Below are 72,089 nucleotides of genomic sequence, written 5' to 3'. Positions count from 1 at the left end.
AGATCAATGAAAAATATTTTTAGAAAGGATAATCCTAGATTTGATGGGGCCAAATATGATAGTTGGAAGGAGAAGATGAAGACTCATATATTGTAAATGGGTCCAAGATATTGGAAATTGACAAAAAGTAAGAAGGTGATCATTGAAGAAGCAAAGTTAGAAGGATACGGTGAAGAAGAAAGAGCTATATTCATGCGTAACATGAGAGCAAGAAAAGATTTACTAATAGCTCTTCCAAAGAATGAATACAATCAGGTAAAGTCACTTGAAACATCTTATGAAATTTGGAAAGTATTAGAATCTACTTTTGAAGGTGATGATCATGCCAAGAGAATGAGATTACAAAATTGGATATGCACAATTCAAGATGCTAGAATGATGGAAGATGAATCTGTAAGAAGTTATATTGGTAGTATATCATAAATTTCTATAAAAATTCATTCTCATGGTGGAACTAAGGAAGATGATGAAGTTATATGGAAGATCTTGAAAAGTTTGACACCACCATTCAAGCAAGTAGCTCAAATGATTCAACTAGTAATATCCTACACTAAGAATTTCACAAAAGAAATGTTCCTTGGAAGATTTGATTAGAAGAAGTAGATTTGAGATAGTCTAGAGATCTAGCAAGAGTCAAAAAAACTTTTAATGCCCTAAACATTCAACCTAATCTGACAAGGAGTACAAGCACACATGGATATTTTCTAGTAGTAGAAGATCTAATGAAGACAAGAAGGTTGAGGAAGGAATAACCATTCTTGTGAGAAGAGAAAAAGATGGTACAAAAATATTTAAATGTTGGACTTGTAATAAATTTGGTCATTATGCATCTAAATGTCCTAAAAAGAGAGAAAAAGTATAAAAGAAATTTTAAGCCTAGAAGAGATAGAAATTTTTTGTATGCAAATGAAGATGAAGTATCTAATGAAAAAGGTCAAAGTGAAAATGTAATGATGAATTGGGATTTGTGGCTATCAAGGAAGAAGATCTTGATAGAGAAATTAGAGAGGAAAGAGCTCTAATTTCCTAGGTGGAAAAGAAATATGATTGGATAATTGATAGTGGTTTTTTTTACATCACATGACTGGTGATATGAATAAATTTGTTAAGTTTAAGAATCATGATGGATGTATTGGTAGAGTTGATAATAATGTAGCCTATCATATAAAAGGAATTGGATTCATTACTCTTGATGGCAAAACTAACACTGATGGTGTTTTTTTTGTTGATGGATTAAAGCATAATTTGTTGAGTGTTGAACAATTGGTGGATAAGGGTTATTAGTTGTAGTTCATTGAGGAGACCTGCATTATAAAAGATAGAGATGGTAAGTTGATTGGAACTAGCACTAGATCCTAAGATAATGTATTTTAGTTGAATCATAATGAATTGACTTATTTATTAGATAAAGTGGATAAAAGTTTTCTGTGGTATATAAGATATTTTCACATAACTTTTGATAATATTGTGAAAGTTTGTAGCACTTTTGCAATCAAATACATGCCTAAGATTACAAAGACTACTAATGTTTTGTGTAGAGGATGTATTTTGGCTAAGCAAAAGAAAGTATCATTTCCTAGCAAAACTTTCACTACCATAGAGAAGTTGGTGATGGTTCACATAGATCTGAGTGGTCTCTCTAGAACAAGAGGATTCTATGGTGAAAGTTATTTTATGATTGTTGTTGATGATTTCACTAGAATGGTGTGGATAGTATTTCTTAAATCTAAAACTTTTGAGAAGTTTAAGATATTTAAGAATAGAGTTGAGAATGAATCTGGTGTTAAGACAAAGTATTTTAAATCTGATATAGGAAGAGAATTCACCTTTAGAGAGTTTGACATATTTTGTGAAGAGAATGGAATCAAAAGATATCTATCTTCACCTAAAACACCTGAGAAAAATGGGATTGTTGTAAGAAGAAATAAATTTGTAGCAGAAGCAACAAGAGCAATGTTGTTTGAGAATGATGTTTCTAAGACATTTTGGAGAGAATATACACTTTGAACAGAGTACAAATTTAAAAAGATATGAACAAGACACCTTATGAACTATGGTATGATCATTCATCATCAGTTAAGTATTTTAGAATAATTGGGAGAAAATGTTACATTAAGAGGGATGATGATATTGGTAAGTTTGATTCAAGAAGTGATGAAGGTATGTTTCTTGGTTATTCATTGAAAAGCGAGGCTTACAAATGCTTTAACTATAGAACTAAGACAATAGTTGAATGCACAAATGTAAGGATTGATGAAAATTTTGGAACTAAGGAAAAGATGGTAGATTATAATTCAAATGAAGAAGAATCTGATTCTAGAATTTTTAGATAGCATGTTGAAGTTTTCTTTGAGACAAACAATGATTTGTAGAATGATGTGCTAAGTGTGAGCAAAGAGGAAAGAAGAGATCTGAACCTAGAGAAGTGATAAGAGTTGAGATGTCAACTCTTACCTCTAACATGAATCTAACAAAGAATCACCCCCCTGAGAAGGTAATTGGAAGAAAATACAAAGGTGAGATGACAAGGAACAAAGTAAATGAGGAGATATGTTTGATATCTCAAGTTGAACCTATGAGCGCAGATGAAACATGTAAAGATGATCATTGGATTCAAGAAATGAAAGAATAATTAGATCATATTGTGAAGAATGATACATGGAAGTTAGTTCCTAGACCTAAAGACAAGAATGTGATAGGAACCAAATGGGTATTCAAAAATAAGATGCATGAGCAAGGAAAAGTTATGAGGAACAAGGCTAGAATTGTATGCAAGGGATATTCATAGCAAGAAGGTATAGAATATGAGAATACATATGAACCTATAGCCAAAATAGAAGTAGTAAGGATTTTCCTATCTTATGTAGCAAATAAGAAATTCAAGGTTTATCAAATGGATGTTAAAGTAGCCTTCCTAAATGGAGAATTTGAAGAAGAGGTATATATTGAGTAGCCTAAAGGGTTTCCTTTATTAGAAGACAAAGACATGGTATATAGACTAAAAAAACCTCTATACGGTCTAAAGCAAGCACCTAGTATGCAAGTTTGGACAGTTTTTTTGCAAACCTTGGATTTGCTAAAGGTATGGCATATAGTAACTTGTATTTGAAAGAAGTTGAAAATGGTTTGTTGATTTTTGTAATATTTTTTGATCACATCATTTTTTGAGTTAATGATGAAGCAAGTGATAAGTTTTTTGAAGAAATAAAGAATGAGTTTGAAATGAGCATGATAGGAGAAATGAAGTTTTTCCTAGGATTGAATATTGTGTAGAATAGTGAGGGTATTTTCATTTCACAAGGTAATTACTTGAATGATTTTTTGAAAAGGTTTGGTTTGGAAAGTTGTAAATTTGTTGGTACACCCATGATAACTAGTCACAAGTTATCTAACAAAGATGAGAAACTTGTAGTAGAGAAGAACAAGTACAGATTGATGATTAGAGGTTTGCAATATCTGACTTGCACTAGCTCAGATATAGAAAATGCAATTGGTATTGTAGCTAGATTAAAAGTTGATCCTAAGAAGTATCATTTTGTAATAGTAAATATAATATTTAGATATTTGACAGGGACATCTAACTATGGAATCTGATATGATAGATTGAATGATTCAACTCTATGTGCATATACCAATATGGATTAGGTAGGTAGTATGGATGACAGAAAGAGCACCAGTGGTGGAGCATTCTTTCTTGGAGGAAGATTGGTTTCTTGGTTAAGCAAGAACCAAGATTGCATTTCACAAAGTGCTACATAATCGAGTTATGTGGATGAAGCAAATGTTGAAGGATATCATAATTGAGTTTGATGAACCTCTTATCATTTAATGTGATAACACAAGTACAATGAGTATGTCTAAGTATCTTGTATTGCATTCTAAGACTAAGAATATGTCTATTAAGTACCATGTGTTGAGAGAGAAAGCAACAAAAAAGGAGATCATATTGGACTATGTTAGTACTAAAGATCAGATTGTAGATATCTTTACAAACCCTTTTCCTAAAGTTACTTTTGAGTACTTGAGAGGTATATTTGGGGTTATGCTCCTACCTACTTTTGAGTAGTTGATGCAGAGAGTGCATCAGTCTAGTGGTATAGAGCACTATTGTTATCCTAGACTAAATGTTGATGCTTCCCGTATGGGTTGTATCTATGATTATTTGAGTTATTAAGGACTCTTGGTGTTTGGTATTGAATAGTTTCTTTGGATGCTCAAGTTGGTTGATGACTTGGTGCAGCATATTAGCAATTGATATTTAACAATTGGTATGTTGTAACATTGAGATTGAGGTCTTTGATATTGATGTCTATTAGGGAGGATATGCATGAAAAACATATCCTAAGGCATGGGGGAGAGTATTCATGAGAAGAACTCCTAAGGAAATGGGGGAGAAATATCTTTTTAGAGAGATTTAGAAAGATTCATGAAAAGAAGCAGGAATACACACCTAGTGTATTGTGAATTGTTTAGTGTGAAGTAAACAATTAATGTCTAAGAATAAGGAATATACACCTATTGTGAACCTATTCTAATGAGATTCTTTTTAGCACGTGAACAACTGATGTTGGTCAGTGGTAGTAGCAGAACATTGTTTGGTATTCTTAGAACTTAATTTTTTTCCATATATGTTTCCATCAATGCCAAAGGGGGAGATTGTTAGTGTGAATGCTGATGATACTACATTGGAGGAATATCCTAAGCATTGGAAAGTATTGACATGTTGCATCTATAACTCTATTTTTCATTAATGTCAACATAGCATGGTTTCTATAAAGATTGGTAGAGTAGAAGACATAGATCTTGATGGTAGGAACAATGGTTTGTTTTTTGATGATGCATGGTTACAAACTTGTTTAACAGAGTAATGACATGGTTAAGTGCATAAAGTCTGAGTTGAAGATGTACATAAGTTGTGCCTAATTTACAGAGAGCAATTTAGACATAGAGTATTCAGAAAGTAGTTCCTAATTTTTTTTGGCTATCTTACATTTGAGATGTAATGAAGAGATACACAATCAAGCAATGATAGAGGATATTCAACTGATGACATCATTGAGTGCACAACCCTTAGTATCACACATGTGAGTTTTTGTATAGATTGTAAGTCAAAAGTGCTATTATAATTGTAATTAATTAATTGGGAAAGCCTCAAGGCCAACTCAAGGAATTATTTTGAAGATATGGTATAAAGGAAAGATGTTTTCATTATTTGTAATGTGTTGTGATCATAATATGAAGTGAAAAGTGAGAAAAGATGCAGAGTGCTTGAGGAATGTGTGTAAGCGATCCAAGGGATTATTGGATACAAGATTTGTGATCTGGTTACAATATTAGCAAGAGCAGAAGTCTGGTTGATAGGACATAGAAAGATGAAGGAAAAATATAACACAATTTTATTATTCTCCAAGGAATAATACAAAGATCATTTGGATAGTGGGTTCATTAGTCTTTCCCTTCAAGTTGTTTGGGTAGTGGGTCCAGCTATCTTCCACAACTCCTAACAAGGTTGAAATCTCCTAATAGGGATTAAAAGTCTCCTAACAGGGACTCATTTGTATTGAATTTATTCATTGACTCCTAATAGGGTCCATCCTCTAATAAAGATCATTTATATTAGTACATCATCTTGTGGGTACCATCCTCACCAAGGTTTTCCCTCTGATCAAGGGTTTCCCTAGTCAACTTATCTGGTGCTATTGTGTATATCTTGTTGTGGTTTTAGTTTTTATTACTCCTATGGTTAAGTTTTTTTAAGGTTGATAATTATGATAATATTTGGATAATTGATTCACACCCCCCCCCCCCCCCTTCTCAGTTATGTTAGTGTACTATATATTCTAACTCACCGCACTAGAGGGCACCCTTATTTTTGGTATATTCTAAGGACTCAATAACACATATGTTCAAAGGTTACACTTGAGCCAAGGGCCAATGTCATATACCACCTTCCAACATCAAAGTACATACCTAGGGTGATGATTTACAAGAGAGATTCACCTCCCTCCTTACACAAAGATTATGCCCCCTTTTAGAGGTGAATCGGGTAGCAATTGACTACAAATTTTAAATAGGCTTTCATTCATATTGATCGCTAGTGGCTTCACAAGAAAGTTTAAGGCCTCTCAACCACACTGACTTCCAAAAGTGTAGGCACTTGGCTAGAAAGATTGGGAGAGGCACCGCTCAGTGCAATAGATAAAGCCTCCTCATGTCATACAATATCAAGAAGCACGAGGAGGAATTAACATGGCTTTGAAGTCTCTCACTCTATAAATATTCTTTATTATAGTGAGTTGGAAACACTAGTGAAAGATGTGTGATCACTTAGGTTATTCCAGAGGTTGGATCGCTTCAGTAGGCTTGCTAAAGGTTGACTCAGAATTAATTCTGATTCAAGGTTCCAAGTGTCTAATTTCCCAAAAGGGAAAAGAGCATATTCCTCGACCTTTTCACCTCACCCAAACACACAAAACACATTCATCACCAAGCTAGCTTATCAATCCCAACTTGTCTAACTTTGGTTTTTTGATTTTCCCAAAGGAAAAAGAGCATAATCCCTTTACTGAAAGGTTCACTTGGGAGAACCACTACCTTCCTTTCCTCCTACAGGTATCATCTTCCAAAGGTGACTAGGTTTCTAATTTACTCTTGGGCATCACTTTCAAGTACAAAAGAGCATAATCCCCTATTCCTTTAACTAAATCCCTAAAAAGTTCACAAGGCCTATTTAAACTATATGGATTGAAAGTATGTAAAAAGATATAATGTTGTAGTATATTATAAATGCCTTCAACAATTACCTTGCAATAAAACCATTAGCAAGTTTTGTGTGTTCATTTCAAGGTGTCTTCAACAATCATCCTATAAATAACTTTTATGTTGTTCCAAAAATCATAAATAATAAAATAAATACTTTAGAAATAGAGGTTAGAATAGAAACAATGACAAAGTTCAAAAAATGCTAAATTTTGACACTTTATCGTCAAGTCTTGTACAAAGCTTTGCATAGGGCCATGTAAGAACATTATTTGTGCCATGTGAGATAATTTTCTCATCACATGAGTGATTACATAGTATGGCACAAGTAATCATAATTCTCACATGAGAAAATAACTTTCTGCGTGAGATTTTGTTATATTGTACAAAACAAAATGCAAAATATTGAAAATAAAGATAAATGAGGGTAGAATTTATTCTACCCCATGGTGGGCACCAAAAATGTGAGTGTTGAATATGGGCCTTTGAATTAACCACACACTTCAAAATGATCATTATTTTTTAGGCTCATCCAGGAAGGAACATGAGATTATTCATCTAAAATATCTGCACAAGGTGATTTGTTGCCTTCTAACTAGAATGGGTTTTACTTTATGCTCTTAGAATTGAGAGTCCAGTCACCAAACCAACTAGAACAAAGGTTCAAATGAATTCAAATGCAAGATTAATCAATATTTTATAGATTTTATATGAAAGGATATAAATTAATCTAGATGATATACAGATTAATCTAAGAATGAGACAAGCAAATTAGTCTAAAGTGGATGCATTATAATATATAAGAGAAAGAATATGAAAGAAATGGAGTTGTGAATGTAAAATTCTTGAGTGATAAATTTAATAGAACTTCAATACTCCTCAATTATATCCTCCCCAAATGAGAGGTCAAAGGTCTCTTTTATAGAATCTTGGATCTAATCAATAGTCAAGATCAAACCACATGAACGGTTCCGACTAGAAGAGAGATTGAATCTTCCATTTTTTAAGGAGTTGAATGAGAAGAATTAGAAAGGAATATTGATTTATTAAATTCAAATATGACCTAATAATCAAATATCCTAATTAATTGAATAATTAAATTTATCAATTAGAATGAGGACATTTAATTAAATCAAATGTATTTTATTCCATTTTCATGTGTTTTAGCTAAAGGAGGTGAATTTAATTTAATTAAAGTGCTAGGACTTTCTAATTAAAATAATTTGATTAGGAGGTTAATTTAGCCAATTTAAGTAGATATTTAGCAATTAAATAAAGTATATGATTCATACAAATTAGAGGTCTTCTGAATTTGACACTTAGGTTAAGTAAAGACAATAAAAGTTAGAAATGCCTAGTACAATAGGACTTAATTGATGAAGGAATTAAGATTATAATATTGATGCATCAAAATTGGTTCAAAATGCCAATGTGCAAATTTTGGGGTATTACAGTATCCAATCAGTTAGTAACAAAAATGGAGGAAATAGAGGTCATATTTTCCTTGTATATCCATATCTTTAATGACCTTTTGCTCCATCTCAAATATTTCACTAAGGGATTCCCTTTTCTATGTGGGTTATTGTTATTCATTCCCCCAAATGACTAGAATGTCACCCACTTTGGATCCCAGATCCAGTCCTTTGAAAAAGTTTATTAAGGATGGGGCTAAAGTTCTTATTTACTCCATGAGTATAGAGACAAAACTATCCACCACAAAAGCCTTCACCTTTATTACCCTTAATCCTACTAGATCCTCAGGTGGTACAAGATCATCTAATTATGAGGAGGTTAGAGGTGCAGGTGCAATTGACAAGGCCAACTCACCCAAGAAAGCTTTGAGACTAGAAATCTTTGTTTTTAACTTTTCTATCTTCTTCTTGTACTTATTTTACCTATCCCAAACATTGAAATTAACTTAGTCAAGATCTGATAGCTCAGGTACTCAATTTTGGTGTTCAAATGGTATATCTATCACTTTATAGTATGAGGGTCAAACATCTTCTTCATTGTGATTGTCTAGTGGGATCACCAAGGTGGACAATACCAATTCTCTGGGTTCATCATTTATTCTATAAAATGTTTAGGCCATCTTCTTTGGCTTGGAAGCCTAGAGGTTTTCTACCTTTACTACATCGTTTATTAGTATGGTGGATAAAAAACCCACATGTTTCTTCCTTAGCCATTCCTCCATCAACCAATCAAGAGGTTGTGGCCCTATGATTATTAATGCATCGACTCCTAGCTACACTATATTTGATGTTTCTAGGGATACAAGTACTTCTTATGTAGCTTCCTCGATACTCACCATGGGTGATCATATCCTTGGGCTATCACTCCCTATAATAATTATTTTCGGAGGACTGCCCTATTCATACTCTGGGTGCTTTAGGACTTCAAACTATACTTCAACCCATGCTTCAATTTCCTTTGTAACTTTTATGTTAACCTCCTCCATAGCTTGTAGCTAGGCCTCATGAACCTTCTCCTATTCCCATTGAATTTGTTCCTCCATGTGGTCATGTTCCCTTTTAATATGTTCCCTCATGCAAAGATCTTCTCTTTTTTTCTTCTCTTCTTTTTAGAGGCACAATTCAACCTCCCTTTGCTTATGTTCTTCTTTCTTTATATTTTTTCCCCAACCTCCTATTTTTTATCCCCAAAGGTAGCATATGTTTCCACCATATCTTGATCTACTTCATCTATCTACTAAGAAAGTTTGGCCCCCCTTAGAGAGCTAGATGTTTATTCCATAAGCACATCTTGGATTTCTATCTATCGTAAGTCCTCCAAGTATTTTATATTATGATTTTTATGGTGGGAGAATCTTCTTTGACCTCTATATATTTCTCTATGTTTCCTTCCTCAAAGAGAGTTGAAACACTACCCTTATGGCCTTTACTCTTTTATTTATTCCTCTTGGTGATGAGATGTGGACCCTCATTCTCCATTGACTCTTCCTCTAGATCTATCCAAATAGGCCTCATCCCCGGGGCTTTATGGACAATCAACACAATATTTCTAAGAGGGATGTGGATTCCTACCATATTTTATTTTACATCCACCCCTAATCTCCTTGACCCTTCTAGCTTCTACATTACTTACTCTATGATCTTGATGAAATGTTCCTCTTGTATTTCTGGTTGAACCTGGGGATCACAAGCCTTCTATTTTCCTTTATCTTGGCCTTGCAACTGACAAGACAAGGATGGAGCCTCCTCATGCTCTTTGAGAAGAGTAGTACTTCTGGCATAGACTCCACCAAGATGTTTATAACTTAATCACCTCTTGTATTATCTCTTCTATTGACATGGGCTCATCTACATCCGACTCCATGGGTGGGAGAGGAAGAAGGCCCACCCTTGATTTATTTTATTATTCCTATAGATCCTTGTGGTCTTTAAAATTCCATGCAAACATGTGGATCCTAAAATATTCCATCTTCCTGGCAATCATCAAACAATACTTCTTTATCTACACTTCAAAATTATTGGGGATTATTTTCTAGTAATCTTCCACATGTGCAACATAATTTTATTTGTTAATGTTTTAATGTTTGGTGTGACTAAAGAAATCAAAATCCCATCTTTACAAGTAAAACCTTTCAAAATGGTAGGCCACCAACTTATTTTTTACCTCCCTGGCCTAGGATAGGGTACAAGAATACTCTCCATAATGAACAAGAAAAGAGATGCTTGTAACCTTCTTTGTTGCATAGGCTTCATGGAATTCTAACATTTGCCTACAAAACTCCAAAAAATCACACGGCGAGTGCAAACCCAAGGAAGCATGAATGGTTGCCCATTACATCATATTTTTGGTATCCCTAACTATTATTGTTGATTAATGTCAATCACTTAGTCATTTCCAAGGCAAAGTCAGGCAGCCATCACTACGACTAAGCTACTCTATATAGGCCAAGTCATGTGCATAATTAAGTATGTACCTAGTTCTATAGGAGCCAAGTAAGTTTTTGAGTCATAGAGTATTGTTGTATGTGAATTGAGCTCATTAGTGACCAAGCAAGTCATCAATGACTAAGAAATTAATTGATAATAAAAGTGTTGAGTTACTTAGTATATATCAAGCACACAAATGGTCAAGAAACAACTACCAAGCATCAAGAGACAGTAAAGGCGAAGCTATCTAGATTTTACATGAAAGTCAAGAATGGAACAGAGTTTTTGGCAAAATGATTATCAGGCCAACTTGGAAGGGATAGCTAAATTTTTTAAGAGGTTTTTATATAACATTTAATACTTTTAGAGGTTTTTATACAATATTTAAATTTTGTGGATCACAGATCCCTATGTTGTGTGTTCAACAATTAGGATGAAGAGGCAAAACATAGAATCATCTAGAAAACTCTTTACAAACACAAAACTCTTCATATAGTGATGATCTTAATCTAGATCACATGCCAGTAGAGGAGATGATGAAAATGTTTCATGTGAGAACATGAAGCTATAGACATAAAATGATAGATATTACATTAGAAGTCATTGAAGGGTTTTGTTATCATCTAACAGACCGAGTGACCTAGTCATTCTAGTAAAGTGAAAGGGGAAGACAAGCATAGCAGATTAGAGGAGAGGATCAATTAGCAAAGAGATAACTTGAAATCATCTTACAAAACAAGTCAAGAGTTAGGTACTAAATTAGTTTTAATAGACTTGAATCAAGATAAATCTCTTAATAGAGTGGTCTTAACAAATCTTTGTAAATCTTCTAATAGGTTCCTTACTTTGTTGTAAGTTTTAAATCCTCTAACAAGGTGAGACTTAATAGTCTCTTAAGCCTTTAATAGGGCAGAACCCTCATAGTGTAGATCACATTCTATGGTCAAACATTGCAACATTAACTAGATAACTTAATTACTGCAGTAGTGAAAATTTATGGGTGTCATCCCCACCCCAGTTTTACCTTCATCTTGGAGGGTTTCAAGGTAAAAAATATTGTGTTATGTATTTTACTTCAATTCATGTGATTGATTAGATTTAAATTTTATAGCAGATTTACATTACTAGTTTTACATGCATAAGTTATTGATAGATGTGGATGAATCTATGAAAAGTTTAAAGTGTTTAAGATTACGATTCACCCTTCCCCCTCTCAATATCTAGTTTATCTTGTTTATTCATCCAACAATAAACACATACCACACAAATATATGTGACATCATATATCCTCAACCAATCTCCTTGCAACCTCCAAGTTTTGATATCATATGTCCTCTGATAGAAGAAGGGTCATGTCAATGACAAAATAGTCATTTACACGTGCATAATGCTAAAAACAACTATTAAATGGTAACTACAGGTAGTACTCCCATGGAGAGTGAATGTCTTCAATTAGATTAATTATCATAACTCTACCCTTGACAAAGCATAGAAGCCTTGTCATCTCTCAAGGAGTGAGCCACACCAAGTAGGAGGTCATCATGAATGTTTTTTTCCCTCCCATTGGTCTTTTGAGTTAGCCAAATATTTTAGCAATTTTAAGTTGACTTCTGATGTTGCATGAAATAAGTTTTTCTAAATCAAACTAGATGGTATTGGTAGTAATGGATATAGTGAAGTAATAAATCCATGGGAAAAACTCATGGGCATGAGGTTCCCTGAAAATCTTACACATGAAACATATGCAAACCTAAATCTTTTCAATAAAATTAACCTAGGGCATTGAGAGAGACATCTTCCTACTTTATTTTATTGGTTTCTTCAATAAACTCCCATTGATTAATCCCCATACCTCCCCCTTGAAAACTCTAAATTCCCTCATTGGTACCCCTATGGTTCTTGGGAATCAGGAAGCTCCACAAAATGGAAGCATTTAATCACTATCTCCTTATTAATGGCCATGAAAGGTTCACCTGAGACCTAGGTGGTCATGCACCTATCCTAATTATATTGATATGTATATATAATTATCATCTCTAGACACTAGACAACATAGGGAAAATACCTATCTTGTATGAGAATGCTAGAAATAATCATCATGGTCATCAGCCCCCCTTGTCATTCTCTCTAGAAGGTTTTCATAGAGAACTTATAACTCCTTTGATTCCTTGATTTCCATGTCTATAATGTACCATAGAGAGGTACCCACTTTGGTGGGACATGGATCCTTGTCATACTAATACTTGACAACCAATGATAACTTCTCAAATTCCTTTTCTCCCTTGGTTCTTCTAGTGAAAGAACCCACATCTTGACAACCCGCATCTTGAACACCCACAAACTCACTTGATGATACCATTGTTTCTTGTAAGTATTGGATGTGAATTAGCAACCTAATAAATAAACAAGATAATATATTTAAGTACAAAGTTGGTAAGCTAAGAACAAGATTTTATTTCTCTTCCAGACTTAATGGTTATCCTTCAGATTCTTACATCAATTGATCATAAGGGAAGCCTCCAAAGTCCAAGACCTTAAATGAGTTTGCAAGTACTCAACATAATATGGGGTCCAAAAAATTTGACCTTATGAGAGATTTATCTTTATTGAATGAACAAGATAATGGTGTTGGAAAATACAATTGGAACAAATGTTATTTTATCATTGATTTCAAACCTTATTGGTGAGACAATTTTATATTTGATCTAAGTATCATATATATTTAATTAATGAAGAAGATTTAAGAAGTTGGTCTTAGAAAAAGCATCTAGAGGAAAGGTTGAGTTACAAAGAGGAAAACTACAAATGGACACTTGATTAGTTAGATTTTGACAAGATAAAGTGATTTTTTAATCATACTAGAATAGAGGAAGAAAATTGTACTAAAGCCTTGAAGAAGAAATATAATATAGATCAAATGCATAGGCTTGACTGAGCAACAGAGCAAAAGATTAAGGAACTTGAAGTATATGTTGAGTGATGCTAGTGTTGATCGCGCCTCAGTATATGTCAAGAAAAAATAATGTTGACCAAGCATTAATATTGATTGAGTGATAGTATATGTGTTGAGAAAGAAATCTAGTAGTGACCAAGTAATGCAATGATGACCAAATGTTAGAACATAGTGTTGGTTGAGGAACATCATTTTGATATTTTATGAGAAATTGTGATTTCCAGCCAACAAAGTTGATTTCTTGGAATATGGAAAGAATGTTGAAGATAAGGAGAAGGGGCCTAGAACATTTAAATAAAGAGAAAATGTGTTTATACATTTCTATTTGAGGATTTGTGAAGAAGTTTCTAGAAAAAAAAAAGGATGAACAAGAAGGTGGAAAAATTCATTATATGTGTTGAATCTAATTGCAACCCTAAGATCTACAGTGGTGTTGAAGTGACATAAGATTAAAATTACCTATTTAAGGAGGTACAAAAGATAACCTTAGAGAGTTTTTGAAGGTTGGAGTAGAAGTTTATGTTATTGAATTGTGGTCTTAAGAAGAAGAATGAAAAGAGATGAGAATAGGAGAAATCTGATTTCTTCAAGGGTTGCCAAGTGATTAGAGACTAAGATGACAATGAAGGCATGTTAGTGGATCAGCTTGTGAGCCAAACTAAGATCTAAATTTGCAATGTCAGTTGTACTTGACAAATCAAAACCTATTGTTACCTTCTAACCATTGTATTAGTATTTGAAATCCTTCAACCATGGTTGACCTAACAATAATATTTAAATCCTTTAGTCAAGGTGGAATTCTAATGGAATGTTCTAAAGTCCACTAACAAGGCCACTCTTAATAGGATGATTAAATTCTTTAATAAGGTCACATTTAACAATGTATTTTGTAACCTTTAATAGGTTTGGCTCCTAAATAAGCTCACTTCAAAAGATTGAAAATGTAACACCCCACCAAGGGATCCAAAAGAATTAACCTAAAGTTTTACTAAGTTTTCCAAACATTTTTTTTTTAAAGAACAACATACACATCAAACATAAAGTAGTGGAAGCAATAACATACAATCATACAAAAGAAAACATAACAGATTACATTCCTTAAGTATCCCAAGACGTTGAATCACATTTAAGTTTAATTAATACTAAGTCTACTAAATACCACATCCACATGAAAGAATAATTATAAGTCCAAGTCCATTTAAATAATATACATTTGTTTTGAATGCCACCTGGCAATAAAATTCAAAATGCTCAATCATCCACTATACATGTCATAGGGTATGAAAGGCTGAAAGAATATACATTCATAAAGTAGGTTACATCATCCCTTTCAATTCCATGAAACAAATACAATACAACAAGTAAAATCATCCACCATAAAGATATATCCATCCATCATTAAACACAAAGATAGAATGAAAGGAAAAGCATACAAGAAACTCCAGCCATGGCAACAATGGATGGATCTCAATGGTAAGATTAACAAGCACTACCACCTGACCATGTGGTAACCTAAAAAGGCCCACTCCCACCATTCTGATGAGATAGTCTCAAGTCTCAAATAGGATACTAATCCCAAAAAAAGTAAAAGTAATATCTAAGTCAAGGAAACCCTAAAAGTAATCTAACTCAAAGGTTCAAAGACAAATTGACATCTAGAACCAAAGGCAAACACAAACACATAGGAAACCTAATATGTAATCGAACAAGTGTCATCACATGAATCAACGTTGGAGTTACCTTGATAGTCTAACATGACCCCGGCCCCCTAGTGACTCTATGCGGTACTAGTATCCTCTTGTACTGACAAGGCATACTAACAATGCATGGTCGCAACCAAGCGTTCTCTCTACTCCCATCCTAGTTTGTACTAGCACTCGAGGCATGGGCAAGAACATACAAAGTCTCTTATTAGGTTCATTATACTCTCATTTAGTGTAGTGTTTTCACTTATTAAACAACTTACAATGGGTTACCTTGGTAGCCACTTAGGGCCCTAGCCTCCATTGCAAGCCAGTTCCTAACATTACATATAGATAACCTACCCTAAGCTCATGAAATCGCAAATCAAATAATCATAGTATTTCTCTCAATCCTATACAAGTGATTGGAAAAAATCAAAAGATAAACCACAATAACCCATTAGTTATTTACAAGCAACTAGAAAGCATCCCAAAAATAATGATCAAACACTCAAAAAGGTTAAGTCAAATATGTCATAGCATTCATCTCACTATCTCACAAGGACATTGAAAGTAATAACCAACAATATAATCAAACTCATCATAGAGCATAGCAACACATTACCATGGTTGAATTTCAAAAGATCAAGATCAAATCAGCATAATACCACAATCACAAAACACTCAAGCCTCTGGTAGACGTCCTAGAACTGGTCAACACTCTAGTCAACCCAACCCAAAACATAGAAAACTTATAGATAACATAGTAGTTTCATAGTTTGGTTTGATTTTAAAAAAATGTGGTTTTGAGTTAACAGTAAGGTTTTGGCTTTTGTTTTCAATGTGAGTTTCCGAGCATAAAAGATTGCATCTTAATCCTTATAATTTAACCTATTTCATTTATTTGAATAAAATGTACAATTACCCTATTCAAGTTACAATTAAATGTTCTAAATACTTTAAAAGTAATTATTTATAAAATTATTAAAATAATGATTATTGATCTAAAATAATTACCATATTAGTAAAAATCAAATCATTAATAATATTAATAAATTAAATAAATTTAAAACTTATTTAAGAAAAAATGTATTTGTTAATTCAACTTAATTAAAAACTAAATTCAATTAAATTAATTAATAATTATTAAAACAAACTGTGTTAATAATATATATATCTTATTAAATAATTAATAATAATAAATTTAACAATTAAAATTTTAATTTAATAAAATTATATTATATTAAAAACATAACATATCAATTAACAATTAAATTTAATAAAATTAAATTATATTAAAAACATAACATATGAGTTAGCATATTTTCTAAAGGCTTGTTGGCCTTATAACCTGTGGCAGCAAGTTACACTGTGTTTGCAGGCAACAGTATAACTGCTGCGAGCAGCAGTGTACCTACTGTTATGGCCACATTAATGGCGACAACGGGTACAAGGGGTTGTGGGGGTTCCCCACCCCTTCCCAATGATATTTATTTATTTATTTATTTATTTATTTATTTATTTATTTATATTTTTTGTTTTATAAAAAAATTTATATAAATTTAAAAAACAAAAACCCTTCCACCTTTATATATATATAATAACAGTTATAACAATTCACTGATAGGGCAAATATGACCAACTAGTCAAATTTTCAATTTAAAATATCTTTTTCAATTCAAAACCTTTCCTAGTTTAAATTCCAATTTTTAAATCTATTGAACGAGGATTCTATGATATTTTAATCTTTACATATACATAAGAAACTCGATACAAAAAAACAAAAGATTCAGAACAAAGATTGAAAGATTCGATGAAATTTGGGAAACAAATTTCAGCAACCACGAAGAAGACATGAATAAAAAATAATGTAATTAACTGGGTGAATCAAAACACAACAGTCTACTTGGTTCTGATGCTAAAATTGCAAACACGCAAAAGATTTGTGAGAGAAATTTCTTCTCTCAAAACCTTCTCTCTGAAAATTCCTTCTCCAAAATTTGTGGTCCCTTGAAAATGAACCCTCAATTGTTGATAAGGAGTTCTCTCCTAAATTTGGTGCACTAATTGCACGATCTCCTGAGAGGACTCCTTGCTAACAGCTCTTTATTATCTTTCTTTTATGTTTTCATGCACTTTTATTGCAATATAAAATATATTTATTTAGATTCACTTGACTTCTCTTTTTTAATTAATTTATTATATCTTAAACTCATGAATACTTTATGCAATTTTAAAACTCTTTAATAAATTAATACCTTTTCCATTCTTTAATTTATTTTTGAAGTGTTAATTGATAAAATATTTATTAACTTAAGTGATAATAATATTTAGCATTTATTTAAAAATGATCTCCTAAATATATTATTATTAAATTAAATAAATATTATTACGCTCTAAAATTAAACTTATAATTTTATCTTTAAATTTAATTATTTTTATTTAATTAATTTCCCAATCAATTAAATATAACTAAATATTAAAAATATCATAATAATTTTTCATTAAATTAAATCATTAATTTACTCTATTAATTAGACTTGATTAATAGAAAAATCACCAAAAGACCTATAGGATGAAATATGAAAATGCATCATAGAAAACACATACAAGATCAAACTAGAGGGTTATAATCATGAATTTACATCATACAACGCATTCAGAAGCTAATCAACTCAAATACTTGTCCTAATTTTCTAGGACAAATGGGTTTAAAGGTTAAGATTTGGACTTAAGAATTTATCACCCCTTTCTTACCATTTTGATAATGTGATAGTGTACACTCATCTTGGTAATTTAGGGAAGTCAATACCTAGTACCTACAATCTACATAAAATCCACGCATGTACAAACACATATATATACTAAGCTAAACAAGCAATGGTAGGAAGTGGTGCATCATGTAGATCCTGACTAGCACGTGACTACGACTCCCTTCCTTAACCACATCAAAAATGTCATACATAAAGAAAATATACATGCACACCATACACATGCATTATGGGGTAAGTATCCATAAGAAAACACATATGATAATCCATCTAACTAATCATCATTAATAATTGAAATCACTTTAATAATCATCATGCATACATGAAGTATAGAGTACCAAGTAGTCTCATTATAAAATCAATTGAATATGAAACAATATCTGATAATCTCAAAAAATAATGCTACTAATCATCAAGCATAAAACTGGCCTAAAAGAGTTTGGTAATAATAACAAAATGTAAACTAGGGGCAGGCACTACAAAAAATATTGGTGACATTTTACTAGTGGTTTTTAGCAAATTGGGTTTCTACATTGAATATTAGTGTCAAACTTGTGTGGATGTTGTATGTTGTGATATATTGTTAATGTTTTACATTCTGCATGTTTTTCATCTTTAGGACAATGGACTATAAGTTTATGTTTACTAAAAGTTGATTATAGAGGTCAAGCTATTAAATATTAACATTTGAAGTTGTTTAAGTGTCTGTTTGTTCAATTGGTCCATTTGGACCTTGGATAATTGATTAACCCCACGTCTAAGTTATTCTAAACATTCCAAAAAATAGCAGTCACATAAATTTCAGAGCCTATGATATTAACAATCATTAGAAAGAGATAAATCTTTCCTTATTAAAATTCTTTCATCAAAAACTTGGCATCACACTACCTAGAAAGAAAACTTGATAGTGTAGATTACAAAGCTAGCCTATCTTATCATCACAGAAGGGTAAGCATTAAATAATCGCATGTGTGACTTATATGACCATGACATGGTTTATGTATTTTCTTTTCTAAAAGGATGTGATATGAAAACCATTTGAATTGAATGAGTAACCTGTGTTGGAATAAGTAAATGTAAAACAAGACATTGAGAGGGGGTGAATCAAGATCTTAAACTTTTTGACTTCAAAACCAATTTCATTCATTCATACCTAATTCATCTCACAGATCTACCATTAAAACCAAAATGTTGAAACATGAATGACATACATCACATCCTCAAAAAATTTAACACATAACACAATGATTTGGTTACCTAGAAACACTTCAAGATGAAGGTAAAACTAGGGTGGGGATGAAACTCACAAATCTTCACTGTTGCAATGATAAAGTTAACCTGATAGGGTTATAATGTTTGACCATAAAATATGATCTACCATGTGAGGGGTCTACCCTATCAAAATCTTAAGAGACTATTAGGTCTCATTTTGCTAGAGGATTTTATACTCACAATGTAGTAAGGACTTTATTAGGAGGCTTGCATAGGCCTATTAGGATCACTTTGTTAAGAAATTTACCCTATCACAATTAACAATAATGAATGTAGTACCTGACCCTCATTTTTCTCTCCAAGATGATCTTGGTTCTCCTCTTTATGTATCACTGATCTGACTCTCCTAATTTGATCACGCTCACTACTACATTTGGATTTGAATTGTAATGGCGGGGGTTTGCTCTAGCAATAGGACCATGAATTAGCTCCCATTGGACTAGCATTAGACTTTTACTATGAAAAATTGTGACAAGGATGTGAACCATCATAATGGTGATGACTGACATTTTCACAACTTAGAAGAAGGAACGGACAATAGTTCATGTTTATAACATCACAATTGTGATAGTATGTCATCATAATCATGACAGAGTAAGCTTCCAATTAGTCATCATAATTATGATGTCAATACAACATTTGTGTTATAGAAGAAACTTTCACCCATTGAGACTAGCTATTGTAATTGTGACACTATTGTGATGGTTGTTTTGTGCAATTGACAGCTAGCCATCAGGACATTCATTGAAATTGTGAAAATTAGTCAATTTATTTTAAAGAAATATAGACTTTTCGAACGGCTTATTGCAATGTTATTTATATTTCAAAAGAGAGAGTTTTTAGGGGGTTGTGCAAGATTGTGACTCCCCCAAATAGTTAAGCACTAGCTTTGCAACCCTTAATATTCACATACAAGAGTCTAAAAGAATCTAAAATTGGGAGCTTAAAATAGAAGCTATATAGATCTAGTATTTATTAAAGTGTCAAACATGCTCATTTGGTGGATGTAATAAGTCTCTAGTTGAGTTTTGGTCAACATTTGTGGTAGGTATTCCTTACTATCATTGTTTGAGTATTATTGGGTACTGTATATGGAATCAGATCTGAGTATTCATGTAATCCATATTTTTGGCATTATCACAACATTGAAATATAATATAAATTTATTATTTTGAAAGCATATTGAGTTCCCCTAAATATTAATTTTACTATCATTATTAATCTAGTTGATGCAATATAGTATTTGTAATTTCTAGTTTCATGTGATATTCATTTATAACTACAATACAATTTTTTAAAAAATGGCACAAACCTTTGCAGACCTGTAAATAATCACAATGGATTGAATGTCATGTCTCCTACCCTTGGACTAAATTTAATGTAACATGGACTCTTTTGAATCACTTACATGCCCTTATTTGAAATCATTTTTTTATTTATCTTTGACCTTCATGTGATACTATTGTCCTGCAATAATGACTTATCATTGTTTTGAGTTTTGTTTACACTATCACTTCATTTTATAACTATGAAAATGATTTTTTTTTCATTATTTAGTTGTCCTTATCCACTTCTTCTCATATTCTTCCATGACACATGACTATGATAAAAAGATTATCAGTAATCATACATTAAGATTAGATGTTTAAAAAGAATCAGAAAACATCTTTATAGAAAAGATGTTTGTACTTGATCTAGAATGGGAATACCAACAACAATCTTACCAATTTTCCAAATCTTTTTCCAATAAAGGAAACATGTATGTACCTAATACATACACTATTTTTTGTGGAAATTAGTAGCTTATGAGGTGAAGCTAATTAATTATTTTCTATCAATTCATTGAAGGACTAGTTGAGGACTCTGACATACTAGAAAAATTGGTCAATAAATCTAAATCACATTTAAAGTAACACATATTTACATTACATTAATTTCATAACAACACAAAATAAAAGTCCAACAAATCACATCTTATACATGCTTGATGCATGATTGTTTAATGTTTGAGTGGGTGTTATATTTTAAAACCATTTTTATTTTCTAGATGGCCTAGAAAAACAAGTAGAAAAACAAAAAAGAAATAATCCAGATGTTGGATTTGTTCAAATAGAACTATATGGTGGATCAACATATCAAGAAATATAATTCCATTGTAGTAAATTGTTCTTTTAAATTACTTATTTGTAGATCTCTATTTTTTTCCCAAAAAAATTTACTTACAAGATGAAAACTATATTTATTACATTAGAAAATTATAGTTAATCCCATGTTTTAGATTATAGTAAAAGCAATTTTTGAAGGGACCCGAAACCCTTTACAAAAAACTAAAGACAAACATTAAAACAGCACCAAGTTTTACAAGGACCTTAAACCTAGAGTTTAAAACATCAAAACCAGGGTTTACAAGGACCTAAAACCAAAACTTTAAACCATAAAAAATGACCAAGTTTTACAAGGACTTGGAACTAATAGTTTAAACAAGCTAGAAAGCAAAAAGAAAAAATCAAAAAAATTGCCCAAACTAGCAACTAGAACACCTGCTCCATAGCCAGCACCTACAACAGTTCTTTGATAATCTGCTTCTATAGTACTCTGGATAATGTTAGTCGAAGAAAGAATAGGATCCTCAAGAGCCACAACAACCTTTTTCCTTATGTTCTTTTTGGTTCTCTTACTAGGCCCACCTAGACTCCCCATCCCTACTTTACCATGAGACATTATCTCTTCATTACTCTTCTTACCTAGACTGGCATCCACAACACAGACTAGAAGTGACTTGTTCAATTTTTTGACTACTTTCCTTTGTAAGGTTACAAAGCTCCTACTCATATTCTTTAAGCTTATCAGGGATGTTACCAATTTGCACTTCCATATGGGTTTTCCTAGCATGTTCAACATTCAATTCTTTCTATATAACCCTCGTTTTCATCTTGAGAACCATTATTTCATTATATAGCCAAGAATCACTCTATAGAGAAGTCTCTACTTTAAGCTAGCAATGTGAAGAAAGGAAAGTTTAGCATCCTAAGAGTCATCCCTCCCATCAACCACATTCCTAGGCTCAGAAGTGGCCAGAGTATTGATCTTGGTATCAATATTAATGTCTATATTCTCCATCCTTTCTTCATTTTCTTCTTTACTCTAGCTATTATCCTTACCCATAGGGCCTTTATCTTCAATCTCCTTACCTGTATCCTCCTCCATTTTCTCCTCACTGACATTATGAGAAGGGTGATCACTCTATTTATCATCATCCTCCCCGAGGGCTTCTGACCCAATATTTGAGTTTGTATTTCTATCCTTACTCCCCTCCACATTGTCTTTACGAGTAGACACCCCTCTACTCCTAGAGTAACTATCTAGGTTAGAACTAAGATCCCCCATTTTCATTTTCTCATCATTGTCCAAATTCTTAGATTCAGTAATTTCCTCAACATGTTTCTTAGTTCTCTCCCATTTGAAAACCTTCTTGATAACACTAGACCCTTATTTCACCTTAATTCTCTTAGTATGGGGCTCACTACTAGACCATTTCCTTTTCTCAAGAACTAGAGAGGGCTTTATAGCCTTACTTTTACAAAAAAATTCAATAAGTAAAATTAAACCTTCATGAAGCATAGGATAGGACTATTTCTTCCTATGTGCATGAAGGCTTAGAAGCAGAGAGAATTTTAGAAAAAATAGAAAGGAAATCATATCTTTGTGCCTAAAATGATTTATGAAAATGCAATGAAACTTATGAACTCTCTTAGCCCTACTATTAAGAATAAAATACTCACAGACACATGACAACACATCCCTCCTGATAACTTTAATTTGATTTAGTTTTTAAAAGTCCCCATTTTTCTCCAAATTCTTCTCTTCAGCTTCCATATTTGGAAATTTCTTGAATACCACATTGGAGATACTAGTCTCCTTGCTAAATTTGATCCCTTCAATAGGAAGCCCTGTAACCTCAGCAATAAATTGTTTAGTCAATTTCACCATGACCCCATGAAAAATAACCCTATCTTGAAATTAGTTTTTGAAGAAGGCTTTCGTAATGTGAGGTTTATACCTATGAAGTCTCTCAATGTATTTTGTCACTTTATCTTTCTACAAAATCTCCCACACAGAGGCCTTAGCCTTCCATACCCTACAATTGCTTGGCTCTTGCTTTGTTGGTTCCCTGCTCATCTCAAAAACCTAATTTTCTCTGTAAAACACCAGAGTAGGAAAAACCAAAAAAATTAATAAAGTATTGAAGATTACTGAAGAGCTAATAACCTTACTTGTGTGCCAAATGCAAGTCATTATATTTCAAAGGTACTTCCTAGGAAATCTCAAACTATCCTCCATAAACCCACCTCTCTTCTTCATATATTTTCCAATCTTAGGAAATCTTTCCTTCTCTAGCATGTGTCCTATCATAATTAACAATCATTGTCAGCTCCACATCCTTGTATAGGTCATCATGCCACCTCAACTTGATTTCTCGATAGATAGCTTGGTTGGCAATCCAATTAGCAACTGAATTACCCTCTCAAAAAATATGACAGAATATAACATTATCAGCTTTGTTAATAAGGTTTTTTATTTCTATAATAATTCCTTCAATAGTTCAAGTAACCAGATTCTTGTTATTGAGCATATTAATAATGTTTAAAAAAATATCCTTCCATCCAAAGATTTTGATAACCAGTTTCCATAGCCAACCTCATAGTATATAGCACTTTCATTGCTTCAGTTTTATTGGTAGTAGAAATCCCAATAGGGATGGTAATAGCATCAACAATTCTGCTAGTATGGTCCTTCAAAACCCCTCCACAACCAGCTTTTCCAGGATTGCCTTGAGCAGCACTGTCAAGGTTACCTTTAATCCAACACATAGGAGGAAATTCCCATTTAACATTCCACCTCTAACCATCAATTTTTATTTTATAGCCTTTAATCTACATAGGATTATTGATTTGGAAATCATCACTTAGTATTTTATGAGAATTGAAGTTTCCCTTGATTTCTCTAATTATATTATGACCAAGAACCCACTCAAGAATTTCTTTGTCTCTAAAAATTATATTATTCATTTCTCTCCAAATTCCCCACCAGAGATGGGGAAGAGTTATTTTCCATAGAAAATCAATGTTAACCTCCTTAGATAGACATGTCCAACTCTAGAAGCATTGATCAATATTATTCTATTGTACCCAATCTAAATTCCAATAGTTAAGGATTTAACTCCACACTTTTTTACTATAATTGCAATTCAAGAAAAGATTATTTATCTCTTCAGAGTCCTCTTTACATAGGCTACATCTGTTAACCTCATTAACCCCTCTTTTTTGTAAATTGTCCAAAGTTAAAATTTTGTTTTGAAGCAAGATCTAGAAAAAAAATGTTTATTTTAGGAATAAGGCCTTTAACCCAAGCTTTAGTCCATAAAGGTCTAAATCCCTTTTCCTTAGTTCTAAAAATAGAGGAGACTTTAAAACAACCTCTTGATTCAAAACCCCAAACCATTTTATCTTCAATATGAGGATAAAGGCTAAAGGCATTCAAGATTAACTAAATACTATAAAAAGCCTTACTATTTTCAAAAAGGTTAACCCATTCATTATTAATCTAGTAATTCTCCACAAGAATACCAAAAGTCTATTTACATCTATCAACAAGAGTTCTATCCTCATAATCCTCAATCAGAGGATGATCCAAAATCCATACATCATCCCAAAATCTGATCTTTTTCCCATTACCCACTTCCCAAAAATAACCTTTGATTAAAATATTTTTAGCTCCCTGCATAGCTCCCATATAGCAGAAGGAGATAAAACATTAGGATAAGAAAGAAAATCAGACAAAGAAGGAGAATTAAACAGGTATTTATGCTTCCAAATAGTACTCCACTCCTTGTTGCCATGATAAACTCTCCAACCCTACTTAGCAAGAAGAGCTTTATTCATACTTCTAACAGACCTAATCCCTAGACCACCATCCATTTTAGGCTTACAAATTTGATCCCAAGCAATTAAAGCCATTCTCGTCTTATCCTCAAAACCAGAGCAGAGGAAGTTTCTTTGGATTTTGTCAATAGAATTAGCATATTTAACTAGAATATTAAAGAGACTCAAATCATATGTAGGAATACTTTGGAGACAAGCCTTGAGAAGAATAATTTTACCAACTTGACTCAATAAATTACCTTTCCATCCTGCCAATTTCTTGTTGAATTTTTTAATTAGATCTTGCCAAAAAGAATTTGAGGGATTAAGACCCAAAGGGAGACCTAGATAAATACAAGGAAAAGACACTCTAGAGCAACCAAGAATTTTAGTGCAATCTTACTCTATCTAGAAATAGGGGTATTGATAAAATACAAGAAGCTCTTATTCCAATTGATCATTTGACCTAATGTAGAAGAATAGAGGTTAAGGGCCTTTTTGAGATTCCTTTCTTCCCTAACCTCAGCTTTACCCAAAAAAAATTATCGTCCACAAATTATTTATGGGAACAAATAAGAGGATGAAAAGAGGGCTGCAAAACATTGATTTCCCTTAGAGAAACCAACTTCCCAATATATCTACCCAAGTAATCAACCATAATAGTGAAGATGATAGGAGATAAAGGATCTCCCTGTCTCAACCCCCTTGTAGTTTTAAAGAACTCTAAGGAACATCCATTAACTAGAACAAAAATTGTAGTAGTAGAGATCATCTAAAAAATTAGCTTCACCACATTGATACTAAAACCAAAACATAGTAAGATCTTATAAAGAAAGGACCATTCAACTCTATCATAGGCTTTAGCAATATCAACTTCCATAATAAAGCCCTAATTAGTAGAAAGAGATAAAGAGTGGATATTCTCATTCTTAGATATAATAGAATGAAGGATTTTTCTACCAAGAACAAACCCATTCTATTGCTCAGAAATAAGAGAAGGTAGTAGAAACAAAAACCTCAAAGTCAAGACGTTTGAAATAATTTTATAAAAAGAATTGCATAGACTAATAGGCCTAAATTGATCCGGAGAATCAGCACCAATTTTTTTGGAGTAAGGTATAGGAGAGTAGAATTAATTTCCTTTAACATCATTTTAGCCCCAAAAAATTCTTTAACAGCATAAAATACATCTATTCCAACCAGATTCTATTCCTTCTAAAAAAACAACATAGGAAAACCATTCGGCCCTAGTGATTTATCCCCACCTAATGATCAAACAACCTTATAAATTTTATCTTCCTTAGGAATAGAACACAACATTCTATTTTTCTCTTTAGTAATCAAAGAAGTAATAATAGCCAACAACTCTACCTACCGAGTCAAGTCAATATTAGGATCTGAAGACATCAAAGAAGAAAAAAAGGACACCATTTCCTCCTAGATTTCCTTTTCATTAGTTAACTTTGTGCTACCTTTATTAATACTTGAAATATGAGTTTTAGCTCTATGTTTTAAAGTAGATAAATGAAAAAATTTAGTGTTTTTGTCACCTTCATCTAGCCAAATAGATATGGATCTCTGATTCCAATAAATTTCTTCTTTAGTAACAGTATCATGATACTCTACCATCTTCTCGGTTTCTTTCATCGATAAATCTAAAGAGTACCCTTCCATTTGGATCCTATCTTGGATTGATTGCAAATCTTCTTTAATTTTAGATTTGTTATCAAAAATGTTACCAAAACATCTTTTATTCCAAATTTTAAATTTCTTTTAACATTTCTAAGTTTACAAGCCACCTAAAAAAGAGTAGTTCCTTCAATATTAATATACCACCATTCAGCCAACCGGTCTTCAAACTGTGGATGCTACAACCACATTTTCTCAAATCTAAAAGGAAAATTCTTTCTATTATGGATAGTCTCAATAGTAAAAATCAAAGGAAAGTGGTCAAAACCAATCTTTTGAATAGCCTTAAGATTACACACAAAATCTTTAGTCCAATATGGACATATAAGAACTCTATCCAAGCAAGCTTGGATAAATTCATCACCTATCCTTTTTTTACTCCAAGTGAACTCACTACCATGAAGATCTAAATCCATTAAGCCTTCCTTGTTAATAAAATCCATAAAATCCATCCTACCATCTAGTTGACCAGCATTTCCCCCTATGTTTCATGTTCATAAAGTGAAACATTAAAATCCCCCAAAAAGATCCATCTACCATAGTAATCATTACTCTTTATGTTAGAAAGAGTAGCCCATAATATTTTTCTTGCACTCTTGATGTTAAGTGCATACACATTGACAATATACCAATCACTATTCTAGGAAATACTCTTAATTTTGATCACCATAAATTTTTTATGAGCATTCAACAAAGATAGCTTCCACATAATCATTATTCCCCTTGATGCTATTTATGAGCTACTAGCCATTATGCAGTAATTATTAAAATATTTAAGCTTTTTAGCTTTCTCTTTATCCATTTTGGTTTCTTGGAGCATTAAAATATATGGTTTATTCTCTCTAAAAAAATTTTGAACAATATCTAATTTATGAATACTATTCAACCCCCTAATATTCCAAGTGATAATATTCATCATAATTTTTTAGGGGTAAAATATAGAATAGTTTACTATTTCCCATCAGCAATATTTTGTAAACTTTCACTTTCTCTAGTTTTTTTAGATGTTTTCCTTCCAACTTTCTTTGGAGTACCAACATTCGGCTTCAGATTTGGAAACAACTCCAATTTACTACTTTGAGTCTCCACTCCTTTAGAAATGGTATTGCCTTTCTTCTCTATTTTCTTTCTTTGAGTTTGTTTCTATTTAGGTTCCTTCTTTTCAGAATTCCAATCCATTTCTTTGGATTCAAGGACATTCTTAAAGGAAATAATCTCTTGACAAAGGGGAGACTCTTGAATATGAAGTTTAGCAATCTATGTTTCCTCTAATGCCAGAGTTGGACTCCTTTACTCAAGTATTTTGCCTTCCTCTATCTCTTCTAATTCTTCTAAATCTTCTCATTCTAATTCATTTTTTCTTATAGATAACCAACTAATTCATAGGATCTACAATATTCTCTTTACTCTACACACTAGAGACATTTTCTAGATCAGTCTGCTTACTCGACTCCTAATTTTCAAGGATATCTTTATCCTCAATCACCTTCTTAGGTATTGCTTTAGGTTTCCATACCTTTTTCTAGAACTTTACTTCTTTCTTCTTCTCCATATTGGCCAACTTAGGTTGATTCTTGCTTATGAAAGGGCAATTTTTTGCCCAATGACCCTATCTTTTACAAAAAAAACAAGCATTTGGAAGATCTTCAAATATTTTCTCTTGCATCCATTTACCAAATTTTGAAATCAATTCCACCTTATCGAAAAGGTTCTTCAAATGAGAAACTTTCACATAGATTTTAGCACATTAAAGTTTTGATTTTGATGTCGTGACATTGTTAATAGCAACAAGTTCACCAAAAGAACCAACTATTCCTTTGAAAATATCTTCATGCTAGAACCTCGAAGGGTAAACTGAGAAGTCTTACCCATAATAAAGTAGTAAGGAAGAAGGCATCAGATAGATCCATATGTGGCTCCCTTTTTTTTTATCATAAGAGTACTATTACGAAACAACCAAGGTCCACCACAAAGCACCATGTTCAAATCTTCCATATAGGTAAGAATAAAGTAAAAGAAATCATTCATCGTAGGTGCTATGTTAACTTGACCATGAAAAGCCCATTTTATTTTGATCATATTTCTCAATGCATCAATATTAGGCCTAGCCTCCAAAAATTTCCTAACTAGAGTACAATCCATAGTCAAGACAAAGAAATCAACAATTGAATTCAAAATAAATATTTGAGATACGCCTTTCTCTTAGCAGGATTTCAATGTAACTGGAGGGAAAGATGATTTTCTTCTAGTTCTTCTCCCAAACAAACAAGACAATTTCCTTTGATTTTCTAGCAACTTCTCCTTCGTCTGATCCGCACTCTCCAAAAAATTATTTTCCTGCATTGGGTCCCTTCTAAGCATGTGATAGGTAGGCAGGGGAATAGAAAGTGCGTTCCTGTCCCTACAGCTTGTGGAGTAGGAACCCATAATTTTGTCTTTTTCTTCCAATGTTCCATCAGACCCTATAGAACCTATTAAAATCCCCACTTTCTAATTCCTTGTCCCTCCAGGATCAATCCCTACCACTAAGTTTCCTCCTTTGAGATTACTGCCTAACAGAGCTCTAACCATTTCAAAAATTGATCACATTGTTGCATCTATTGAAAATAAACCCTAGTTCATCCCATTTTTTCATAATGTAGCAAAAACATTTATGCATGAGAAGAACATATTTATCTACTTGACAAGGAAAAAAGGAAAAAAAAAAAAAGAGAGTAAAGTGAGCAAAAACTTACTTTCAATATACGGAGAAGTTGAAGAGGATTTTCATGGAGATGCTACCCCATTTTCATATACCAAGTACTTGCAAATGAGGTGGAAGCATCCAAAATAGCACATAAAGATATATCTATTTCATATGGTTAGCTCTCAATCTCTTTAATGGAGGATTCTATATTATCAAATAATATAATGTCAGATTGGAAGAAAAACAAAAACTAGGGATTTTTTTTTTTTAATTAAATTGTTGAGAAAAAATCTCTTATACAATCTAATAAAAGATCAATTATAATATTCACTTTCATTATTTTGGCTTATAGAATCAGCTCTCTTAATACTTACAACCTAGCACAAAAACAACTCTCTATGCATATTAGAAAATTGTTACCCTAACACAATATCATTCCAATGGAGGCATTAACAAGAAGCCTTTTACCAAGCTCACACTAAGTTAATCTTTTTGCAGTAGAGCACCTTTAAAGATAGTTTATTTGGTTAATGATCATTCAAACTTCTCACAACAAATGGATCAAACTAGTCGTAGTGTAAATAATTCTTTGATATGTCTAGAAATTCATGCAATCAAAATAAAATATTGATACTATGATTTCTAAATTTTTAAATAATAGACAATTCCAAGAACACCATTGAGTAAAAATGTGTATGAAACTATTGGAATTCTTTACAGCCTCTTTCTAGTATTTCAAAGAAAAATTGTTCTCCATTATGAGTGTCCTAGCACAGTTCATTATATATATGTTCCTCCTTTTAGAAATTCCATTTTGTGGAGGGGTCTTAGGTGTAGATGTTTTCCTTTTGACTCCTCTGTCATTACAGAACATCTCAAACTCATTTGATGTAAATTCTCACCCTTTGTCAAATCTCTGACATTTTAGGATTTTACCTATTTCCTTCTAAACTCTTGTTAAGTACCACTTAAACATTTGGAAAGCATCATATTTCTATTTTACAAACATAATTGTCATCATACTAGAATAATCATCAACAAATAGCATAATGTACTTGTCACCCTTGTAGATTTTCACATCAATTGGTCCACATAAGTCAATATGAACAATCTCCAAAATCCTTTACAGGTGTAAGTCTTACTCTTTTCATGTTACTGATACTAACCAAGTTATCAAAATTAACATGACATAACCTCTTGTGCCATAACCAGACATCATCAAATTCTACAACAAGACAAGTAGCATCATTCATATCAAGATAAAATAGATTACCTCTAGTTTGATCACATTTCCTAGTTAGTTTCCCATTAGTATCATAGATCTTAGATATCTTGTTCTCAAAATCAATCTTGCAACCTAAACTATTCAATTGTGACATACTCAACAAATTATATTTATATCCTTCAACATAACAAGCATTGTTACACAAAATATTTTTGTGAGTTTGATAGATCCTTTTTCTTTTATTAGATAGGGTGCACCATTACCAAATCTTACACTATTTCCATCATAATAATTCAAGGTAATGAACTTACTTTTTTCTCCAATCATGTGATGTGAACATCCACAGTCAATGATCCATCTATCATTCTTGTTCAGACAAGACACCAGTGTAGTTGCCTCATCCTCACCAGAATCATCCTTCATTGTAATATACAATACTTCATCATCATGATCATCATATCCATCTTTGGTTTCCTCTTCTATAATGTAGCAAGACTTCTTTCCTTTATCTTTGTAATCTTTATTTTCCTTGTCTCTCTTACTTTTTTATTTGTCTCCACTTTTATAGTTATTCTTCTCTAGACATCTAGCAGCAAGAAGACCAACCTCATTGCAATTAAAACATATGATAGGTAACTTACCTTTAAATTTGCATTTTCCTCTATAAAATTTCCTTTCAAGCGGTGCTTCAAGTTGTTCTACATCCTTCAAGTTGTTCTAGCAATGTGATATTTTGCTTCTAGTACCTTCAAACTAGTCCTCTTAAGTAGATAGCTCTGATACCAATTGTTAGAATTCTTTAGAATAACAGAGAGTGGGGGGTAAATCAATTATCTAAGGTCTAAATGTACAAATAAAAATTTTCATAGCTTAGTGAACCCATATCCATAAAAAAAATTCATGCATGCATCCATTAGATCATACAATACTTAAACTTTTTAGGTTACTATCAAAACAACTTTTTAGAAATGTAATCATGAAAAATAATAGATTCAATAACACACCTAACACAATGATTTTATGTGAAACCCCAATTAAAGGTTACAATACACACTGTTAAATGTAACCTGGTTAGAGGATTTCAATCACACTATTAGGAGTGAGCCTTATTAGAGGAGTTTAGATCATTCACTTGGAATATCACTTGATTAAAGGATTTACAAATGACTATTAGGTCAACCTTAATCCAAAGGATTTACCCTAGAATGATACAATGATTAGAAAGTAATAGTAAGGCTTGATTTGATAAAAAATTACAACTCACTTGCAAATTTATGGATCTCTGTTTTAGTCCTCCATTCTACTTGGCTTTCACATAGTTTAGCTCTGATGACTTGTTCACCCTTCAAGCATCCATACTCTTAAGCCTTATTGCATTGCTTTCTTATAGTAATCTCTTCTGTTTGGCCACTGGATGAAGAAAATACCCTATAATCCCTATCTTCCTTAGGTTCTCACACATGACAACCTTTGCTTCTAACTAGCTCTCTCTATAAATGGAGGCTTTAGATCTTTTTCCATTCAACCTCAATCCTTCATCTTAGGGTTAGGTAGGATTAGGTATGATATAATGAATCTACCCACTTTTCCATTTAGTTCCTCTAGAAATTTCTCCCTTAATCTTCTTTTCAATTCATGTCAAAATAGTTTACCTTGAATTCTATGCCTCTACCTCATCATAGTTATCTTCCTCAAGCTTCACCCAATTCAAGAAAATAAAATAGTCAACTCAAATTCATCAAATCTACAATTTAACATGAATATTGGCACTTGGCACTGATATGGTGTCACTCGACTTCCATACTAGATAACTCGACAACCACTAAAGTTTACTTGTGCACGATATCAACTAAACTTTACTTGGATTATAAAAATTTCACTCGGCATACATTGAATCTTCACTTTACTCAACTCCAACTAGTTTTATTCTTGGCTTGCACTAACTTTTCTCAGCACCTATTGTCGACTTAGTTAAGGTTGGTAGACTCAATTCTTCGTACTCTCTCTTCTAGATTTAATTAGTGTATCCATCCTTTGTAGCCTTAAGTAAATAATCAATACACTATATCATCACCATATTAACTAATTTTGTACTCCTTTTTCATGCCATAACTCAACCTTTCCTCTAGGTGCTCTTGTTATCATATCTGATCAAATCCCTTCCATTAATCAAACAAATAATAGTACTTAAATCAACTAAGAAGTTGTCTTACCAAAAAGTAGTAGGTTTGGAATTAGTGACAAAACAATGATTGAAACATATTCTCATACTTGTATCAATCTTTTCTCAATAGAAATTGATGTTACAATACAGTGATCATGCAACAAACTACCACATTAGTGTGATTACTTCTAAAAAAAATTTTGCAAAGATTGTAATGAAAAAAGTAATGAATATATTACAATAGAATATATTATTATATCCACAATCAACTCAGTATCCTTCAATTAGACCTAAAAAATGAACACATATAAAATGGGATAATGCCTTACTTGACGTAACTATTACTTCACGCTTGCATGAAAGAACATCAATGTGTAGAAAACAACATGAAGATAGATGACTTGAGTATAAAATATATAATAATTAATACCAATGGATCTACATAAAGCCATTTTTTTTTAATGCACATCCACTTTCAAACAAACTACCAAAAATCAAATGATAATGCATACAGGACAAGGTTAGATCATGACTAAATTTAGATAAGATTAGGATAGAAAGGCTACATACCTATTTCTTTGCTACATAAGAACTTCTCAAGGAAGGGCTCACATAAAGCACAGGGACCAATCCAACCATTTTATCATGTCTTCGAGGTTAGTTTTTCCTTGCCTACAATAATTTAAATATATAAAAGGTTAGCCAGTCAAATAGGTTGGTTTAGAGATGCAATGCATCACTTTTTATTAAATATGTTTACTCACATAAAACCAACCATCTAATTCATATTATATTTCAACTTCCTCTTCAGTTGTTAAGTTTAGCTGCAAGTGCCACATCAACTAAAAAAGAGTTAAAACAAAGCTTGATCATATGAATCCATTTCAAACTAGGAACCATAACACTATCAAGTCCTTAAAGACAAACAAAGATACTCATGTAGGAGTCTTATTGGTTATCTTGGGATGATTAAATTGTTGAAATATTACTTACTCGTCTTTGTCTAGGTATACACTTATCATCCCGATCAAGTGTGGCAAACATACATTAATGTTCCTTTCAATGTCCAAAGCTCATCCTTACCTATTATGTTTGCAGTATTTAAAATTGTAGAAATGTCATATTGACCAAAAATTGTGACATATGAATTGGGTCACATATTGAACTATGGCCTCCTTCTGCATTGCCTAAAACAAAGAGATTCACATAGTTATTTGTCATGAAATCATAGGTTAGTGTTGAGGTTCACTTGGTTTTGAGAATATTTTAGTATTCTCTACTAACTAGGGCCAACCAAATGAAGGTGGAAGCTCATTTCGCCCCACCCCCCAACATCTAAATTCCCTGTTAACATCTAAAATCTTTAAGAAAGGGTCAATCTTTAAAGTACCTAGAAGTTGGGCTACTCTCAGAGGAAGTCCATCTTCATTTCTTTCATGATTAAATTTATTTAACTCTTATTAAAATTTTAAAAAAAAAAAAAGAATTTGATTTCAAGTGATGAAACCTAATTTACTACTACTTCATCAAGTAATAGATTTATCCTTTGTTGGTTGAGGAAAAAATAGTAATCAACTACAAGTTAGTTTGATTCCTCTTGACAAGTTAACAATGTAAAAATGGTAAGCAAAGTTCAATTCTTATGGGCTCTTGTTGTGACTCGTTGTTGAAATTTCATAAACCCCTTAATGCCCCCCTCCCAAACCCCAACCAAAAAAGTGTATCTACAAGTAGCCATTTTGAAATAGTTTTCATTTATAATCATTTATAACATAATGGACAAGTAAAGTAAGGGCTCTTAAAGTCCTCATCAAATGCATTAAACAAATGTTAGTACTGATGATGTAGAATGGGAATACCAACAACAGTCTTACCAATCTTCCATTATTTTTTCCAATAAAGGAAACATGTACATACTTGATACATACACCATTTTTTTATGGAAATTAGTGGCTTCTAAGGTGAAGCTAATTAATTATTCTCTTGCATTCTATTCAACTACTAGTTGAGGATTCTAAAATAGTTGCAAAATTATGAATATGATCGTACCAACAATTTTTTGAGAAAACCCATATCAAAAAATAAGGTTTTACATAATTGTTTCCATCATATTTACAACACCCATATTTGCTAATGATGTATAGAATCATCTCCCTTAATACTTACAACCCACCACAGAAATAGGCCTCACATAATATAGAAAAATTGTTATGCATATTTTACAATAATAGATAGTTCCAAGAACACCATTGTGTGACAAGGTGCATGAAACTGGTGTTACAATATAGTGAGCATACATAAGAGTGATAATGCAAAAAACAACCACATTAGTGTGATTACTTCTAAAAAATGTTTTGCAAAGATTGAGATGGAAAAAGTAATGAATATATTACAATGAAATATAGGATTATATCCACAATCAACTTGGTATCCTTCAATTAGATTAAAAAAAATAACACATATAAAGTGGGAGAATGCCTTAGTTGAGTCAACTATTACTTCATGCTTGCATGAAAGCACATCAGCTTGCAGAAAATAACATGAAGATAGATGACTTGATTTGATCACCTATTTCAACCTCAAATATGAAGAAAACAATATTCTTAAATTATATGTGTGATAAAATATTCATATTCATGTGGATACATGTGACAAGATATAACCAAAAAGGCCAAAACTGAAAAAGTAACATCATTTTCCCATCTTATGGTGCATGTCATTTTTTCATCGCATCCAAATAAGAGTTTGCCACTCTGAATTGAGAATGCATGGAAAATAGGTGGAGAAAAAAAATGCACCACAATTACATTTATTTAACATGTCTATTAAGTTTTTAAAATTATACACCATCATGAACATTAGAACTCTAGTTGCTATGGCCAAGAGAATGTCCTCAACAGGCCAGGACATAAAAAGCCTTGATTTTCTTTCCTACTAAGGACATTACCCTTACCTATAAGAGTCAAAGTTACAATGTTCATGATAGTCTATAACTTAAAATACCTAATTAATGACCTTTAACAAAAATGAAAACCTGTCACATTTTTTAGCTCCACCTAATGTCGTATGCATATTAATTGAGATTGCATATTAAACTATGGCCTCCTTCTACATTGTCTAAAACCAAGAGATGCACACACTTAGTTGTCATGCAATCATAGGTTAATGTTGAGCTTCGCTTGGTTTCAAGAATAGTTTAGTATTCTCTACTAATTAGGGTCAACCACATGAAGGTGGAAGCTCATTTGGCACCCCCTCTTGACATCTAAATTCCCTATTAATATCTAAAATCTTTAAGAAAGGATAAATCTTCAAAGTACTTGGAAGTTGGGGTACTCTCATGGGAATTCCATCTTCATTTCTCATGAGAAATTAATCACAAATCTTTAGTTTTCCCATACATCTAACACGAGTACATCTAGGAATGTCCTCATTGCCTCCTACATAAAATGAATCTAATATTACAAATGTCCCCTAAGAAATAATAGTTCAAGTGAAATAAATGCATGAAAAATGAGAGAGAAAGAGATCACAAGGGCATGAAAAAAAAATACAGAGATCACAAGGGCATGACAATGAACTATAGTGATCACAAGGACATAGCAACGAAATCCTAGATTTCCACTGATCTCCACCAATGTTCAAAGCTCACCAACCTCATTCAAAGCTCTCCACCCTCTTTTTCATGCAACTCTCCACAATCAATCAAAACAAATGGAGAATGATTAATATTTTGTTTTCTTTTTTTTGTTTATAATCCACAAACTAGAATCCACAAGATCTCTCTGTATATATACATACATGCATACATAGACACACATATGTGTGTATGTATGTATGTATGTATATAGATACATATACATATGTATATATATATATATATATATATATATATATATATATATATATATATATATATATATATATATATATATATATATATATATATATATATATATATATATATATATATATATATATATATATACATACATACATACATACATATATACATGCATACATACATACATATACACATACATACATACATACATACATACATCTGCATATGCAATTTTATCACCTTGGAAAATTGTATTTGATCCTACTAGTTGGGAATAGCTGATTGTCTGTTTTATTGTACCTAATTGGATGATAGTTCTATAAGAATTTGTAATCAACCTAACTAATCAACAACTAGACCAATTTAAATGGGTTATGGCTTGTTTCTTTTTAAAAATATCTGCTATGATATATTTTTGTAAAATTTCTTGTAAAATCTGCCCATTTTTCCTAGTCTATATTATTTGTGTGCTAGATCCTAAGGTAAGTCTCTTAGCACAAGTTGAGTGACTTTTATTGTTTCATTATTTAGATTCTAGAATATGTATGCAACTAGATCAATTTTTCTATTGTGCCAAGCTCTCTCTCTCTCTCTCTCTCTCTCTCTCTCTATATATATATATATATATATATATATACATATATATGTATATATATATGTATATATGCATATATATACATATATATGTATATATGTATATATATGTATATATATGCATATATATACATATATATGTATATATATGCATATATATACATATATATGCATATATATGCATATATATACATATATATATGTATATATATGTATATATATGTATATATGTGTATATATATACATATATGTATATATGTATATATATACACATATGCACATATATACATATATATGTGTATATATGTTTACATATATATACATATATACATATATATGTGTATATATGTTTACATATATATACATATATACACATATATATATACATATATATGTGTACACACACACACGCGCGCATATATATATATGTGTGTATGTATATACAACATACATACATATACATAAATAATAGTAATATATGCATTGCATTTGTATTTGTTTTGCCATTCCTTATAAGATTCTTTCAAGGGTGGGAACCACTTCAACATCATTTGCATGGTTTAGAGGTAATCTCATTGTGTCAAAGGCTTCTATAAGGGAATGAGCCTCGTGATTATGACATTTAAATAGAAGTATAACTTGCTTCTTCAACTCCTTACACTCAACTCTTCATTGAAGTTATTCTTCCAGTAGTGAGAATAACTATTGCAAATTTCTGGAAGCCAAGGGACCTTGAACCTATGCTACATTTTCTAGAGACATGGGAGAATTTACTACTGGCTTTAGTACTTCATAAAATTTTGGATCATATAGTGATGCCCAAATTAACAGTAGCAACAAATACTTTGGATCCTCGCAAGGAGACTATGCCAAAACATGCATGGATACATCCTTGGCTTCCATTGTTGGGCCAGCATAAGAAGCTTTTATATCCAACCATTCATTATAATTTTGGGAGTACACTTCATTACTGGCATGCAAGCGATGCATCTGCATATGCAATTTTCACCTTGGAAAATTGTATTCGATCCTACTAGCTGGGAATAGCTGATTGTTCATTTTATTGTACCTAATATGATCATAGTTCTATAGGAATTTGTAATCAACCCAGCTAATTAGAAACTAAACCAATTTATCTAGGTTATGGCTTGTTTCTTTCTAAAAATATCTACTACAATATGTTTTTGTAAAATTTCTTGCAACCTCTGCCCATTTTTCTTGACTTGCATTATTTTTGTGTAGGATCTTGAGGTAAGTCACTTAGCACAGGTTGAGTGAGTTTTGTTGTTTTATTATTTGGATTCTGGAATATGTATGCAGTTGGATCAATTTTTCTATTGTGCCAAGATCTTTCTATATACATACATACATACATACATTGACACATACACATATGCGTGTGAATGTATATATACATATACATACATGCATGCATGCATGCATGCATACATATATACATTTATATCTCCATCTACCACATCAACAAAACTTCTATTTCATATCGATTACTTATTTGGACTATCTTTCTCCCATTGATAAGTTTTGATAGTGGCACATAACTAATTATCTTAGTTGTTGATGAGTGTAATCACCTAAAAATGGTCATCTAGACTATTAGCCCCCTTTTCAACATTTTGGGTAACTTAATTTAATCACTTACCTAAGCCAAATTGGTAATAATCAATTTATTTGATTATAACCTATAGTTTGACTATGCTATCCTAAGTTCATTATTTGATTACAAGAACATGTCCCCTTTTAATTAAATAAAAGACCCCATTCTTATAATCCACTTAAAGTGCACACATAAAGTCCTTTTTTTCTATTTTGCAATTAAAAGAAAAGGCCTTGTGACTTTTGTCTTATATGACAAGTCAACTTATATTCTATTGGTTGACTTGTGTGTGCACATGGATCACTCCTCTTTTTGAATTCCACCGTTGATCATCCACCATCTTCATCTTGATCTCTACCATCCATACATCTTTAAAAGGGAGAGAGCTTTTCCCCTCAATCCATGTTTTGAATATTGTCATGCTGCAAGTTTTCTAATAGGTTTCTTTGGAGCTTTGTGGAGAACTTCTCATTTCTTGTCTCATTCTCTCATTCCATCATATTAGCATAAGATCATATAGCATTCTTAGCATAGTTGCATTTTAGTTTAGCTTTGATTTCTTGCAATAATCTCACATAGTTTAAATATTTGGTTTTGTAATACTCTCATCCATGTTTAGTATAGTTGCATCTTGCATTTCCATTCAAGTTTAGTCTTCCATCTTGCATTGCATCTTTGAGGAACTCATTGTAGACACTTGTATTCTTGCTCTTGTCTCCAAGAACCTCCCGTTTCATGGTTTACTAGCAAGAAGCACATTTCTAAGGCTTGGCTAAGAGCCTTCATGCTTGAATACTAGCTTCTTGCACTCCATGGATAGGGAGCTCTAAGCCAACATCTAAGCATTCCAACTCATGAAATCGTTTGGATAGAATGGTTTAGAGCGTGACACAAATCAAGTGTACATTTTTGGCGCCCACCGTGGGGCTTGAATCAAATTTCTAGCTCCATTTGCTTTTATTTTTCATCTTTGATTTTTTACAGCGGCATATTGGATCTAATCAAGTGCTTTTATAGAATTATCACTTGGGTTTTAAGGCCAACCCATAAGTAGATTGGTTTGAAGGCCAAAAACTTAGTTGGTTTAAAGATTTGATCATATCTTTTAAACCGCTTTGATTTTGGTTCTGAAATTTTTTTTGCACATTGGATATGTGTTTAAAATGTCTCAGTCTAATTTTCAAAGCAGTTTGACATGATTTTCGAGAGTTATGATTTTTTCTTTTTTTTTTATAAAAAGCCATTTTTGATCGCAAATCAGTGCATTTTTTGGAAAAAACTTACATTTTAAGAAATGGTTTTCAATTCTAATAGTGGTTATTTCTTTGTGTTTTGAATTTTGAGGTCGTATTAAGGATCAAAAACTCAATTTGATATATCTGGCCTATTTTGACAAAATCGATCTCTAGGGAGCAAATGAAGAGATTTTTTTGAATTTTTTACATTTTTGGAAAGCTCTCTAATTTTTAGTAGGGGTATCTTCTTTTAATTTCTATTTTTGGATCTGAAATGATAGCAAAAAAGTCCAATCTTGTTGACTAGGTCAAAATCAAAGAGTAAAAATGAGAGCATTTGTGATTAACTTGCACTTTCTTTGCATGCACTTGGTTGGAAGATAAATTAGATTTTTGAGGCAACTAACCACTTTTTATTGCATATTTTTATGTTATTTCACACTAACTTGTGGTGCTAACAAGTTGTGATTGCAGTTTGCCATCCTTGTGAAAAAAATTGAAACATTACATAAAAAGAACGCATGTCAAAGCTTCAAATGCACAAGGGCTACTAACAATTGTTTGCAGGGCTGCCTAATGCATAAAAACCCAATTTTGCTTATTCTTTACTTTTACATGTGCAGCAGATACTAGCTTTTTATTTTTAGGCACATTAAAACTTACAATTGAGATCTTTTGGTGATAGGAGAGTATGCTCTTCACCCTTGTGGTGAATCAGAAATCTCGACTTACCATTTGGTTTCAAAAGTAAGAGGCAACTGAATCTTCTTGGCATGTTTGAGAGGAAATGATTGGAATAGGAGAGTATGCTCTTAACCCTTGTGGTGACTCAGAAATTTTGACATCTAAAAGTTGATCCACTCTTTGTGTAGTTTAGAATCCTTTAGAGGGCCTGCTCTCGGACAACCTGAGAGGAACGACCCAATTAGGGACAAGCAAATTACTTGGCTCTTCCAACCCACTATAAACTCAAGGCTATCAAGGACACAAAACCTTGGTAGACATAGTGATTGTCTTTGCCTAGTGTGATCACTTATGGGATTTCGACCATAGGGAGATCACTAGGCAAGAATGCTTAAGGTACTCGTGTGGTCGCGAGATCAGTTACTCATCGCAAGGTGAGGTGTCCCATAATTGGGAGCAAGAGGAACACTATGAATGGAAGCCCTATCTAAACACCCTAAGTTAGTAACTACCTTTTTTAGCCGCTCAACTTCTTGGTGCAAGGATCGATCCTAGTGGACTACCCAGATCACCCCAAGATTTTACACTCACCATTTGTGTTCCCTTGGCTATGTTTATCGCATTTCCATGAAAAAGCCAATATCTCTTGTGGGAAACCACTTGGTGTGAGGCAAAGGAGCATCAAGCATGGGCCAAGTTGTTGAGTAATGAACCATGTCCTTTAGGTAGATATTGCTTGATGTGTTCTCGAAAGTGGTATACTTGTGAAAATATTTGAACATACACATGATGATAGTTATATGGATTTCTTTTGAGACCTCAGATATGCTTGTATCATGCAAGGTTGTTTTTTCCCTTGCTTGATTGTTTGAAGACTACTCTATGTCTCACTATCTTGCTTGGAAAGAAATTGCTTTCGAACATCAAACTTGCTATGCTATCAACTATTGTCAAACTTTATCAACCAAGTCAAAACATCAAATGCAAACATTTTCTTGTGTTGCTTGCTAAGGGGAGTCTCATCATTTGATTTTTATTTTCTATGTCTCTAGTTCTTGAACACACTTAAAGTGACTCTTTGGTCTTGGTGCTCTTGGTCTTTCTATCTTCATGGCCTATGCATGCTTGCTAGTTATCCTTTTGCTAAAATGGTTACCTTGATTTCTTGACTACACTCTTGGGTTGGGAAAGTTGTTCACTTGTCACCCTGCTTGCTCTATTTATTTGGCTATTTGGGCATCTTGCCTAGCTATTGACTTGAGTCATTCATGTCGTAAGTTTCTTGGACATATTGTTTGACAAGTCGCTTTAATCTCTCTCTACTATCTTGGCAAGTGAACACTCTACCTCCTATAGTTTCAACATCAAGTTATCTTCTAAGCTCTTTTATGCTTACTTTGCATCTAAAACTATGGGATCTAAACCTTGTGCTACCAAACTTCAACCAAATCTAGATGATCATGATATTCTCCATGTCACTAAAGAGTTTCAAGATCTATATGCACAATATAAAGAACTAGAAGAGACAAATGATCTTTCTTGCTGTCATCTCTCTAAGCGCTTGATAGAAATGAAGTCTAAACTTGAGAAAAGGTTAGAGGAGAAGATTGCGTCATTACATGAATCTTCCTTAAGGTCTTTAGATGCATGTGAGTCACCTTCTTTGAGGTCATCCTATTCTTTTAGGTCTACATGCTCTACTTCAAGACATCAAATGTCTTCATCTTCTAGATCTAAAGACCTCTTTAGAGAACAAGCAAGTGATACCTCCTTTGAGCCTATGCTAAAATTTCATGATGGACCTATCTTTGACCAAGATAATGATGAATACATGGATACATACCATTCACTTGAGAAACAAAAAAAGGACTCTAGACATACTTCTAATAGAACTTTTTCTCCCTTGGAAGATTCTTATGATGACACTTTGCAAAAACTTCTTGGCAATAAGATCATCATGTTACCTAAGCCTAGCTCATATGGAAAGCCATTCTTGGATATCTATTGTTCTTATCATAGACATAATGAGCATAGTATTTTGGATTGCATTGAGCTAAAACATAAAATCCAAGATCTTATTGATAATGAAATTGTTGATACCTCTAATGATTCATGTGATGAGGATACTTTTCTTGAGAAAGATCATATTAATGAACCTATGTCTAGTAATGATTTCCTTGATACCTCCACTTCTTCCAACACTCATGCATCTCCCAACACTTCAAAGTTTTCCAACATGCCTCAATCAAATAAAGAACCTAATGCTTTCCACATTAACTATGTGTATCCTCAAGGGCTACCTCTAAAAGAAACTCAAGCTAACCTTCACTTGGTTGCAAACCTTTTCCATGCTACTAATCCTAAACATCCTCAACCTTCATGCACTACTATTCCTAATCCAAGCACTACTCCATTCACTCTTCATTCTCCCTTGTCCTTAGAAGTGGCTCCATGTCAAGAGGACTCTGAAAAAGAAAAAGCTATAAATGTCAAGAAAGATCAAGATCAAGCACCCGTTCATCTCTTTCAATATTTTTCCATTGCATATCCTATATCTTGTCCACCTCCTAAGTATGATGAAGATATCACTTCCACTATCTCCCTTGAGCTTACTAAAAATTATGAGAAAAGTTCTCTTCCTATGATATCCAAAGCTACTTGTTAAGATCAAAGTGTCCCCTCGTGTTCTACTTCTCCATATCCACTTCAAAATTTTACTCAAGCTTCAAGTGCTCCTATTAAAAACGTTGCTCCTGTCAAAGCTACTCATGAGTCTATTGATGGCTTTGACCAACTTGCTCACTCTCACTATCCATTTTCATCTCCTAAGTCTATCCTTGGTCCTTATCCATCAAAGATAAAGCCTTCAAACCTTCCATCTATATTGGGACCTTATGTTCCGTCATCTCCTACATTTTCCACTCCTAGCTCTCTCGTCATACCTCAAGATCAACAAAGGCACTCATCCTTGATGAATTATCACCCATCTATCCACCTAAACCAGTAATATCAGCATTATTCATCCACAAATCCCAAGTCCTTTGGAAGTGACAATAAACATAAGAATCCATTGAAAAAGAAAGATCACTATGTCCCATCTAATCGACATGTAAATGCTAAGAAGGAGAATGCACAAAAGAGACCGCAAAGTTCCAGTATTAAAAAAGCTAAATCAAAGAAAATATGGGTTCCTAAACCCATTATTGAAGAAATGTGTTTTGAAGTATCCAAAGGAAAATCTAAAGCTATATGGATTCCCAAGTCCCTTTTAGAAGACTTGAATATTGAAAATACTTCAAAGTTGACATTCAAGCTTCCAAAGGCTTCTATTCCATCTTCTTCCAAAAATCTTCCTAAAAATATTCCAAAGCCTTCCACTTCACTTTTTTCCAAATCTCTTCTACCACCTCATACATCTAAACCTCAAGCTACTTCATCCATGATTCCTTCATCATTCCAATACCCTTCAAGGTGTGTGTCAATGTTGATCTTGTCCAATATTTCAACTACCCTCATGAAATCCTCTAAAGCTTACACTTACTTTCTATACATGAACTATTATCCTCCATATACTCTTCCTACTACCATTTCTCTTTCATCACCCTATCAACATCTTTGAGCATACCTTTCTATGGTCTTGGCTTATCATGACTTATCTTTTCTATAAGAGCACTATCTACATTCAAACAGCTTGAGCTCTTTCTAAAAATTCAAAAGAATTTTTTTTTTTTTAAACATGAAAAAAAAATGAAAATGTGCCTTGGTGAAAACCACTTCTTGTGGCACCTTGGTAGCAAAAGTAAAGAGAAATAAATCCATCCTATGGTGAAAACTACTTCTTGTGGCACCTTAGATAAGTACCATGATGAAAACCTGGCAAACAGGCATCATGCGTAATTCTTCCATCATCCATCTATCCCCTCTTCTCTCTTTGATCTTGACAATGTTGAGCTATCTTTGCATATTGGCTATCTTATCCACCAGATTTTCTATTGTGCTCTCCCATTCTCTCATAGCCTCTATCTTGAGCTTTATTCTTATTGCTCTATCTCATTGCTATACTATCTAGTTGACCCGTTGATCTTGATCATAATAAATGAAACATGGTTCTCATAGGTCTCTTGACATGTCTACTCTTTTGGACTACGTGCTTCATGCTATCTCACTTGTTGGCTTCATTGCTTATCCTACATGCTATCTTTCTCATTACTTCCATTTCTTATCCAAAATATGCTTCATATGACTATTTCACCTCTTTCCCTAGCTTGGGTACTCTTGAGGAGTCAGTCCTTGAGGATCATTTTCACTTGCTTCATACTCTTTTTTGCATCCATCTTTGTTTATCCACTGGCTCATTGCTCCATCATATCCTAGACCTTGCTAGACATTGGGAGAAAATGATGTGATCTTGCTTGAGAACTAGTGATATCTAAAACCTTCTAAAAATTTTCAAAAAAAATCATATATGATCCTAAAAAAAATCTTTAAAATTAGAAAATGTCCTGAAAAAAAGATCTTCTTAGTGAAAACCTAGCAATAGGCACTTTGATGTATCACCAAAAAAATCAAAAATACAAAAATACAAAAAAAATTTAAAAAGTCTTGAAAAAAATCTGTCAAGTGGTGAAAACTTGGAAACAGGCACTACTAGAAACCCTTGCACCTATGTCTATCAGTCTCAATCACCTATTTTGCTACACATTTCCTAGCTTGGAATTGTTTCTTGTCCTCATCTTGGGGGCATAACTTCTTAGCCTATTGAGGTATTCTTGTGCATTAGGGTTTCTTGGACAACTCACAAAATAGTGTTTCTCAACACTTCCCCCACCTTGACATCAAGTGTTTTTCAACACTTTTCAGATAGTTTACTTATGGTCTTCGATGTCACAATATTTCTCACTATCAGAATCAAGTCTTGAAGAAATGGCCAAGTGACTTGCACACATGCACTTTAACACTTAAACAACTGAGCTACGCTGATCTTTATCTACTTTGTGTGTTGTCTATGATGATTTTTTTGCCATGTGTTCCCTCCCTAATAGTCTTTCAAGGATGTCATTGACTAGAAGACTGGGGGCATGGGACATATTTTCTTGATTTCTGCTTGTGGGTATACTTTTGTTTTTCTATAGTGTTGTAAGCATTTATGTTGGTCCTATTCAACACATTGACTTACAAATGTATCATCCTTGACTGTTTTGCAAGACCGCACTCAGGGTTTATCCTAGCGCTTATGCCTTGATACAGGTGTAATCTTGCTAAATTAAACTTAGGGAATCTAATCATGTAGTTATCTTGACTTACATGTCTCTGATGCTTAGATTGGATTTCCACATACCTATCTAATATCGATCATATTCATATCCTCATAGTTATACTAGTGATGGTTGTATGATCTCATGATGTCCCTAATAAATGCTCAATGATGAAATTAAGAGTCTAAATGTTATGTGCTTCTTGCTGGTAAACCACTTTTCATATTAGCTTGAATTTTAGGTTCATTTTCTAGCTTAGTCTTGCATTCTTGCATATGGGGAGAGCTCTCTCTTCATCTTTTTGTGGACATATCAGCTAACTCCTTTCATATATTTCTTTACTTTCTTCTTGTTCATGTCTTTTCACCATCTTAATCTTTCACTTCATCTCTTTTCTATCTTATCATCACATTATATAAATTTTTGACCTCTTAAATAATTTCAACATCTTAGATTCAGTTTCGGGATTGAAATCCAAATTCGAGTTCATCTTGATGGTCAAAATTGTCTTTTAAAATTTTACTTTGTTCTGAACAATTAGCTGACCTTTTGAGGTCTAATCTCTGAATCATCACTGGGGCATCTTCATTTCTTCATGTCTTCATAATTTTGATACTTCATATCTACTTCAATTCACTGTTTCATGTCTAAAATCACCTTTCTACTCATTTTGACCTAATTTTTATGCTATATCCTTCAAGGTCAACTCTAGTCAAACTGGGGCATTTTATCAATTTTTTTATAGTCATTCTTGGGATCTAATCATCTATCTGTCATCTTGGACATTTCTATATTCTCAATTTTCTCATATCTAGCTTGTTTCTATGTCCCCTTACCTCATTTCGATTTCGATCCCGAGGGGGCAGAAATACTCTTTTGCTAATTGTTACAGCTATCTATTTCTTAGGAGCATTTGTTTGACCTTATCACTTGCTCTCAATCTATTCACTTTGATAGGTGTTAGAATTCTTTTTAGATCCTAACATCATCTTCCTAGTGTTCAATACTACTGCTAGCAAGCTGTGCATTCAGGACTTGCTATCTATTTCTGCATTTCACTCTTCGGAATTAGACATCTATATCTATCATCGCCTACTTGGCTTCAATTTTCTTTGACATAATGTGTTCCCAGATCGATCACGCATTATTCAAAGAGGGACAAATGTAATCACCTAAAAATTGTCATCTAGACTATTAGCCCCCTTTTCAACATTTTGGCTAAATTAATTTAATCACTTACCTAAGCCAAATTGCTAATAATCAATTTATTTGATTATAACCTATAGTTTGACTATGCTATCCTAAGTTCATTATTTGATTAAAAGAACATGTCCCCTTTTAATTAAATAAAAGACCCCATTCTTCTAACCCACTTAAAGTGCACACATAAAGTCCTTTTTCTATTTTGCAATTAAAAGAAAAGGCTTTGTGACTTTTATCTTATATGACAAGTCAACTTATATTCTATTGGTTGACTTGTGTGTGCACATGGATCACTCCTCTTTTTGAATTCCACCATTGATCATCCACAATCTTCATCTTGATCTCTACCATCCATACATCTTTAAAAGGGAGAGAGCTTTTCCCCTCAATCCATGTTTTGAATATTGTCATGCTGCAGGTTTTCTAACAGGTTTCTTTGGAGCTTTGTGGAGAACTTCTCATTTCTTGTCTCATTCTCTCATTCCATCATATTAGCATAAGATCATATGGCATTCTTAGCATAGTTGCATTTTAGTTTAGCTTTTATTTCTTGCAATAATCTCACATAGTTTAAATATTTGGTTTTGTAATACTCTCATCCATGTTTAGTATAGTTGCATCTTGCATTTCCATTCAAGTTTAGTCTTCCATCTTGCATTGCATCTTTGAGGAACTCATTGTATACACTTGTATTCTTGCTCTTGTCTCCAAGAACCTCTCGTTGCATTGTTTACTAGCAAGAAACACATTTCTAAGGCTTGGCTGAGAGCCTTCATGCTTGAATACTAGCTTCTTGCACTCCGTGGATAGGGAGCTCTAAGCCGGCATCTAAGCATTCCAACTCATGGAATCGTTTGGATAGAATGGTTTAGAGTGTGACATAAATCAAGTGTACAATGAGAACCAATATACATTATTGTCTTGCTTAGGGACATAAAGAGAAGATATGGGTGCAATGAAGGAAATCTCATAATTTGTGTTTCTTTTATGCCTCTTCATTTTGATTTTGTTCAAGGGAAGCCCATCAATTCTAAAAGAAAATAATACTGTACTTTCTACGAGTTTATAATTTTTAATAAAATTAATATTAATTTAAGAAAATTCACTTGAAGAACTATTAGCTTGGAAGCAAGAACATGGTGTTGAAATCGTACAAAAAGTACTTGACATGAGAGGTTTGCAAGTGAGGGTGTTAACTAATCTTGAAAACTTGAATTCTGAAATGAAACCTATTGAGGATCAAACACCTATGCCAAAGTTAAAACACAATACAAATTTTATGTTAGATATGGTAGAGGCAAATATTCTAAAGTTTGATCAAAATTTAAGGCACAAGAGAGAATTTGTGGCAATATACCAAAAGGAGGAGTGGCTTTAGAAAGAGACTGCATGATAGAAATAATAGCTAGACAACATAGAGGACACCATGGGAGCATTGGAAAGGATCTAGGAAAGTGTTGCAGTAGGTACTATGACATTGGAATCACTTGCAAGTTTCTTTGATAATTTAGAGTCCAAATATCAGGAGGACTACAAGTTGAGTAATTTGTCATGTATTGCATCTGTATTCACTTTGCCATTTCTTATAAGCGTGTTTCAAGGTTGGGAACCAGTTCAACATAATTTGCATGGTTTAGAGGTAATCTAATTGTGGAAGAGGCTTCTACAAGGGAATGAACCTCGTGATTATGACATTTACAAAAAGAAAAACTTGCTTCTTAAACTCCTTACACTCAACTCTTCACTGAAGTTATTCTTCCAACAGTGAGAATAGTTGCTACAAATTCTTGGGAGCTAAGGGACCCTGAACCTATGATACATTTTCTAGAGAAATGGGTCAAGTTACTTCTAGCTTCAGTACTTCATAAAATTTTGGATCATATAGTGATGCCCAAATTAACAATAGTAGTAGATACTTGGGATCCTTGTAGGAAGATTGTGCCAATACATGCATTGTTACATCCTTGGCTTCCATTGATGCGCTAGAATATGGAGTCTTTATACCCAACCATTCATTATAAGTTGGGGAATGTGCTTCATGCATGGCATGCAAGTGATGCATCTGCATATGCAATTTTATCACCATAGAGAACTGTATTGTATCATGGTAGCTATAAAAAATTGATTGTTCATTTTATTATACCTAATTTGATGATAAGTTTGTTGAAAAAATTGATTAATTGTATATTTTCTTTGATGTTACACAAAATGTCATATCATTATCATTCAATGTATACTAAGATCACTAGGGCATTGAAGATATTTTTTGTGGCTAGTAAGCATTCCAGAGTTTGTCTAGTTTAGAAGGCAATTTCTACCAAGTTCACTTGGACACCAAAGGAAAGTCTACAGAAGATGAGTGTTAACTGAGCTCACTCATTTAATAAAGGAAATGTTGGATGGAACTAGTGTTTACTAAGCTCACTTGGTTACCAAAGGAATTGTGCAAATATGCAAATGTTAACCAAGCCCACTTGGTTAACATAGGAAAATAATTTTTGAGTTAGTGTCTACCAACCACGGTTGGCTAACAAAAATTTTTCTTGTTTTGGCATATTGAGTTCAACTGATTTATCTGTTGGTTCTATCTAATTGGGAAGATGAATATTAATTATTCTAAGTTGTATTTGAGCCATCTTGACAATATGAAAGATATAAATAAAAGGTCAAGTTGGGGGTTAGAAAGAGTGTAAAGTGTGAAAGGCATGGAAGATAATTGAAGATTTGACGATGCTAAGAGGAATCGAATCAAGAAGGATAAGTAGAATATCCTTGAGAATCTAAAAAGATATATTCAATCAAGAAGGATCAAGTATAATCTAGAATTGAGATCTATAATTAGCAATTCAAGTGCATCCAAATAAGCTTATGTCATTGTTACTCTCTAATCATTGTAGCAATGATCTAAATCTCTCAATAGAGTTGGCTTAACAACTATTTGTAAATCCTCTAACAAGGTGGCAATTCTATTGAAGTGTCTAAAGACCTCTAACAAGGCCACTCCTAACAGGGTGACTAAATCCTCTAACAAGGTCACACCTAACAGTGTGTTTTGTAACCTTTAACAAGGTTGGCTCCTAATAGGGCTCACTTTAAAAGAGTGAAAAAAAGTAACTAGTTGCAATTGGTGGTTTTTCCCAAATTTGATTTCCACGTTAAATCTTTGTGTCCAATGTGTTCATGCTTTTTTTTTAATGTGTTTGCAACTAAGTTAATGTAATAATTAATCATGGATAACATCTTAAGATTTTCATGTTAAGTATTTTCTAAGAAATCTCAGTATTTACTGAGTTACAACATTCTTAGTGTGTTTTTCGAGCTTTAGTAGAGTTTTATTTTTTAGAGTTTATTTTGTATTGGCATCTAAGGGATCTAGGATATATTTTTGTAGTGACTGATTCACCCCTTTGCTCTTAGTTACTCCTCTTATATTTCCAACAAGTTCTACATGAATTTGTAATCAATCCAGCTAATTAGCAACTAGACCCATTTAATTGGGTTGTTGCTTGTTTCTTTATAAAAATATATACTATGATATGTTTATGTAAAATGTCTTGTGAACTCTGCCCATGTTTCCTAATCTACATTATTTGTGTGCAAGATTTTGAGGTAAATCACTTAGCACAGGTTAAGTGAGTTTTATTATTTTATTATTTGGATTCTAAGATATGTATGCAACTAATCAATTTTCTATTGTGCTAAGGTGTAATAAGAACCTTAAAAAATATATCTCTTTATATATGCATACATACATACATAGACACACACATATGTGTGTATGTATATATACATATACATATACATAAAGAGAAGCTTCTCTATATACATACATAGACACACACACACACACACACACGTGTGTGTGTGTGTGTGTGTGTGTGTGTGTGTGTGTGTGTGTGTGTGTGTGTGTGTGTGTACATATACATAAGGAGAAGCTTATATAATCACTTGATAGGGGAAAATATAAAGAGATACATGTTTAGAAGGAAAATAAAAGAACATTTACATAGATACTTCATCTCCCCTTGAAGAAAATCATAGAGCAAGGGCATGTAGATCATAAGGGCACAACATGTAAATGAAATTGTAGAGAAAGGGCATGGAGACCACAAGGGAATGACAATAAAATGCAAAGATCACAAGGGTATGACAATGAAATGCAATGATCACAAGGGCACAACTATGAAATCCTAGATCTCCATTGATCTACACCAAGGGCATAGAAATGAAATGCATGGATCATAACATAATAAAAATGAAATACAATGATCACAAGGGCATGATAATAAAATCTCCACCAATGTTTAGAGCTCTCCACCTTATTCGGAGCTCTCCACCCTCTTTCACATTTAGCTCTCCACAATCAATCAAAACAAATGGGGAATGATTAATGTTGTTTTTCTTTTTTTATTTATAATCATGTCGACATTGTAATTAGAAAGCCAACATCAGTATTGTGTTAGTGTTAAAGAAAATTGCAAAAAAAATATAAAAATCACTCACAAATTACACTACCATTGTAATTTGACCCCAAATATTGTAGTGTTTACTCAGTCCTTCACTGCTCTGATTGCTCTTTGTCTTCTCTTCTCTCAGACTTCACCTTTTTTCTTTACATGCACATAAGGATACCTGTCCTTATCTCTTCTCTGTACACTCACAATATTTCTCTCTCCTTCTCATGATTATAGGGTTAGAATCCTCCTTGAATAGGCATTATGTAAAGGTTCTAGATCTTGATCAATGGCTTATACTTCATCATATATTGTCATTTACATACCATTTTTTTTGTTGAATCACACTCCATGTGGATCATTACCTTCTAAAATGATGCATAATAAACATCTTATATGGCTCTTCAAATATTAAATTTCATAGAAAATTCAGCCAAAATGGTTTACATATGAGTTTGTGCCATTACAAACTCTCATATCAAAACTAAACTACTCGATACTTGATTTTCTAACGCTCAATCTTGTAAACATCTTAAAGCTATTACTTGGCTTATCTATAACCAATTTCTTGGATCTTTATAATTTATTAATATGCTCAGTCATCATTGTATTCCTTGGATCGTATATCTACTTGGTGTCTACTAAATGCTCGACAATGTCTATCTCACTCAGTATAAGCATTATATGATCAACCTTTACTAGATAACTACTTGCAATTATGTCCTTGTAATCTTGCCTTGTAAATGACTAAGTGTTTGGATACTAATCAAAAAAATAGGCTTAGAGATCAACAATCTCCCCCCTTTGATATTAGTGCCAAAAACACTTTGTCATGAAAATCATTTTGTTCAAAATGTATACTCCCCTTGAGACTATAATATGATTTGTGATCAACATATTGATTGTCCTTTAACATCCCATTGTATAATTTTTATTCCTCATCATTCCATTCACATTATCCCTTTGTTATTTCATATCTCCCCTGTTCTCATTATTTCATTCTCTTTCCCCCTTGTTTTTGCCACTGATGGAACTTGGGGTTGTAGGGGTTAACTAATATTTATCAAAGAATTTTTTATAACTTGCCACAATATTGGCATAGCCTTTATTCCATCTCTCCTATACATGTTCCAAAATTTGAAATTCAATTTCTAGCTCAACAGCTAGATCAATGAATCATACAATGTGTGAAAAATGTGTCTCTTTTTGGAAAATATCTCTAGCAACAAAGATTGCCTTCTGAATTATCTCCATATGTGGCTATAATTAAAGTTGAATCAATGCCAAATTGTACCTTATCTCTGTATCTACGGCTGTGAGCTAGGCTAATCTCTTTTGACTGAATATCAATTCATTGTAAGAGGATGATCTTGAACTTGCATTCTTGCTCAATGTGATAGAATTTTCTCCTATATCCACATGCAATAGCTCTAATGAGCATGTAGTATTCATTGTAAAGAAATCTATATCAGACAATTTCAAATATAAAGAGTTGGTGGTCTTCAAAATTGTTTCCAATTGTGTAATAGATGTAGAAAGCTTAGCTTATCTCTGTACAAGTTCCTATGAGACTTTCTATAAAATTTTATGCTCCATTCTCCTCTTAGACCATTGTAATAATTTTTCTTTTGTCTCTAAATCATCTGTCTGAATTTTTTCAACAACATACACTAGCTGGTCCAAAATTTTATGTTGATTGTTCACATATGTGATTCCAAATGCATCTGTAAAAATAACTTTGATAGTATGAAATACATGTCTTCTCTTCAACTCTTTTTTCATTTTTTCTTATGACTCAACAAGATTTTCAATTCTTGCATCTATTCTAGTGTAAGATTATTCAAATCATGTGTAGGTACTATAATTATCTCATCAAGGTTCACTGACTCATCATCTTCCTTGTCCACGTGAGTCACATCCTAAGATCTTGAGGATGTATTACCTGGCAGTGATAGTTGCAATTACTTCCCTTTTCACTTGATATCACCTTTGGCTATTGTACTAATGTAGAAATCACCTATTACATAGGTATCACAATTGTTGGTTTTGCAACTTTTGCACTCGGTAGTTGAATAAGAGCTTGAGTAGCCTCTTGGTCTTTCTATTTTATTACATTCTCTATCAATTGAGTGCATGAATCTTTATCAAAATTTGCATCATTTTGAAAAAGTGGCATACAACTCATTGGTTTATATACAATAAATGCCCTACTAAATTTCTTGGTACCTTTAGCCTTTGTAACTGATGTGACTATAACATCATTAGTCTTCTTGACTTTAAGCTTTGGATATTTGACTATCTGTAACAAAATTAGCTTAGTACATTGTTTTATAGAGTCCTTCATTAAACCTTGAATCTCTTCTTCTGTAAGTATGTTTGGATTAGGTGGAGGGGTGTTAGTGTCATCTATGGTTATTATAGTGTCTATTTGTTCATAACTATTGACAAGTTGTTGAATCTCCTCTGTTAGCTTGGCCACTTCCTACTTAAAATTCAATAACATCTTGGCCTTCCCTCACCTCTACATATGGAGTAAGAAATCCAAATGCTTCTTTCCATATTTTAATACTATCTTGCTCAACTTCATGAGCTTTATTATGGCATAAACTTCTTAACAAAATCTTTAAGGGATATAGACATGTGTGTCTTCCCTAAACCATGCATAACTTGTGCTAATGTTGGCTCTCTTATTTATTTTTAGTGGACAATGCGCATTTCCACTTGGCATCTACTCTTTTGTATAATCCCATTGGAAATCTAGTTCATAATTCTAGGGGTGTGCACCTAAACTTGATCATTATATCAATCATTATGCATTCAAGCTTGATCATCATTATTCAAAGAATCATATTGAATGTGTTTGAATCTTAGAATAATTTCTAATTCTAGCATTTTTTCACATGCCTGGTCCATAGCCATTGGAGGGAGTCTCTTCACTACTTGAAGTTTGGTAGTCTCATTAGATTTGGTCATTTCTTCATTTTCATCATCCTCTTGTGCAACAATTAGTTTCTTCTTCATCTTAGCTTGATTTTCTATCTTCTTTATCTTCTTTGATGGACTTCGTGGTAGTAGCTTGATAGGAGGTTGTTTTTACCTCTTTCTAGTGATGATCACCTTTCCCTTTGGTCTTTGAAGTGTCACCATTTCTTGCATTTTTTTGTAGAGATCTTCCTTAACCTTAGGTTCAATTAAAACAACATTTTTATATCTAGTGGCCCTTGGCTTCACAACTACAAGTTCTTTTCCTTTTTCTTCCTTGACCTCTATGGGTTATCCTAACCCTTCTCCTTATTCCTTCTTACTAGCCTTGGCAACCTTTTTTTCCTTTTTTCCCAGCCTTAGGTGTGTCGACTTCAGCAATCAACTTGGCAATAACAGTCTTGTATGTGCTAAACTGCTTGGTACCAGCATCAATTTCTTCTGCTAAGAGTGTAGTAATGGTTGTTATTACATCATCTACATTTACCTCATAGGCCTTAGCCATGCTACCCTCAGTAATACTACCTATGCATACACAAATTTTGTGTCTACAATGAAACATATTTCATCATAATATCTATCTGCAACTGACTTTGGAATTCTAATTTTTTTTTTCATTTTAACTTTGAACTCTTCAAAGTATTTGTTCATTACTACCTAAAAATGTTCTCCCAACTTGTCTATTATGTCGCTTAGCTGCTCCATAGCAATTTTATTCCTATCCCATTGAATCCTTCCAATGATAGGAAAATGATTGTGTGCATAGAAAAATATGCAAACTAGTAGGGAACCAAACTTACAAGAGGTATTCTTTTATTTTATCATTTCCTCCAGGTTCTCTATAATTTGGTGCATCTGTAGCTCAACAAGATCATCTGAATGATCCTTATCCACTATTTTGTATCTTAGATCAATTGCAACATAGGGCATGTTGTTCAATCTATTTGATTGATATAACTTGTGTGCAATCAAACAAATAATAAATTCAACCGATGGATCCTCAATCCCATCAATTGAGAAGACATGACCATTCCACTTTGCCTTGGTTAGGTTTTCAATTTTATTTCTCATTCTACTTCTTATGCTCTTTGGACGATCCAAAGTAGGGTACCCAGTTACTATACGAATGATTTCTTTGTTAATTTTGATCAGTCTACCTTCCAGCCAAATTTTCATATAATGAACTTGAATGAGCATGATGTTGATCCATTCAACCTTAAAAAAATTTAGGAAATCCTAGGGCATGAGTAAGCCCTTTCTTAGCAATGATTTTAAATTTATCTTTCAGAATTTCCTCAACACACAGCTTCTCATGATATGTTTCTCTAATCTTGAAATCTCTAATTTCTCCACCTTTGCATTGGTAACATGATCTTAAATCTTGAATTGTCAAAACTCTATGTGGAATCGATGATAACGCCTCAATATCATCAATAATATTATTAATTTTCACTAAATTTATGAAGTTGGGTGGGGAACTTTGATCATTCCTAATGATTTGAGCACTATATCCTTCACCATGTCACTTCCAAGTATATTTATTGAATATTTTTCTTGGCACTAATAGTGATACTTACTTCGCTTCACAAATTCATTGATAATCTACTGAGATTATTTGCTCTGGTCAACAAAATTTCTTTGATTACCTTAAAATATTCTCTCTATCTCCTTTATCACTTGACAAATCAAATGAATCACCAAATTTGATAACCACATTCCATATTTTATTTTTAGGTCTATAATCAATGTCTTCATACTTGGTTGGTGTATGATAGCTAGCTTGGTCTTCACTTTGGCTTAGTCAAGGTTATTCACTCAGATAGTATGTTGTTTTCCTTGATAAATTGGTCTATAGTACAAGGCTCAATCAATTTAGATTGTACTATTGATGCTTGATACTTTATGATTTTCAATTTTTAATAGTTATTAATACATCTTTATTTATGTAGATATGACTTTGCATCACTTCTATTTTAGGAATTGACATAGAATACAATATTTGAGTATATGGTTCCTATATACCTTTTTTCTATAGTGAGATGTGGTGTGATCATCTGATCCATTAGATTGGGAGATCGCAGCTTCCTCTACTCTATTGCTTCTAGCTCTTACTATCTCTATCCATGTTTTTTTTGCTTCAGGTTTGTCATTTACATTGCTTGGTGTAGGTTTTGATTTTATGGTTTTTTAGTTCTTGTTGATGTGTCCTACTTTGAGACAAATGAAATATACCATCTCTCCATTTAACCATTTCTTGTAATTTCCTCTTAAATGTGTTTTGATGCAATTCTCTAGAATGTGTCCATATTCTCCCTAATAGTGACAACTATAACATGTCTTGTAATCCCAATTGTAGGAATTTCCTTTCCTTGTATAAGTTTGGTTTTTTAGGTGACCAGTGTGACTTCTTAAGTTTGCACTAATGAGCTCTATGTCCATACTTTTGATAATTGTAATAGTGACCTTGGAATTTAGATACCTTTCTAGTTGTATTATTTTTCATTGATCTACATTCATGTTCTTGATGTCCTTCTTTCTTGAAATTAAAACAATTACCACTTGGTTTAGGTTTAGGAATTTTCTTAGTATTTTTACTTTTGAAAATGTTGGTTTTATGACCAATTTTTCCACAGTAATGACATGTAGGTTTTCCTTTTGATTTTACATTCCTTTGTTCTCCTCTTTTGGATGATTCTCCTTCTTCAATAGATGAAGAATTCCTTTTGTATCCAAGTCCAAAAGTGTCTTTTTCTCCAGGTGACTTCATCATGTCTTCAAAGTGCTTAATTTTGTCACCTGGTTTGTTCATCTTCTCAATGAGTTCCTTTTTGTGTCTTAGCTCACTTTTCAATTTCTCACTATGTAGCTTTAGATTTGTGATCTCCATATCTTTTCTATTTGCTTCTTGATTTGTAATAACTAATAGATTTATGAAGTCCAGTTGATCATTTGTAAGCTTGTGTACTTCAAATGATTTATCTTCAAGTATACTATTCATCTTCCTTATTTCTTCTTCATCCATGAGCTTATCTTCCATTTCTTTCTTCTTTTGTTCAATTGCTTCACAAAGTGTAACTAATTGAATTTTGTGTTCTGTCTTGAGATATTTTAATTCCTTTACTAGGGAACTACTCTTTTTTATCAATCATGTCATTTCATCATCATTATTACTAGTCTTTCTACTATCTACCAATCCTTTAATATCAACTTCTATATATTGAGTGTCATTTAGCTGAATAGCTATCTCTCTTCTTCTCTTTAGGCTTTTCCTTAACTCATCTTTTCCTGCTTCTAATTGTTGCAACAAAATTTGGATTTAAATCATCTAATTCTCAATGATTTTTCTCATCTTATATACTTTCATCTCCATGGTCTTATCCTCTCAAGTTGTTACAATCTCTTACAAGAGAACTGAGCTCTAATACCAATTATTGAAATATGTAAATGGGAAACAAGATCTTAAAATTATTGACTTCAAACCCAATTTCATTCATTCATACCTAATTCAACCCATAGATCTATCATTAAAACTAAAATGTTGAAACATGAATGAAATGCATCACATCCATTAAAAATTTAACACATAACACAATGGTTTAGTTACCTAGAAACACTTCAAGATGAAGGTAAAACTTGGGTTGGGATGAAACCCACAAATCTTCACTGTTGCAATAATAAGGTTAACATGTTAGCATTATAATGTTTGACCATAAAATATGATCCACCCTCTGAGGGGTCTTCCCTATTAAAATCTTTAAGAGACCATTAGGTCTCACCTTTTTAAAGGATTTTACACTCACAATGAAGTAAGGACTCTCTTAGGAGGTTTACATAGGCTTGTTAGGACCACTCCATTAAGATATTTACCCTGTCTCAATTAACAATAACTGATTCAATACATGACCCTCAATTTTCTCTGGAAGTTGATCTTGAGTCTCCTATTTATTGTATCACTGGTATGATTCTCCTAATCTAATAACTCAATTTAGTCCTTCATTTCTCTTATTCCTCTTTGTCTGCTATGCACTTAAAATTCTCCTTTTCATTCACATGAATATAAGGATACTTGTCCTTATCTCTTCTTCATGTGCTAATAATCTATTTCTCCTTCTCATGATTCTACGGTTATATTCCTCCTTAAATAGACATTATGTGGAGGTTTTAGATCTTGATCGACAACTTATACTTCATCATCTTTTGTCATTTACATTTCATTTTCTAATTGGTTGAATTGCATGCCTTGGGATCAATGCCTTCTATAATGATGCATAATCAACATCTTATTTGGCTCTTCAAATATTAAATCTCATAGAAAGGTTGGCCAAAATGGTCTACATATGAGTTTTTGTCATTGCAAACACTAATATAGAAACTAAACTACTTGACACTTGAGTGCTTTGTCACTTAGTCTTGTAAACATCTTCATGTTGTTACTTAGCTTCTATACAATTGTTTTCTTTGATCTTGACAACTTATCCATATGCTTGGTCATCATTGTATTGCTCAGCTTGTATATTTTCTCGGTCTCTATTCAATGTTCAACAATCTCTATCTCATTCAGTATAAGAATTGCATGTTTAGCCTTTACTAGATAACTCAATCATGTATGTGTTTTCTTTTCCAAAAGGATGTGACATGACAACCATTTAAATTTAATGAGTAACATATTCAAAGTAGCAAGGACATTTGGTGGTGCTAGCAACAAAGTGATATTAAACCATCACCTTGTTGCCAGAGCCAAGGCCCACATAAATTGGAAATTTGGATAATTATCTCCACCCTAAAAAAATTTAGACCTTAAAATAAAAAATTGAACCCACATAATCATGCAAAAATACGTTCTAGATTTAAAACATTATAATGGGGCCATACAAAACCCAATTATGGAGACTACATTAGGGGCTTAATTGAATAACCAAAATAACAAAGGTACACAAAAATACACCCTGTAACAAAAGAAAAACATACAAAAACCACAAACAAAACATGATCCCTTCAATGACGAAGGGCACCCTGCAAGGACAAAAAATGACCACATGAAAGATGAGTGAAAATTATCCTCTCCAAATGTCAAATCATGAGCATGCATTTGACTAAAGAGTCACACAATAGTGCCCTAGTTGATGTTGGTGAAAGGATAATTTTGATTGCTCTACTATAAAATGAGAGGAAATCCAAAAATGAGGCCTTACTTTGGTAGGGCACAAAGCAAATGACACCAAAATTGCCAAAAACATAAAGATAACACCATGTTGCAACAACACAAATATAAAAAAAGGACACAAGAAAAAGAGAGGAAAATACCACCCACCTGAAAGAAAGAAACACAACACAAAGTCATAGTTCAAAGCTCACACTATCTAGATTGCATACACTCCAACATAGCCATCAAATCAGCACAATCAAGAGTATCATAATGTCTTGAGAACACAACCTAACAAGAGCTTTACAAAGAACATAATTAATCGCAAGGTAAATATAAATTGAGGTATTTTACCATCTTAACAATCCAAGTAATTATTGCACTTAGGGAATATTAATTATTCTCACCATAGAATTCCTTCCCATTATGTTGAGAAACACGAGGAGAGAGAAACCCACAAATTCTAAAATCATATATTCTTTATTTCATTTTTTCAAACCTATCCCCATAAGGGCAAGCAATGAAAATCCTTCGTCGCTATAAAAACCAAAAGGGGGACCAACTTCCCAGATAAAGGAAGCTAGAACCCAAGAGTCAAAGCCCATAAAAAAATAAAGAACACCTTAGAAGAGGTGACCAAAAGGAGAAAAGAGGGGACTCGACTTTTTTCTCACAAAAAGTAGGGAGGGGTATGCACAACATAACATGTTGCATTTATGTGGTTTGCATGATGTGATTTATTTGGTAAAAATTTATATTATGACACTTGGATAATCATATATTATTGGAATAATTAAATATTATCATATTAAAAGGAAACATTAAAATATAACAATATTTAATTATTAGGAATTAATTAAACATGTACCTTAGTTTAAAAGACTTAATTTAAAAGTCTAACTTTGAAAAATGAAAAGAAAATTAGTTAAAATATTAAAGATTAAATATCCAATTATCATAATTATTTAATTAATAATAATCAATTTAAAGTTACAAATAAATAATGGTCTTTAAATATTATTGTCATTTAAAATTGTATTTAAGTTTTTTTTAAGTGCTTTACACAAATAAATAAAGTGGGAAAAGAAAGAAAATAGTAGTTTATTTTAAAAGTGCATCAATTGTGATTTTTGGATTCAAGAAAGGTTTTGAGGACTTGCAAAGAGGATAAATTGATATTGTGTGTTGCAAGAAGTGGGGGTTACTCAATAAATATTGGATATCATATACTAATTAATTAGGTAAGAGATAATTTATGGCCAACAAATCTATTTTGGGGAAAACATTGCTTCCTCAAGGTCAATGTAGTTACATGGTTGGCAACTAAAAAGGAGGATTCTTATAGATGATAGAAGACATAAATTTAGTGTTCATGACCATTCAAGATGTAGCCCATCCAAGAAATAGTGTGAGGATGTTTACCATCTACTACTTAATTGCAAGATGGCTTCAACAACTTGGACTATTGTTCAAAGGAAATTAAGGTGGCATGGTACAATACCTAACACCTTGAAGGATCTTTTCTTCTATTGACCACCTAAGGTTCCTAAATTAGTTTTATTTGGAGTATAAATTTTTTATCCTTCCATCATAGAGTGAGAATTATAGGAGTGTAATCAACGCATATTTACAGGGGTAGAAGAACCCTTAGGTTATTGCAGAAAATAATGCTAATGAAGAGATTGCTAATGCTACAACAGGTTCCACCCTAGCTCACATTCCTTTTACAAAATTGGACCAAAAGTGGCAAAAGGAATGGTTGAATCTAAAATATAGAATCAATAATATGGAAACTAAAGGTAGAAGGAAATGGACAAATCATAAGTTAAATGGTTAAAACCTGCTCAAGAATAGGTGAAAGAAATTTTTTATGGGGCCTTAGTTAATCCTAATGGTAAGGAAAGGGTTGGATTCATGCTTAGACATTGTAAGGGAAACATTACACCTTATGGGGTAGTTTGGTTGGCCAATATTACAAACAATATAGGTGAAGGTTTGGCAACTTTATAGAGACATTATGTCGTGGAGAAGAGCTAGGGTTTTCAAACATTCATTTAGAAGGTGACTTGTTAATCACAATAGATGCTATCGAAAGAGATTGTATTTAAGCTTGGCAGTTAAAACCTGTAGTAGAAGTAATTAAAGATGCTTTATCTGAGTTCCAAAATTTTAGTGTGTTTCCTATATGTGGGGAATGTTGTAGAAAATAAATTATCTAAGTGGGCTCTTTCTTTCTTGTGGGTAAATGAATTCAAATTTGAAATGTTGGGTAACAACAACTCTATTAGTGCATGTGAGAAGAATTTTTTCTAAGAGATGATGTTGAATGAAAATAATGACTTGGTAGAGGATAATGATTATGAACACAGCTTAGGACATAGTGTTAAAACATTAATTGTACAATGATGTTGAAAATCTTGGTAATATCCTTCATAATAGTAAATCCTCCCCACATGAAAATGATGACAACAATATTTGACATAGCTTTCTTGAGGAAAATAATGTCTTATCAACACATGGAGAAAATAGATGATTTACTACTCGCAACCTATTTTTCAGTTATGAATGAAACCATTAAAGTGGGAGGGGACATTTTAATGATTTTAAAGATTGGGTTGAGCAATTAGCTTGTGTGAGACAACTTGGTTAGAAAAATGGAAGCTAACTTATTTGTAACCATTAAATTATAGTAGAAATCACTTCCTAAACTAGTGTCCAAACCAAGAGTAAAGGGTTTTTTAAAGACACCATGTTATTGGGAATGTGATCAATTTTTGAATGGGTTATTCAATGGTGGGGTACAAACATTTTTGAATTCTTTGCACATGAAACATGCACCAAAGAGTATGGGTTCATCCCTTTTAGAATGTAGTGGGTTACAAATGACAAGGATTCATAATTGGAAGAATGTTGGGAGACGTGGATAAGTTTGAAAATGGAATTGCATTAGTTGGAAGAGGACATTACAACAAATCTCCTAATCTAGATTCTAGTCATAGTTGAACTCAATGTGCCAAAAGAGTCGCACACCTGGTGGTGGCTTCTCAACTAATGTTTAGTAAAATATCTCCTTGTGTGTAGATAGGTAGACTATGTAGTTTTTAGGATTTTTTTTTCTCTATTTTATTAGGTAAGGTTGTAAGTGATATAACATAAGCTGGTTTATTAAGTCGATAATGGTGGAATCGGGTCTATAATGGGTATCTTTTTTATATATTATCTTTTTGGCCCTAGCTTGTAGAATGTTATTTAAGCATAAATTTTCATTAAAACATAATCTTATGCACATTTATGCAACTTGTGCCAAGTTGGAAAGTAATTTCCATATAGTTATTATGCTACTCTATGCAATAGGTGAGATATGTAGATGGTGATTAGTTTCAGTGTTGGCAAACTGCTAAAAATACAATTAATTAGTAATGATTATATAAACTTGTGTAATTTGACTTTTGATGATATAAAATACTCGTATTATTGAACAAAAAGAAAAGAAAATGCATTAAGTGTGCATCAAATAATCCATAAATTGAGTTTGTTAATATTTAATCAAAAGTGTCTTATTTTTTATAAAATAAAGATTGAAATTCATAGGTAGCGTCAGGGCTCTTTATTGGAGGAGTTTTGATCATTTTTTCATAGAAAGGTTTTGGAGCTAAATTTTGGAATAGAAGAAAATGAATTGATTTGGAATTGCAAGCATTTACAGTTTGTTTAGAATTTGGCTAGCAGATTGAGGTAGGGTTTTAAAACTGCCTTGAATATTACTTTGGGAAAAAAAATTATCTCATGTCTGCCACATTGTTAGAATTTCATTTTTGAAATTGGTAGAATAATATGGCAGTTATTTGGAGAACATAATTAATTCATATTTGTTTGGAAACTTTGAGAGAGATGCAAAAAATAGGTTTATGCTACCATAATTCTATTGGAAATTCCAATTATATGCAATAGTTTGGAAATTCTCATCAAAAATTGAAGAGAATGAAATCTACAATCATTGTAAAACCCTTTTATTTAGAATTCAATACTAGAAAAATGGAGAAAAAATATCATTAAACTAACTAGGGTTTGACTAGATGACTATGTTGATTAGATCCACAAATTACATATTTTTCCTCTATTAAAAACTAGTATTTTTCCTTAGTCAATTAACGAATCAAAATAAAAAGATTAAATTTAGTTGGTTCTAAACTATCTTTTGTATCAAGCTCGCTATGTTTAACTGTAAAGAAGAATTATAAATTTTAATACATTTATATATATTTTTTAAATGTTTATAATGGAATTATTATGAAAAAAAATTGAAAATAAATAAATTGAGTTGGGTGGGGAGAGAACCCCCCCATAAGCTCCCCCTTCCCCCCCCCGCCCCCCAACTCAATTTAATTAGGTATTTTGCAATTATAATGACACTCACTAGTATATAGCTAGAGTCTCCTCCATAGATTTTTTGTTTTCCTATAGTGGTTTATTTATTATGAGTTGTTTCTTATTGTTGGATCTGATTTATTGATGGTGGTTGAATTTGTCTGATGATTAATTTTTGTTCATTGATGATGATTATTTTGACACTTGGAATTTGATTTGGAAAAGGATATTCTTTTAGTGGTTGTCACTCTTTGGTTTTGATACTTGATTGGTACTTGGTATCTAATTGTTGACTTTGGTATGTAGTTTTGATATTGGTTGATTGCCATTTTGACTTTTCTTTTTTTTTAGCAGTATTTTGAGGTATCTTGAGGTAGAATGGACTATCATGAATCCTTCCTTAGGAAGTGATGTGGATCATACATCTTCTCCTCTACATAAGAGTAGTGCCTGACTAGGTTATCATAAGGTTGAGAGGTAGTTTTTGACCTCACTGGCATCTTCAATAGAAATACTAAGAGAAGTGTTGAGTGTTTTCATTTATGGCCAAGAAAATCTAATTGGAAAAGTATGTATGTGACAGCTGGTCAAAGGAAGCAAATAAATAAATAAATATAGAGTTAGCGATCAAGAATCACACTAGCATACACTATGGCACACTCATGTTGGCATAAAGAATTAGATATGGATTACAATTGATCCAAGTTAACAATGTGATGAGTTACTAGCAATGTGACAAAAGATGAAAAGATAAATGGTACAAGTTAGCAAAGATGACCAGCCATCATTAGCTCATGCAAAGATCAACAACCCAACCATCCTAGACCCTAGGTGTAGAGCTCTTGGGTCCTTTTTTTATTGAAGAAATCTTAGAAGTAAAATTTAAAATTCAAGAATAAGCAGGATGATTTGAAAATGAAAAAATGTGCCTATACATTGAATAAAATATATGATCCATAGTTGTCAATAAAAGTGAGAAGAGATAGAGAGTGCACTGCAAAACAAATAGGTGAGAAAAACTCAGCTATCAGAAGTATAGCATAGAGAGAGGAGACTTGTGATGAATTGTCATAGGAAACTAAGGAAGAGATGAGAAAAGATCACTCACCAAGCGAGTAGGGAGATCAATGCATCTTCAAAGGAAACAAAGCATAGATCTACACAAAAAACTCGTACAAGTTCTAGGTCAAATACTTAGTATTTTTTCATAACCTTGCATCTATTTGTAAGCTCTTAATAGGGAAATATTTATTAGGAGGTGGTCGGTCAGCTAATTACCTTAGTAACAAAGGATTGGACATCCTTCTACATTGACTGTAAGACACAACAGAATCATGTATTTTCCTAAGAACAACATACTGACTTCATTTTATTTGTCAACTCAAAAGTCTAAGCTTGAGAGGGTGGCTACAAAGTATATGCTTTGTTTCCTCTTTAAGTCATTACAACTAAAATAGAAAAGGAATGCTGAAAGAACTAAGCTAGGAATTGAAACGATATTCTTCCTTAAAGCTTAGGGTAATGCTACAAATAGTAAATCTACTTATGCACCTATGCTATAGGAATAGTTCAATGTTTTAGTTATCAATGGCTACAGGAATAGCAGATTTATACTTTGCAAAGAAAATGATCAAAGAAATAAAATCTATTCTAACAAAGTAGTTCACTCACCAAGTGGGTCCCCTTGGATGAGTGAACAGAAAAATGATCAAGTCTAAAGTTGGAAACTTGAACTCTGTATTCTATTCATTCATAATAAGAGGTTACATCTAAAAGTAAGATTACACATTTTTGAATAGAACAATATATTCTATCTTTCTTCCAGTTAAAACTAGGAAAAATCTCCTTTCAAGGATACAATGGAGATTATTTAAAGGAAAGCTACAACTTCCTACTTCTATTATCACTCCATCATCAAGGATTAATGACATATCATAAAGTTCACAATAGAAATATCATTAATTGGGTTTTAATTCCTCCAAGAACATAGCAAGTTGCGGAAGTTGTATTTGTGCCCTACCATAACAAAAATTGCAGCATATTCTTCTTTTTGTGATGATTCATCAACCTAGTCAACATTGACTTAGTGTGGAAATGCTGACTTGGACATGCATAGAAAATAGTTATAAAATATTAAACACAACAACTTATACATGCATACATATTCATTTCATCATCAATGTTAGATAGGATATAATGTTCAAATTATCACTCTTGCAATTCCTACGATTGTAGGAAGAAACCTAACCAAGCATAGCATGGATGAGAAGATATTTATCAATATGTAATATTCCTTCATTAAACCATAGAAATCCATATATTCAAGAAAACATAGCATATCTAAACAATCTATACTTCAATCTTCATGTCTTAATATATAGATAATATATTCATAAAAACATAAGTTCTTTTGCTTAAACCATAGAGTCATTAAATGTTTCTTGCAAGATAATTTCCTAAAAACAAGATAAATGGTTCCCAAAATAATGGCTTTTTAGAGGCTCATCATTTCTCCTTACTGATCTATTGTTGGTCTCCAGCAATTATGAAGTTCTGGATTTGGGCTTTCTCTCTCCAGTCACCAGGTGTCCTTTCACCTAGCTCATTATTCACATAATCAAAGTAACCATAATTTTTCTTAAGCCTCTTCTAATGCCTAACTTCAACAGTCATGTCATGGTTTTTTGCATGGCCATTTGCTGCTAGTAGTGGTTGCAAGAGAACTGGAGGCTGATACCTTAATGGTAACCAATGTTTACATTGATTTCTCCCCAAGTCAATATACCAAGGAATCCAAATTGTAGCAAGAGTCAAATTTTGTGGAGGGTGGGGCTCTCTTACTTTTAGATCATGTGGAATTCTAACTCATCACTGTCTTGAGGCAACAATTGTCGTCTCAACATTCTGAGATAAGCATTTTTCCCAATTTGAAAAGGCATGTTCTATGATTGCACTCACCTTACTAAGTCCTATAGGATTGCTTAAAATAGAGATCCAATTCAAATATGCTCATCTAGATTGTTGAATTTTTGGTCTAATAAACAAGGGTGTTGTCATCTCATTCTCCATGTAGGGTGCAGCTTGATGTTCTCTGCTCATCTAATTTTGTATCCATGATATCGTTGCCCTTAACTGCACATCCCCTACATACAAGACTAGATTCCATTTAGTTTCATTAGGTACTTCCAGATTGTGAAGATATAATTCATATAGAAAATTTTCCAAAGCCATAGGAACAGATTGAAATGTATCATAAAACTCATGTGGGGTAGAGATAGAGGGGTTAAGTCCTTCCACAATCCTAGTCAATTTATAATTTGCAAATTCTTCTTTAAGAAACCAAGTATATACGGGCAATGATAACCTACATTCCATTAATTCAAGAATCAATCTTGTAATCTACTCAATTCTTCTCTTCAAAACTTCATTATGATCTAAACTTTGTTTCAACTAGCAATTTTGTTCATCAATAACATGGTTTATTTTTTCCTTTTCCAATTTCTATTGAGCTCTTTCCCATAACAGTTGCTGAAACAAATTAATTCATGTAGACAAAGGTATAGATAGGTTTAGTGGTGACAATGCCTCATGACTAAGGAGGTCTATCCATTCAGGTGCCAAATGGAGGGTCTTGTTGACACTCTATGGCATAGAGCACTCTCTTTTTCTTATAACAATAGATATTTTCTCCTTTCCTTCCTTACTTGATTCTATGGTTGCTACAACTAATGTATGTAACCCTTCTTGATCCATTTTTTTCTAGTACTCCTTTAACAATTTTAGGTCTAAATTCTAGATAATCTTCTAAAGGGAGTTCTGCAGAATTTTCACTAACATCTTGCATAGCAGGGTTTTCTTCAAATTCCTCAAACTTTTCAATCTCACTAGATTCCTTATCACTATCAATAAGCACATAATCAACACTACACTCAATTTCTGGTTGTATATGTTTTTCCCTGAGTTTCACTGGCTTTAGTTTACTATAATTTTTCCTTCGAAGATGACTCCTTTTCACTTTTAGACATTTCAAGGGTAACTATGGGAATAGAAGCTTTTGGAACCCTACTCTTAGAGAGTCTCACACTTCACCTCATAGGTGGTGTTGACAAGCATGGAGGAGTCTTTTATTTCCTCCTACTTATAGGTGTTTCCACCATAGATTCTTTAGGAGGTTTTTCTAGATTTTCCTCCTCTTGAGAGTGCAGGGGTTCATTAAGGTTACTTTCCTCATCTGGTTGTTCTAGCCTTTCTACTTCCAGTTTCAAATTTTTACCTTTTTCTTTCTTGGTGGAAGACCTTTTCTTAACAAATGATGGGGCTTCAAGAGCACTAGCAACTTCTACATTTTTTATTTTCTCTTTGTTAACAATAGAGGTTTTAGCCTTGCGATCCTCTTCTTAAATGGTCTAAGACTAGAGGGAGAGGCTTCAAGCATTTTCAACTGTGGGAACAATTTTATGAAAATTTGTGGGTGTTCTTTCCCTTTGTCCTACACCCTAGCCTCCAGGGCTTACCAACCTAGGCTCTACTTCTTTTAACTACAAGAACTCCTCCCATAACCCAATTTCTTGCTTACTTAATTCTCTTTCAACAATTAATTTTATTAAACCATGGTGAGAAACAGACTGATCCCTTCCTAACTGTAGTAGAGAAGCTTTCTTCTTAATAATGCTAAACATGAAATTTGGAATGTTTACCTATCTATACTCATGTCAAAGGTGAGCCAACATTTTGAAGTGCAGGGCATGCAAGTATTTGTAGCATCCCTCACATGTGAAATACCGAATGATAAACACATCAGGTTGAATAAAATCCATTGGAAAGGATAGCCTCAAAGTACCTTTTTTCTTATCAATTTCCAATGGAGGTCTTGGTGTATAAATAATTGTGCCCTAGTTGTCTTTAGGTCAAACTCTTTCTCCCATTTTTCACCTTCCTAGGAAAACCCAATGACCTCGACTATCACTGTCTCTAAGAACTTAATTCTTAGACCATTAACTACTACAACACCATCCCTTAAGGTAATCATGAATTGGAGAGCTACCTCTTCATCCAATCCATTCAAACTAAGACAATAATCCAGCCATCCTCTTCTTCTAAACATTTCATTGCTGACTACATCTCCCAAAAGAACTCGATGATCAACAGGAACATTCCTCTGTATACCTCCACCCATGGTTAATTAGAACTAAATTATAGAAAAACCCTGATGTTTCAAAGCTTATCAGATCAAGGTTTACAACACTTTCCTTGGTTCTTCAAAAAAAATGGTGTGTACTTGGAGAGTTTAATGCATCATATCTCATAATATCCTTCTTGCACTTAGTTTCATAATTTCCACTCATGTACAGGTTCATCACCTGAACATGTTGCAAACCATCATTAAAAGTTAAGTGACTACATTTAATGTCTTTAATTGCATAATGACGCAATCACAAAAGGACATGTCACCAACATGTGATATTAAATATGCACTTATTTCTATTCATCTCAATGCACTTTGAAGGTACCTGTGATTTGAAATTTTAAAAAAATATCTAAATATTTCCCTCCCCCAACTAGATGAAGGCATGGGTCCCACCAAGTCAAGATAGGCAAGAGTGAATAATTAAAAATAATACCAAATCACAACAAAGCATGAATAAAATGCACGCAAAGTTATGCACGAGGTACCTAGTAATTGTTGCAGGAAAAATGTTCTATAAAGATCATTGAAATTGATAGAGTGGTAGAATGTAATGGTAAGATGGAAGAGAGAGAAGGTGGAATGGAATGGAAGTGAAGAAGGTACTTTCAAAAAGAAAGTGTTTATTATGAATGCCTTGATTAGGTTCAAGTGGCATCAGGAGCCAAGGTAGGAGACCCAGACTCAGTGGCTATAAGAACAACAATATCCTCATTGTGCTAGAATTGTTGTAGGAACTCTTCATGGCTAACTAGTTTATGATAAAGCTTGAGATGATGCCCATTGATGAGTAGTTTGAAATGAATAGGATCAATGGTAGATAACTAAACTACACCATTTGGAAATACAACAACAACCTCATAGGTTCCTAATCAGTGTACTTGGAACTTTCCTGCATTATTCTAGTACTTTGAGTCTTAAAGGAGTGCCCAATCTCCTATAGAAAACACTTTCTATTTAATAAACTTTTCATGTCATTATTTTCTTTGGTATTGAATGAGCTTAGTATTGTTCAATGTAGACTTCCTCCATTCATCAAGACCATTTAAACTTAGAATTTGGTCTTGTCAGGCAATCTTGAGTTCTATTCCAAGCTCTGAGGCAGTCTTCAATATTCTATATTTGAATTCTATAGGCATGACTGTTGAATTGCCATAAAAAAGTTCAAAGGGAGTAAAACCAGTTGTGGAATTTTAGGTGGTTCTATAAGTCCAAAGAGCTTTAGGAAGTTGTGTGGCCCAATCCTTCCTATGAAGTGCTACAATCTTGGTGAGAATAGATTCGAGCTCCTTATTAGTAACTTCTACTTGACCATTAGCCTGAGGATGATATGGTGATGATTTACCATGTCTGATAGTATACTCTTTAATAAGGGAAATTATCAAATTTGATGTAAATTGAGTCCCTTGATAAGATGTCAATTGCCTAGGAACATCAAACTGTGTAAAGATGGATTCATATAAAAAAAATTCCACATTGACATCCCTTGGGTGTTTCATGGGTTTAGCCTCTACCCATTTGGTTACATAATTAGTGCACACTAGAATGTAGGATTTTCCTTCGGAGGTAGGTTTGATGGGTCCTACAAAGTCAATCCCCCATTTTTCAAAGGGCATGACAACTACTTGAGGTTGTAGGCATTTCATCTAATTTAGTGGGTCTTCCCATTTATTGGTACTTGTCAAATTCATTTGTATAGTTGGTTGTGTCCTTGTGCAAGCTTGGCCAATAATACCCAGTTGTCAAGATTTTGAAGGCTATTCTTTTGGCTACAAAGTGACCTCCACAGGGCTCATCATGATAGGCCTTCAAGACATCATATGTTTCATCATCTTTTTGACATCTATGCATGATTTGATCAAGGCCAGTATAGAACATGAATAGTTAAAGCTCTTCTCTACTAGTAACTTCCTTGCTTGGACAGAGAAGTATATTGGTATTTTTCCTGTGGTGAGGTAGTTAGCAATATCTGCATACCGTGGGTTTTGTGTAGCCAATAGAAAGAGGTGCTCATCAGGAGAACTATCATCAATGGTTGTAGGATCATCAAGGACGTGTAATTAAGAGAGAAAGTTGGCTACCACATTGTCCTTACTAGGTTTATTAACTATGGTGATGTCAAATTCTTGCATGAGAAATAACCATTGAGCCAATCTTCCTAAAATTGCAAGTTTGTTCACCAAATATTTTATAGAAGAATGGTCAGTGTGAACAAATATCTCATATCTAGTAATGTAATGCCTGAACTTATTGAGGGCATAGATGACTACAAGTAATTCCTTTTTAGTGAGTGTGTCATTAAATTTTGCACCTTGCAAATTTTTACTGATGAAATAAATAACATGTTCAATAGAGTCTACCTTATGTCTAAGCACAGCACTGATAGCATAGTCTAAGACATTTGTATGAATGTGAAAAGGTAAGCCCCAATTAGGCCCTCTCAAAATAGGTGTTGTGTAAGAACTTTCTTAAGCTTTAGGAAGGATTTTGCATAGTAAGAGTCCCA

This window comes from Cupressus sempervirens, chromosome 9 (genome assembly GCF_028749045.1).
Source record: "Cupressus sempervirens isolate cs-2001-9-10 chromosome 9, ASM2874904v1, whole genome shotgun sequence".
NCBI lineage: Eukaryota > Viridiplantae > Streptophyta > Pinopsida > Cupressales > Cupressaceae > Cupressus > Cupressus sempervirens.
The sequence above is the reverse complement of the archived record's forward strand: the minus strand, read 5'-3'. Positions refer to the sequence as shown.